General features: G+C 37.3%; 1 protein-coding gene across 1 annotated transcript; it reads right to left on the reverse strand.

The window, feature by feature from the left end:
• Positions 1 to 50,009: 50,009 nt before the first annotated feature.
• LOC135071125 (uncharacterized) lies at positions 50,010 to 58,600 on the reverse strand. Its single transcript, XM_063964895.1, has 4 exons — positions 58,353 to 58,600; positions 57,054 to 57,229; positions 50,497 to 50,663; positions 50,010 to 50,212 (listed from the first exon to the last, which is right to left on the reverse strand). Exons 1-4 carry the CDS (start codon positions 58,519 to 58,521, stop codon positions 50,017 to 50,019), a joined length of 708 nt encoding a protein of 235 aa, XP_063820965.1. The 5' UTR covers positions 58,522 to 58,600; the 3' UTR covers positions 50,010 to 50,016.
• Between the last annotated feature and the right edge of the window lie 2,348 nt (positions 58,601 to 60,948).

Here is a 60,948-nt window from a genome sequence, read left to right on the forward strand (position 1 = left end):
ATTTTAATTATGCATCTACAAATTGTATTATGATAAAACTGAATATTAAGACATAAATAAATAACATTAGGCAGTGAATTTAAATACTTTAAAGTTTAATCCTTTGCCATTTCCATTTACATTTCAGACTCAATCTTTATCATATAAATTTTTAAAAGCCAGTGGGAAATCCGTCTCAGATTTTATTGCTTCAGAAAGGTTCGTTCTGTGCCAAAAGCAGGATTAAACTAACTAAGCCAAACCTCATGAAAATCTATGCAGGAAACTTCGCATCATAACTATAGAGTTACTGATAGAGACTGATAGCAGTCTGATCCTAATTATATTGCTATACAGCTAGCTCATTTCATGGGAAATTCCTAATTAGGTAATTAAATTCGAGTAATTAGAGCTGCATTATTAAGATGGTACTTAACTAATTGGTATTAATATCATAGAAACATGGATAATAAAACTACTTTTGGCTCAAACTAACGAATCAATCAACTTATTGAATTTTTCAATGAATGCTATGAGCAGACACAATTACATTCATTGAAATGTACAAGTAGGTAGGTACGTGACTTACAAAACAAGAATCTCCAAAGAATGTAGTAACATTTAAACTATTTAGTGTAAACTTATTCTCTTCTTAAAGCCAGGGCAATTCAGTTGAAAATTCAGAACCTTAGTTCATCCAGAACCATCTGAGATTTATCCGGAGCGAGTTGTGTCTTGTCTCGTAGGGACAAAGCAATTTTCGTTAAGAGGCTATTTGAGAGCATGCTCTGGAGTCTGCTTAGCCACCATTTTGCTTTCTTTCGTTAGAGCTTCAATATTGGCAAGCGTACAATTTTACTAGAGAATAAGATACAGCCAAATATTTGGGATAATTCAGTGTAAGTTGTTTACGCATTTACCTTACGGTATTCCACTAAAGATTTTCACCAACGATAGATCATCGTGTTTGTGAATCAGTGCTGTACAAAATTAAATGATGTCTGGCTGATTATGAAAAAACGTTTTCTATAAGAGAAAGAAAAAACATGTTTCTAAAGCATGTTTGATGCTGATGTTAAATCTAAATTACCTACTACTCTACTGTCAGTCTCTACTACTCTACCGCTGGACATAGGCGTCTAACACAGATCACTAACGACTTTGTTCTTAGTAACTAGTTTCCCTCTACGTTAACAGGGTCACAGGTCTACTGTGTGGAATTCACTCCATCTGCATCCAAAAATTTATCGAAAATTAAGGCTTAGTTAAGACAAAATAAAGTAGAAAGTACTAGTTAAGTAAGTCGACTGCAGGTAAATTCTGAAGGTCCATGAAAAATTTTCGCCTTTATTTCATCTTATGCCGGAAAGGTCAAAATGTTGGCACCGCGCTCTCTCTGGGCTGCCAAGCTGGGCGTTAGCGGTGTAGTGCCAGCTCTTGAATCCCTGAAGTATGCACTGAACTCAAATTTCTACGTGATGACGTTTGGAACAGAACTTAACTGGAAAGCAAATAAGTTTGGAAGGTTATTAGAACGAGCTGAGCTTAATTGAATTCGACGGCGACAGTGGTGGATGCTACGAGATTTAGAGCAAAAGGACGCAGAATAAAATGCGACGAGCAGTAAACTTTTGTGTGATTACAAGAGGAATTTGAATAAATTGTGATATCTAGTTCGAGCTTATGGATTGAGTTATAAATTATTAGAAAGTTTATTTGGTTCTTAAGTTTGCCTGGTTGTAGCTGTACAGTTTTTTTAGTATGAGATGCCAGAATACTCAGTAAGATAAACTATGCTAAAAATGGCAAGTAATTATAATATACCTCCTTTGGAATTAGGTACTTGTACTTCTGTAATTCTTAAGGATGTAGTTTTGTTGCTCTCAAATTTTTCTCTTACATTGATTTGATAAAATCACATGAAGATGTATGATGAGCGTTAATGTTACTTTCACAAATGTAAAGCTCAGACCAGACCAGACGGTAGTAAATTAAGAAGTAGGTACGTCATTATCACGTCATCTACATAAAATACAGACTACAGACTAAAATGTTGCTTACAATCTAATTCTATTTTACAGCTGGTCATAGCCTCGCCATATTATAAGGCTGAGTTGCACCACCTAACTTTAACGGTAACTATAACGATAACCGGTGCTTTTTGTATGGAGTTTGACAGATTTTTGACGTTTGTTAAAAGTTAAAGTAAGATGGTGCAACCCAGTCTATGAGACGACCATTTGACTTTTGCATCGAGAGTGCTAGCTTTTGTGGCATAATAAAAGCTTTACCATCTGTCTCGAGCTATGAAAATCATAATAAGTATGATCGTAAAACACTGAACTATACAATATAATGGATACTTATTTTAAATAGTGCGTTTACCTTTATGTTACCACTTAACGAGAATGTAGTAAAATAAGTGCCTCTTTGTTAAGAGTTGTTGTGAATAAGCTTATTAAGACTTGGATAATTAGGTACTTAATTCATCATCATCATCATTTCAGCCAGATCGCACGGTTGGTAGCGGCCTGCATCCGGCGCCTCCTGCTACCTTCATGAGGTCGTCGGTCCACCTTGTGGGTGGACCTAATTGCTTAATTAATATCTTTTTTTGAAAAAATAGTTTTGGTGACATAGACGGCGACAGTAAAGACAGGATATAAACATCATCAAACAATAACACTCATACAATCATTTAAATCGATAATGAAACTTTAATATTTCTTCGTACATTCTAAAATACCTCTGTTTAAACTAGGGAATGTTGTTAGTTGATTCCAATAGGAAAAGCGATAAACAATATTGCTGGGAATAAGAAAATTCAATACTGAACGTATTGTGGCAACAAGATGCTATGGAAAAACTAATAAATAACGCGTGGTTGGAGGTTCCCAGTTTAAGTCGGGGCACGTTTTTCTTTCAATAAAGATTCGGGTACCTACAACGTGTGGCAGAAATGGTGTTTGTGGATAGTCCAAAGATAACTCAGCTATTTTTAGTCATTGTCGGGAATATTTTGAGGTTAGGTGAATATTTGGGAAGCTAATATGATTAGAAGAAGGTATTAAAATAATATTATCTTTGGGTAAAAATACTTCTAAAATTGTTTTATTTATAGTTGAATCGAAGGTTCCCGAATCCAAATTAACATACTTGGTTGTGCAAAGTACCTAACATAATGGTTTATGTGTTAAGCACCACAACTTTGGCAATTATTTAGAACAAGAGTTATTAAGGCTTAATTTGCACAGGGAATAATTATTAACTAAACTAGCACATACCTACATGTTTAGCTTTGTATGAATCTTATAGTTACTACTCTTCTAATCACATCTTTCTCTTTATAATACATGTATTAGGCTTAGTTGCACCACCTAACTTTAACCGTAACTGTAAACACAACCGGTGTTCTTTGTATGGAGTTTGACAGATTTTTGACATTTAATTTTGTTATAGTTAATGTAAGATGGTGCAACCCAGCCTTAATGAAACGAAACAATGTCTCAAGGTACCTATAAAAGAGTCAAATTGCATGGGACTTTATAATGTAATGCCATCCGCCAAGTAATGTGACAGAAAAATGTTTACCCAGTAATTATAATCATCAGTAATCAGTATTCAGCGAACTGAATAATCTTCGGAGATTTCCATAATCAAGGCTGTTCGCCCCACCGCAAACAATCCGTCCCACTTAATTCCTTGCAGGAGTAGTTTGATCTCTTTTGTTTAACGTATTACGTTTTAAATCATCCCCTTTGGTTGAACGTTGCTTTTAAAGTTTGAAAGTTACTTTTGAACACATTTACTTACCTACCTATTGTCTGGAAGAAATAATTATGCCTTGATGTTTTCTGAAAATAATGAAAATTTCAGCAAAATTTCAGTAGGCATAGAAGCGAATATTGGCTCAGGGTAAAGTTACAGATTGATTTAGATATATGTACTTGCCTGCCAGTACCATCTGCACTGTACCTATGTTATTTCATAATGTGAGATTGTGTTAAAATAATAGTTAACTTATTTAGCCACTTTCGTTTATTAAAGACCCAATAAAACATGATTAAAACAAAGTACAACTGACATAAATAGGAATACGTGTTCCTGGCAGGTACTTAAAATGTAAACCCGGTTGGCGGACTCACACACTCAAAGAAAAAAGTAATTTCGAATATGCCAAGCGCTGATTTGTAATATGGGAAGCGACCTTTCTCTCATTCGATGTTCGTCGCTATGTAATCCGAATATTTCGCTGAAAGAGCTCTTTCGATGGGATTGTACTCTACATATTTTTTATCATTTTTATTTAAATTTTTAGAACGGTTAAAGTGGATTAGCTATTGCCGCAGATCTGCAGTTGAACGAAAATTTTATTTTAGAGAACATTAAATAGGTTCTATTGGAAGATTTCATTTGATCTCCAGTACCTACATAGAAATAGTTTTAATAGTACCTACCTGTAGTATTAACTGAAGAAATCTTAAATGATACTTATTTCCTTTGGTTTAAAGCCAAGTATGGAAAAATCCTTTTCTGTAACCCTTTCGCACCTGAGATTTTCGTTCCTTTGTTTTGCAATGAAAACTATATTATTTTGGCAAAGAAGTGGTAATATTAATGTAAAAAATAGTAAAAAAAATCCAGCGTATAACAGGACTTTGGAAAGTCGATATCACGATAGTGAGCTGTGGGGCTGACTTCTACCAACTCACGATCGTGCATTTATAAGTTTTGATGAGATTTTTATGCAATGATAATGTCCGCTTATCAGAAAAATATTTATAATGAAATAAAATGCATCTGGTTATTAGAAAATACTTATTTAATAATTGCTAACATTATAGCTTAGGTACAACATTACAGTATTTTGTTTTCATAGGAATGTAAATGTTCTTTCAACAGACAAATTAGAAACTAAACGAAATTCACATAATTTTATATGAGATCATTTTCATGTTCATTTGCGAGATAAACTCGTGTTTCGTAGGAAACAAAAACGAAGAAATTAACTAAAAGGCCTTTCTGGCTGTACAACTTTACTATGTCGATTGCGGTGCCCCCAGTACTGTCCTTGCGTTACAGGTGCGTTGCCGGCCTTTAAGGTGAAGATACGCTCTCTTCTTGAAATTTTGCAGGTCGTATCCGTCCGGAAACACCGCAGACGACAGTCCATTCCACAGTTTGGTTGTACGGGGCAGGAAGTTTCTAGAGAAACGTACTGTTGTGGACTGCCAACCATCTAAGTGGATGGAAGTGCTGTCGGGTAGATCGGTGGCGAAAAGTGGCGGCAGGAATAAGTCCGGACAATTCTTCGGAGCACTCCCCGTGATACATGCGATAGAAGATGCACAATGAGGATACATCTCTACGCAGCGCCAAGGGGTCAAGCAAATCCGAAATGTCCTGGCAGTCAACGATTCAAGCTGCTCTCCGTTCAATGCGGTCCAGAGGGAAAAGCTGGTACTGGGGCGCACCTGCCTAAAGATGAGAACAGTATTCCATATGAGGCCTAACCTGCGCCTTGTAAAGTTGCAGACGATGGGCAGGAGTGAAATACCGCCAGTACATTGAGATCCTAGGATATGAAAGTTACTATTGAACAAGGTGTCTGCTTTGACTTTTTAGAACAAGATGGGTCTGCTTTTCTACCATCCATACTATCAGACGTAGACTTCCTCTTAGATATTCAATTGCCCAGCTGCCACAGATGGGTGAGGCGGAGAAGATAGCTCAACTTCAGCTTCTTCATCATTTTCCGGCTGCGGAGGGATAAACTCTTGGTCGTTGTCGACAAAGTCCAACTCGGAACAGTCACCCTCGTCGAGGAAGCCCAAAACGAGGTCGTTGTTCAATGGCAAATGTAAAAAAAAACCTTAAAAGTCACGATCATGCGTTGGTACAATTGCAACCCAGATATCACGATAGTGAGCTGGGATTTTTTTCATAAATTTAATGGGTAATTGCTAAGAATATGAAAGAAATTTATAGTTATTCAGATGCAACATACATTTAATGATGTAATACAATCAAAATATCAATGAATTCCTACGAAAATTGCAATAAAATAAATATTACTTACCACGTCTAGTGACGGGGTCAAGAAACGCAGCCATTTTTCCGGTGCGCTCTCGGCTACTGATTCATTTAGCCGCCAAAACTGTTTTTTATTGGTTAGATCAATAAGCGCACGATCAAGTGAGGTCGGTTTGGCGCGGAGAAACGAATTTGGCGCGAACTTATAATTTTTCAAAGAAGAAACTCACGATCGTTTCATTCAGGTGCGAAAGGGGTAAATTGTAACAGAAGACCTGCTCGATATTTACTTGACTCGATTAGGTCTGTAGAAATGTATCAGATTTAGGCTACTAGCCATTTAAATGATGAAGGCTTTCAGAATGTAAATAAGCAAGACAACTAGCTATTCTTGTTAAAGTTAAACACCTTCAAATCTAAAACGAATAGGTATTCCACGTAAAATCAACTTGTGGCCGGCCAAAATCAGAGTCCCAATCCGCTAAACGTATTACCAACGGATTCCAACACTTTCGCCAAAACGAAACAGTACAAAAGCCTTAATCCAACTAACGTGGAGCGGGCGAGCGGCCAATTAATTTGAATTACCGCAAAAAATGCCCGACAACTTATTACGTCATCACGGTGACGGACGAGCGGATAGCCCTTCTGTTGAGTAATGGCCGTGGCTTGACAATGATTAAACACCTTTTTTCTTAAGTAATGAGGTCCTTAAAATATTTTCGCATTGGCGAATTAGATCCGGCGCCGTAACAATTGGAATTTTGGCTATCAAGAACAGTAATTATTATCTTTTAAAGCAGGCAATGATATTTTCTGCTATTGCGAGTGACGATGAGAGGCGATGATCGAGGAACATCAAGAGAGATCCACTTAGACGTTCCCTTCTTGTACATGTATGTATAAGAAATATCCCATCTCAAAGGTGTGAATTATAATAATTAAATCGAACTACTGCAGATACTATTATTTTTTAACTTTCGTAGTAGTCCGTTTTTAGAATAAAGGTTTATTTGCATTATGGCTATGCACACTTAACATGTCAAAATTAATCACACTTAAAAAGTAGATAATAAAATTACATTCTAACCAGTTTCATACGAAACAAACTCACTGAAAATGAATATGAGTTTCGAATTTCAGCTGAAATTTTATCTGCTAAAACACCATCACTCAAAGGTAAACGACGTATCAAAAGTTTCAATCCCACGTCAGTACGTGCGAACTTCCACGCGAACCGCAGCGAGTTAATAAAATGTAATTTGCGTGGTAAATTCGTAAGGCAAATAGGAGAATCCATTTATTCAAAACATTCAATGTAAATTAACGTGTGACGTTGTAATGTGGCTAATCTCCGGGGACGGATAGGTGTAAATATATGTTATATTAAAATATGTGCACGTGTGTATACCTAAGGATTTGTTCCCATTTTTTGTAGGATTCCGTTTTAAGATACGTGTTTCAATATAAGTACATTCAAAAGAACATCCCGTTTGAATTTGTAATTCGAATTTCAATTTAGTTGAAAGCAGTTTGCATCCATCCTTTATCAATACTCGGTTCAGCTTGAAATCATTCAGGGACTGGATAGCAAAAGCGACTGTTTGATAACAATGAGGTTATCAGGGGCTTAAAAAGGGCATTGAGACGCTTAAAAATGGCTTAACGAGACCTCAAAAACATGAACAATCAATAAATACAATGTCTCGTTCGTTTCGTTTCAGCCAAATGACGTCCACTGCTGGACAAAGGCCTCCCCCAAGGTTTTCCACAATGAACGGTCCTGCGCTGCCCGCATCCAGGCTCTTCCCGCGACCTTTACCAGATCGTCGGTCCACCTAGTAGGAGGCCTGCCCACGCTACGTTTTCCAGCCCGTGGTCGCCACTCGAGAACTTTCCTGCCCCAACGGCCATCGTCTCTACGAGCTATGTGCCCCGCCCACTGCCACTTGATTTTAGCAATTCTGCGAGCTATGTCGGTTACTTTGGTTCTCCTACGGATCTCCTCATTTCTGATTCGATCACGCAGGGAAACTCCGAGCATAGCCCGCTCCATCGCCCTTTGGGTGACCTTGAGCCTTCTTATGAGGCCCATAGTAAGCGACCACGTTTCGGATCCATATGTCAACACTGGCAACACACACTGCTCGAAGACTTTCGTCTTGAGACACTGCGGTATTTCGGACATGAGTATATGGCGAAGCTTCCCGAACGCTGCCCATCCGAGTTGGATTCGACGATTGACCTCTTTCTCGAAGTTGGACCTACCTAACTGGACTGTTTGTCCCAGGTATACATAATTGTCGACAACTTCGAGTGTAGAGTCTCCAACCTTCAGAGGAGTGGGTGCAACACGGACATTAGACATGATTTTTGTCTTGTCCATGTTCATTCTGAGGCCCACTTGTTGAGAGGCTCTACTGAAGAGCTTTTGAAGGCAGGCGGAACGCCGGTACTGAGGGCTCTTCAGAAGCTGTTCAATTCCGTCATCCTCGAAGGAAAAACGCCTACGACATGGCACAGAAGTGTGGTGGTACTCTTCTTCAAAAAAGGTGACAAAACCTTATTGAAGAATTATAGACCCATCTCACTTCTGAGCCATGTCTACAAGCTGTTTTCAAGAGTCATTACGAATCGTCTCGCTCGCAGGCTCGACGACTTCCAGCCTCCCGAACAAGCCGGTTTCCGAAAAGGCTTTAGTACCATAGACCACATACATACGCTAAGGCAGATTATACAGAAGACCGAGGAGTATAATCAACCACTTTGCCTGGCGTTTGTGGATTATGAGAAAGCCTTCGATTCGGTCGAGACCTGGGCAGTGCTACAGTCTCTCCAAAGGTGCCAAATTGACTATCGATATATCGAAGTGTTGAGGGGTTTGTACAAAAACGCCACAATGTCGGTCCGCCTCCAGGATCGGGATTCGAAACCTATCCAGTTGCAGCGAGGGGTAAGACAGGGAGACGTCATATCTCCAAAACTATTTACCACCGCCCTGGAAGATGTCTTCAAGCTTCTGGACTGGAACGGATTTGGCATAAATATCAACGGCGAGTACATCACCCACCTTCGATTCGCGGACGATATCGTAGTCATGGCTGAGACCTTGGAGGATCTAGGCACAATGTTCGATGGCCTCAGTAGAGCCTCTCAACAAGTGGGCCTCAGAATGAACTCAGAATTTTATCTCCGGCCCCGACGAAATGGCTCTGCCATCCTCTGTCTTCAGCTTGGTCAGTTGACTTTGGCCAACAGACAGATCTCTTGCGAACACTTTAGAGCCCTTGTTTCGCTCAATCGCCTCTTTAATACGGTCTGTATTAAATTGGCGTAGGTCGCGAGTCAAAGACTTGGAGATCTGTCTGTTAAGGCGCCGATACTGAGCAGCATCTTCAGAGGACTGCAGAACCAAGTTCCGTCTCTCTTCCATGAGTTGATTGGTGAGGTCAGAGATCTTTTTGGTTCCTTTTGAACGACGGGTTTTAAAGAACTTAGACCCAGTCGTTTGGACAATTTCCACGAACCTGTCATTGTATTTGTCCACATTTTCGCAGTCTCCTAGGCATTCGAAACGATTTTGCAACTCGAGCTGAAAGCTTTTGGAGTTGGATGGGCGCTGGGCGGAGCGTAGACTTCATCAGTCGACATCTCTCGAGCTTGGGTCTGATATTCAATGTGCCTCTTACCATTCGGTGATCGCTTCCTGTTTTGACCGAATTGATCACAGAGACATCATTGAATATATGCTTCTTCGTCGACAAGATGAAGTCTATCTCATTTTTTGTAGCGCCATTGGGATGCAGCCATGTCCACTTTCGCTGTTTTGGCTTTCTGAAGAAGGAGTTCATCGTCGGGGCCGGAGATATTGGAAGAGGTCGAGAAGTTCTACGGACAATTATACACGAGTGTACGTGCACCTGTCACAAATCTAGCCGAAGACCCAAGAGCTAGACTGACCCGACACTATACCGAAGATATCCCGGACGTCAGTCTGTACGAGATTAGAATGGCTCTCAAACAGCTGAAGAACAACAAGGCACCGGGTGATGATGGAATCACGGCTGAGCTTTTGAAATACAATGTCTAAATGAGATTAATTACATAATATTAAATGCATTTGGAGTAATATAATCTAATTCTTTGAGCATTGACTAACTTATCCAGAACTACTTTTAGACTGCGTTCTTTATACAGCATAGAAAAAAACGCGCATCGTTGAGGATATTTTCGCCATTTTTTATATTGGATGTAAGAGATAGGTTGGCAACAACATAAATATTAAATGAAGAAGATCTCTGGTATTTCATCCCGGAAAATTCACGGTTTTCCTGCATTGTATTATCTTTCCCATTGTTTTAGCTTAGTTTATTCAAATACATTGACAAAATACGTGAAGAATTGCCAATCACAAGATTAATGCGAATAAGTTTTAATTACACAGCAAAATCACCGCCACTAGGCTCACTTCAGTTAATCAACGTATAAAACTTTTCATTCGAAAATAGGTCTGCGTAAACTCCAATTACGGTTTTGGTTTCGCACAATTTGAGTTCGCACGTTCACACCTCTAGCAAATCGACACCCGCCTAGACACACAACTCGCGCGATTTACCGTAACGGGAACACGAAAAGTTATGTGACACTTTTCAGGCTTACGCTGGGCGGACTGTCCCTCAACTTTGAAATAGTTCGCCATCTCAGTTTTCTATAGAATGGGAACCTACTATTTTACGTAATAATAGGCAGTGGACTGTTTTATGGTGTAATAAAGAATTTACTATGCAGCCATGAATCGTATCGCACATGTATCATCCAGGGGCTCGTGATTTATTTTATCACACAAGCTAGCGACTAACTGTGACTTCACTTGGGTTGAACAATTATTTGCCTTATGTACCTAGACAATGTGACTTAATAAACGAGTATTAAAAAAGTACTTTTAAAACCGTGAAAGATTTTTTTATATGCAGGTAAGTACCGTGTGGTAGCGTGGTTTCAGAATTTACCCCTATACAAAAACTCTTCTCACTTATTAGCTCAAAAAAGATTCTACGTTACTAACGCAATGAACTTTCCGTGAGCTCCATAAACCTCTTGCTTTGATTGAAAATTCAAAACATGATTTGTATGTTTCGCGTTTGCAACCACGCAGAGTTTACAAAAAACTGTCAGTCGCGTTTGCGTTTTCAAAAGGTGTCAACTGCAAACTCGTGTCAGAAGCAACGTACTTGACCGGATTCGCCATTGGTTGCAGTCGTTATGGCGAAGTTGGGATTGCAGTTTGTGTTGTTAGTTATTGAATCTCTCGCGAAGTTTCCAGAGCCTCGCCTCACGAGCACCCTTGGCCGTCTAGTGTCTGTGTACTTACTTGGATCGTTGCGATTCGACATGCATGTTGATACGAAATATATAATTACTATTGAACTTTTTGTTTAATGTAATAGAATAGGTGTACGAGAAATTAAATAGCTATAGGTTAAATATTACCAAAAGTGTTTTTTATTGTTTGTTTACTGCATGTCACCCATCTGTTGAGTTGTAGTAGGTACCTACTTTGTAGAAGATCGGTACCAACTGAGAATCATTGCTGTACGGATCTAGGTGCTATACAGCTTATGTCCTTGTATTCTTACTTTTTGGTGACAATAAACGTTAATAACTTAAAAAAAAAAAGAAAGAAAATTCACAAAGCACCGAGTTGCATTAAAGTTGGAATAGGTTAGTCAATTGTTTTTTTTAGAAAACTGCGAACAAGAAAATGTTGTGCGTAGGTAAAGTTGTCGAGTTACACAAGCCATTAGGGGAGGGTCTTAATGGAACGACATCCGAAACGAGCTAGTCCATAGACGTAAATTGACGTTGTGCCCCCGACTTCCTACGTTTTACTCAATCTCGCTCGTAAAGAAGCGTTTACATGGATGCGATCATCAACTCACTCGACTTGCCATAAGGCCGTATGAGTGCTGTTGGCGAACGCTTCATTTAATGAAGCCACAACAAAATACATTTGCTTGCTTACACTGAGTAACAAAATGAAATCTCCGTATCTTTATGCAGAAGTCATTGTTTGTTTCGAGCCTGAAGCCTTATTTATAAGAAATACAAGTTGTTTTGTGAAAATATTCCCGTACATTGATGGGTTTGGATTACCTACATGAATATTTTTATCACATTTTAAAGTAAAGCATTTAATTTGTTTATTATTATTGCTCTCTACAATGCAAATACCAATTTAAGCCTCATTTACCTGAAATCATCAATCACGTATTTCGTTCGTTCTGTTATATCCGGTATTTGCATCCCTAATTGCTGCCCTGGCCGCCCATCCCGCCATGTCAGCAGTTTGGGATCCAAAGCCATGTCTCTCAGCCTTTCGAGTAGTCAGTCCGTGCTCAGTTCCCATAGTAGGCGGTTGCTCCCGGATAATTAATCCGAATTCAAGTTCTAATTAAAAGAAGTTTTTTTTAAAAAGCTAATTTCAATTCCCCGCGTAACAATTTGGTGGCAGCGGTGGGATCCGGAAATCTCCAGTGCCCAAGCACCGCCCCACGGACTCGCTCCGGATTCCTATCCTGAAATAAATAAAAACGTTATCCTTGAAAACTTACCTTGTGCCAGTGAATGTGACAAGTGTAACAAAAAACTTACCGTGATATCGTCGAAGTGCCGTGCTACAAGTCCTACCTAGAACCTTCAGAAGATCGTTTTGTGCTCAAAGAAGAATCCAACTGCATCGTGACCCGTGAACCGCAATCCTTTACCTGTTCTACGAAGTTCTCCAAGCTCCAAGCTGCAAAAAGAAAATCCTAGTGAAACTTACCTTTTTCCGTCGTGCTCCGCCGTGACTGCTCGCCGTGTCCTTGAACCTGCAAATAAAAATCCAAGCCATCACTCAAGTTATTCGAAGACCCGTGACCTCGAGCCGCAGTGTGCTTATCGCTCAGGAATGTTCCCGGTCGCCGCCGTCGTGTTCTTATCGGTCGCCCACGCAGTCTTCATACTGTAAGTCTTTGGTCATTGTCTAGACTAAGTTTAAATCAGAGTTCAGTTCTTTTAATTGATAAATTTATTTTGTTAGACGTCTTATAAATTGTTTACTGTAAATGTCACCCGATATTTAACAGCTGCATCTGCATTTCTTGAGTTCGTGTTTTAAATTAATTATGCGTAAAGGCTCAAAACCCGAAGACGAAAAACTTACTATCGAGATTCCTGATACGGAACCTACTTTAAGTAGTTCAGACGTGAAATCGCCACTGGTTTCCCCTCGCGTGACAAGAAAAACAGCTGCAGCTCTCGCAATCACAATGTCCGAACTAGAGTTAAACATACTCTTCAAATTCATCAAACCCTATGACGGAAGTAGAGAAACTCTTAATTCATTCCTTGTTAATTGTGACAATGCTTTCGGGCTCGCATCGGACGCACAAAAATCCATTCTGTTTAAATTTATCCTAAGTCAGCTGCATGGTAAAGCAGAGATTGCCTGCTCAATAAAAGAATTCACATCTTGGGACCAACTGAAAGAGTTTTTAAAGACTCAGTTTAGTGAACGAAAACACTATTCCCATCTATTAACGGAATTACAAGAGAACAAACAAGGTCCTCAGGACACTGTTAGCCAGTATGCCCTCCGCACCGAGACCTGCCTCTCACAACTTTTGACCGAAATATCGCTGTCCAACATCAAAGCCAAGGAATTAGCCGGCCGCACCGCGGCTATGGAAGACCTTGCCCTGCACCACTTTGTAATGGGACTTCATCCCCGAATCTCCAATATCATTAGATGCAAATCTCCTAAATCACTAAATGAGGCCATCAATTACGCTATTTCAGAAGAGCGTATCCAACAAACGCTGTACAGGCGTCCACAATCGGATCAAAAGCCAAACAATAATAATACTAATAACAGGTTTAGGGCCGGGCCTTCCAAACCAAATCAAAACTCATCTTTTTCCTCACAAAGACCTTCCAACCCCTCATCACAAGGGGCCTCCAACGTTGTCTGTCGTTATTGCAAAATACCTGGTCACGACATCTCGGTGTGCAGGAAACGCGAATATAATAATAACCGTTTCAAGGTCCATCAGAACCCCACTCATAACACTCATCAATCCCCACGTGTGAATTTTCTCGAACAACCTGAAGAGGAGGATGGCCATGACGAAGCCACCTCCTTGGTTGAGCCTTTAAACGAATAGTGGGCTCGCGGCGGTGTCTCGCGAGACCCAGTCTCACAAATCCAATCCAGCCATATGCATCGAATGACACCGTTTCCAAATCCAGGGACCACACGGGTAACCAGCCCCCAACAAGCGCCCTATCTTCCAAATCCAGGGACCACACGGGTAACCAGCCCCCAACAAGCGCCCTATCTTCCAAATCCAGGGACCACACGGGTAACCAGCCCCCAACAAGCGCCCTATCTTCCAAATCCAGGGACCACTCGGGTAACCAGCCCCCAACAAGCGCCCTATCCTCTAAATCCAGGGACCACTCGGGTAACCAGCCCCCAACAAGCGCCCTATCCTCTAAATCCAGGGACCACTCGGGTAACCAGCCCCCAACAAGCGCCCTATCCTCTAAATCCAGGTACCACTCGGGTAACCAGCCCCAAACTAACGATCAAATCATTTCATCAACAAATCCTGTTAATTCCAAAAATCCTAAAATCCCTATCGTATCCACAGAAATCAGTAAAGTATACGAAGTAAACATAGACACAACTAAAAGATTGTTACCGCATGTGCTACTAGATTCACAAGCCTCAGACATCCCATTATCCTTGTTGGTCGACTCCGGTTCTGCTATATGTTTAGTAAAAGATTCCAGTATACGAAAGAATCTTAAACTCGTCAAAGAATCAATTAAACTCAAGGGTATAGATTCCCACGATGAACCAACCCAGACTGAAGGTCATTTTCAACTCAAACTAAATGTAACAGATAATAAATCCTTGTCATTCAAATTCCATGTTGTTAAAAACATAAATTTGCCCTATGATGGCATCATAGGTTCAGATTTTCTCACCACCTTTGGTTGCAAAATCGATTATACTCATGATATATTAAAAGTAGGCAAATTCGACATAAAATTACACTTTTCAGAGCCCTTTTATGTTATTCCACCTCGCACAGAAGCAGTCATAGAGTGTTCAATCCAGAAAACCAACCTCAAGGAGGGTATTATCATAGACCAACATCTGTCCGATGATATTCTGATATCCAATTGTATTGTTAAAATAAAAGACAATAACCGTGTCAATCTAACTATTGCCAATACTTCAGAGACCTTCGCGAATGTCAAAACTAACCTTAATCTTCATGTGGAACCATTACACACCTCTGCATATCCAGTTAACACAAGCATACAAACCACATCCAAGCGAACAGAACAAGTCCTTAACTCACTCAGAACATCTCATCTGAACCAAGAAGAGAGAGATGCTCTCATAGACATCTGCTCACAATACTCTGATATCTTTCATCTGCCCGATGACCAGCTTACATTTACGTCTGCCCTCAGTCACCAAATCAAAACAAACAGCGACATCCCCATTCATACCAAGTCGTACAGATTCCCAGAATACCACAAAAAGGAAGTGGAGACTCAGATTGGTAAAATGCTTGACCAGGGAATCATTGAACCTTCATCTTCCCCTTGGAGTTCACCGATTTGGGTAGTGCCCAAAAAGATGGACTCCCTAGGGCAACGCAAATGGCGAATCGTTATTGATTACCGGAAGCTTAACGACATAACAGTCGGCGAAACTTACCCAATCCCTCAAATATCCGAAATCCTCGACCAGCTGGGAAACAGTAAATATTTCACCACATTAGATCTCACTTCCGGATTTCATCAAATCCTTATCTCCCCAGAGGACGCCCCTAAAACCGCCTTTTCTGTCCCTCAAGGACATTACCAATTCAACAGAATGCCTTTTGGATTGAAAAACGCACCATCCACCTTCCAGAAATTGATGAATAACTGTCTTTCCGGTCTCCAAGGCACGCGATGCTTTGTTTATTTAGACGATATCGTCGTTTACTCTCCAGATCTACCTACACAAATTAATAACCTCAAAATTGTCTTTGACAGAATCCGCAATTTCAATCTGAAACTTCAACCAGATAAGTGCGAGTTTCTCCGAAAGGAAGTGGCTTATCTTGGCCACATCATTAGCGAAAATGGCGTTAAACCTAATCCCGACAAGACCAAAGCAGTGACAGAATTCCCAACACCCCAATCTCCGAAAGATGTAAAATCTTTCCTTGGTCTTGTCTCGTACTATAGAAGATTCATACCTGACTTTGCAAGACTAGCCAAACCCCTGACTTCTCTCCTAAAAAAGGACACGACATTTAAATGGCAGAATGAACAACAACTAGCTTTTGAGTCCTTGAAGAATAAACTTGTCTCTGCCCCTATTCTAGCCTACCCAGATTTTACACGACCCTTCCTTCTGACGTGTGATGCTTCAAATTACGCAATATCCGCAATACTATCACAAGGTCCTGTAGGACAAGATCGTCCTATTGCTTACGCGTCACGCACCCTCAATAAAGCGGAGTGCAATTATAGTGTAACCGAAAAAGAGTGCCTTGCAGTAATTTTCGGTACCAAGGTCTTTAGACCTTACCTGTACGGTTACCACTTTACCGTTCTCACAGATCACAAACCACTAGAATGGTTATTTAAATGCAAAGATCCAGGATCGCGACTTATCCGTTGGCGTCTAAAATTAGAGGAATTCGAATACGACATTAAATACGAAAAAGGAAAGATTAACACCAATGCAGACGCCCTTTCGCGATTCCCTGTTAACCCAGTCCAACCTGAAAATGCCCCTGCTTCTACTTCCAATGGCGAAGAACCTGCCCAAGAACTGGATCAAGACCTAATGGACTTGTTGGTATCTCCTCCATCATTCGACCCTGATGAAATAGATCTATCAGACCTCCTCGACCTGAATGAAGAGATCCTACCCCTACCTGAAATAGTTCCACCATCTCCAAATACTCGCGATCCAAACGAGGATTCCACACCATTACCCCAACCTGGAATAAGCCCATCTAATAATAACCCCGATGTACCCGAAAACGATACCGAACAACCAGCGACTCCTGACACTCAAACTATCGTTGTACCGACACCACCCACAAACGGTTGCTTAGATTTACCCGACGACGACTATCCTGCCTTCTTAAAGGCTATAGAAAAAAGAGATAAGCATCTCAATACCCTTATCCAAGAACATAACGAGAGCATAACTAAATCTGATTGCAAAATCATTATCCTACCTACCTCTATAGATCTTGATGAATCTAATACCTTTATACAGGATATTCTCGATAGAATACCCAACAGGTCTGAAATTATAGGAAAAGAGAGAACAGTCAACTCTTTTATCACATTCACATTCGAAAACAAATCGTATTACCTGCTCTTTTTCAAAGTTTATCATTTCGATAAATCAACCTACAAAGACTTATACGAGAGTCTCAGATCTCTTAGAAACGAGCTCATCGTTAACCTCGACGCGCAGAACACCCCAGAAATTGCAATAACAGAATTCAAGAATCCATTTGATACTCACCAATTTACCAAAATCTATAACATGCTCCTTTACCTGTTTCATAATACTGGTATTAAAATCCACATATACAAAGACAAAATAGCTTACCCATCACTTTCGGAAATTCCTAAAATCCTCAAAGAAAACCATGATGTTCCAATTGCCGGACATCTTGGCATGAACCGTATGCTTAACCGAATCAAAGAAAACTTTTATTGGAAAAACATGCGTAGCGACATCGAATCATATGTAAAAAAGTGCCCTCTGTGCCAGGCCAATAAGGCTCTCAGACAAACAAACCGTGCCCCAATGCAAATCACTAGCACATCTACCGAACCAGGTCAACGAATATCCCTAGATATTGTTGGGCCGTTACCCGAAGCTGGACCTGCAAAATTAAAATACATTCTGACTATTCAAGACGATCTCACTAAATTCTCCTCCGCATATCCCATTCGCAGCACTACGGCCGAAGAAACGAGCGAGTGCCTTCTTCACTACATATCAATATTCGGAATCCCCAAAACAATTCTAACAGATCAAGGGACCAACTTTACATCGGACCTGTTTAAAAAGACTTGCGAATTTCTCAAAATAAAAAACCTTTGGGCCTCGCCATACCATCCGCAAACCCAGGGTGCCCTGGAACGGAGTCATTCAACCCTCAAAGAATACCTTAGATCGTTTACTAACGAGGAGCAGACAAACTGGCCCCGTTATACCTATACAGCCATGCTTACTTATAATACAACTGTTCATTCAACAACTCACTTCACACCTTACGAACTGATGTTCGGAAAGAAACCAGTAATTCCGAATTCTATCTACGAAGAATCGTCGGGAGCCACATACCCTGAATATGTTCGGATGCTCCAAAATAGACTGAAGTACTCACGAGAGAAAGCTTTAGATTACATAAGGCAATCCAAAGAGTCCTCCAAGTCCCATTATGACACTCGTACTCGTCCAAGGTCATACAAAATTGGCGACTACGTTTATGTTAAAAACCACTTGAGAATGCGTAAAGCTCTTTCGCCCCTCTGGAAGGGACCCTATAAAGTAGTAAAAATAAATGGTAACAACACACTTACCTTACTCATCAACCGACGCCACGTCACTCATCACTTCGATCAGGTGAAGTTGGCCGACGTCGAAGTAAACCTGTAAATAAATATAATATATTATATTATGTCTTAGAATTAACGTAAATACTTACCTCTAATTCACGTCATATTCGTGCGACAATGTATCCATATAACCTGAAAACAAAAAAAAAATTATATACTTAAATAAAAAAAATAAAATAAAAAAAATATTATATACTTAAAAAAAAAAAAAAAAAAAAAAAAATATATTATACACTTAAATAAAAAAAAATATATATATATAATATAGATAAAATAGTTACTTACTCTTAGGTTATTAATAATTGTAAAATTATTATTTGCAGTTCAGCTCAAGGTCAATCTCACCAAGATTTCATCCAGCCGATTACCTCAAGTTCAGGCGTCTACTATGATTACCTAGGCAGACTTAAGATAAATAATGGACAGCTGAAAATTGTAATACCGGTAGATATCGCGCATTTTAGGCCACACATGCAAAATATTGAAACTGTTTTCGAAACAACGAAACGATTATGTAATCAAACCCGAATTATAGAAATTGATGCAGAGTGCCGTAACTCATTGCAACCATTAGCAGCCCAATTGCAAGAAATGAAAAGAGAGTATGCGTCCATCTCTCACCTAGTAGACAATAGAACCAAACGTAGTGCATGGATAGGAGGTATAGGGACACTTTTGAAACAGATCTTCGGCTCCTTAGACGAAGATGATGGTTTGAGGTACGATGAAGCAATAGCATCATTTCAAAACAACGAAAAGAAGTTAGCCTCGCTTATGAAAGAGAATATCCTGATCACCAGTTCTACTTTAAAATATTATAATAACACCCTACATGAGATAAAAAGCAATGAAGCTAGCCTTGCTGAAGCTATCGACAAGCTCTCTACAAATATAAAAAACATAACTGAAATCACTAATGGACTACAAATACGCGCTAGTGTAAATGAAATACTTAGTATCCTAGAAACGTCAATACTTACCTTGTCATTCCAGCTTGAAGACATAACTAATGCCATTCTATTCAGCAGTCAAAACATCCTACACCCCGCGATAATAACACCAAGTCAATTACATCAAGAGCTTGCCGATAACTACAGGCATTTGCCTAGCGACCTTGAACTGCCTGTAACATTAGACATTAATTCTGTATATCTTATTTTTAACATTTCTAAGTTAGTATGTTATTACTTTAAGGATAAGATCATATTTGTGTTGCAAGTACCGTTAGTTAACACTAAAGAATATGTATTATTTCATACTATTGCACTTCCTACACCATATGAACCCAAGGAACCGAACTCTTTTAGCCTGATCATACCTGATCATAAATACATTGCAATGACCAAAGACAAATCTCATTATTGTACTTTTGACAACCTGAAAATCTGCAAATCCGTAGGCTCAGAAGACTTTGTATGTAATATCGAAAACCTGTATTCCACAGAGGCAAGGACGACCTGCCAAAGTGAATTATTAGCGAAAGTAATTAATAAAAAACCAGTACAGTGTGAATCTAAAATTATATTTGGAAAATTGGACATTTGGAAACCATTGTCAAATAACAAGTGGATCTTTATACAATCAGAACCTAACAAGATTTCAATAGACTGTCATAATGCAGAATTATATGAAACAAGTATTATTGGTACAGGCTTAGTCAGTATCCCCAAGGATTGCATTGGCTATTGTAAAAGCACGACGCTAATTCCAAAATACAATGTTTTAAATATCACATCACCAATCAATCACGTGCCAGATTTTAATTTGATCAACGATACTTGTTGTAACATAAATAAATTAAATGATGTAAGGGATAATGTGTCCCCTATCCACCTACATGACATAGATTTAGACGATTTTAATTCCGAAAACAAAAATAAAATAAAATCTCTTCTAGACGACTTAAAAAGCATCGAACACCCGCCAAATCCACATATTGTTAAATATGGGACACACTTTTCCATTATCATAATCCTAATGTTTATTGCTATAATTGCTACATTATGTTATTGTACCGCTAAGCGACTATTTTGTAAATCCGGAAGCAATCGTCCCTTTAAATTTAAAATCAACCTAAATAGACCTTCATCCCAAACACCCCCCGAAACACTAGACAGTACAGACAGACAGGACCCTAACAATTTTGATATAGAAATGACCAGCCCTGTTGCCCCGCTCAGAACCAAAATTTAACAGAGACTTGGAGTCTTCAACCCCAAGTCTCCTCTAGAAGGGGGAGGTGTTATATCCGGTATTTGCATCCCTAATTGCTGCCCTGGCCGCCCATCCCGCCATGTCAGCAGTTTGGGATCCAAAGCCATGTCTCTCAGCCTTTCGAGTAGTCAGTCCGTGCTCAGTTCCCATAGTAGGCGGTTGCTCCCGGATAATTAATCCGAATTCAAGTTCTAATTAAAAGAAGTTTTTTTTAAAAAGCTAATTTCAATTCCCCGCGTAACAGTTCGTTCGTTCGTTTCAGCCAAATGACGTCCACTGCTGGACAAAGGCCTCCCCCAAGGTTTTCCACAATGAACGGTCCTGCGCTGCCCGCATCCAGGCTCTTCCCGCGACCTTTACCAGATCGTCGGTCCATCTAGTAGGAGGCCTGCCCACGCTACGTCTTCCAGCCCGTGGTCGCCACTCGAGAAATTTCCTACCAAAACGGCCATCGTCTCTACGAGCTATGTGCCCCGCCCACTGCCACTTGATTTTAGCAATTCTGCGAGCTACGTCGGTTGCTATAATATAAAGCATGCTGATTTGTATTGTTACAAAAAGTACTAGTCTAAAGTTACTAAGTTCTGTTTCAATTGCATAGGGTAAGCTATACTAAATTTTCAAAACAAAAGGTGAACAAACCTCTTCTCCTCAGTGTATGCTTGGCCAGGCCCGTATCTCCGAAATACTGCTTGTTTGTGAAGTATTAACACACGCTGATACAGAAGACCATAGTTCCATAAGGGCTAGATCCCTCACTCACTAGATTCACTTGATTTTGTAAATTGGCGAACGTTTGTTGTGTAGTTACTTATATATGGTTGCCCGAATTAAAAAATACATCGCTGTTGCGCACGGGCTTTTTTCCAAACTCGAACTAACAGTGTCTAACTTCACACTGTTACGTCATATTTCGCAATGTTGCCAGTTTGTAATAAAACAAAATTGAGAAAAATACAGTTTGTGTTTTTTTTATATTAAATTAAAATTAAGAAACTAATAAATATATTTCAGTATGAAACAGGGGTTAACAGGTTTTGTAATGCTTGCATCCCTAATACTAAATATTAGCCACATGCAGAATTTTGCTTCATAGACAGAATTTCTAACTACGGCGTTTGAATTAATTACCGCCAAATTGATCACAATGTGATATCATGGCCCTCGTGCGCTGAGCTCACCTTCCTTTTTTCTTTCGCCGTGTGAACACATAATTGAATATGCAACGTATGTTGCATCTAAATCCAGGCGTATCGCATTTGTTTTTCATGCGCGATACCTTTAGCTACCTTTGAAATTAAAACTTTTCCCCCCTTATTACAAAAAGTTACATTCTGGTTGAACTCTCGTTTAAATTGACATTTAGTATGGACAATGAACATATCATTTTAAACCAGTGTTCGTCCCGGGTTTAACTTTTTTGTAGTAATGTTCATGTTAAGCGATCAGAAAAACAATTGTCTAGCATATAAACATAAGATTCAATTGACAACATTTTGATTTGTGGTGAGGGCCAATTTCTTAAAAAAGTACTTTCAAGAATATTGGTCGTATTATGCACTTTTTATGTACAAATATTAATTTCAGCGACGTTATTACTATGTCAGCGCGCAACTTCGCCTTGCGGTTCAAATTCAGCGAGCGAAGGTTGGAAGAATTTAAAATTCAAATGGGATCATGTGGATATTATAAGGAGGCGAACCAAGTTTAGTTTGTATTGAAAATGTTCGGGACAGAACGCTTCCGTAGGCGGCGCCAAGTTGGCGCTAAGGGACTCGCTACTTTTGTCCGGAATGAAAAAACAGCTCCGCTTTATTCGTATAGTCATCCGAATAAATTGTGTCAGTGATGTAGAACATCAGTACATTGACGTCAATTGGTTTACAGAATTTGTGTAGCAATTTTTACAATATTACGAATACATTCAAAACTTGACAGAAATGTAAAAAAAATACGTAATACGTAAAACGTAATACTGGTCTACTGAAAATATTCAACTGAAAAATGTTACACAGACATTTCAAGTACCTACTGGAATTCTGATCTGATAGATCTGACCGAAAAAATTCCGCGAGCAACTATTTTTTAATAAATCCCTCCGGTTTTACAAAACCGGTTTTCCCATGCGAACGCGAACCTCACCAATATGATTTGCAGTTTTAGATCCCCTAAATCATATTAGCTACCATCCCGTGAACTATTTTGTACTTACCTATGTTATTTTTATCATAGAACTTTTTTATTCAAGCTTGTAGGCAAATTAAAATTACCAAGGTATGGTACCCGAAGCGTATCTTTAGGCAAATCACCGTTATTTATTTAACGTTAATCGGTTCCACCAAGCCGTCACCATGACTCGTAACCACGGTAAGCCACGCTCATCTCGGTCGGTCTCGGTCCATTTCCGCCATACTTGAGGTTGCGACTTACGGACTTGGAAGATCACAGTCATTCTCAAGTGAGGTGAGGCTTCCAGCAATCTGGGTTAACGTTAACGCTTTCAAATTAATATAAATGAAGAAATCCTTTGGAATACTTGCAATTCAATGCTGCATTTCTAAAGAATGGTAAGGTATCTTGAAGACAGTGGATTCTTTAAATGTTCGTCCTGTTTAATTTTAAGTGATTTAATTGAAATAGAGAATCACGAGTCTCAATACGATATCTTAGTCGGCTTGTGACGCAACACAGCTGAAATGTAGGCTCTAAGTATTCATAAGTACCTACCTACTTCATACAAAAATGACATGCTGAGAAGGCACAGGCACGAACACTATCGAACACTATGTTACAAAAGTTCACAAAAAAACTATTTAAAGAATCATTCCTCATATCATCCACAAGAGCTTTCGAAATCTGAATCCAGTGAAATCTGCATACTCGGACCGAAATCTTTTATTCCGGAGACTGCAAGCTCGAACATTTTCAATCAATTGCGGATCATCCGCCCACAACCGCGCGAAAGCGGTATTTGGGACTACATTTTGTACTTCGTTTTGAGAAAAATACAAACAACTTTTTTACTTACTGGTTAAGGGATTGTTAGGTACGTTTACGATAACAAAAATCACTCTGTTCTGTTCATGAAAAATTGAGTAGTGATGGAAAATTCATTATTAATTTTTTGATTTCTGAATGGTTCAGGCTTACTAGTCAATGTGAAATGTGTAACTTTCACGTATATTTTTGTATCACGTGACGGCAACCATGTTTGTTTCAGCGCTGCCGAATATTTTACTCGTAGCGCTGGTAAATAAAAAAGAAGACAACATACAGGCGTCCTATTTTTATCAGTAGTTTTTCATTGAATTTTGTGTTGAGAATTCATCTATACTATCTACATACATCTATAACTACGAGTAGGCATAAAGAGGAAATAATATTTTATTGTTTGTTTGTTTATATCGAATATGCTGCGAAACTAATTAATTGAATCCTACATTATAAAAAACCATAAATTTAACAACTTTTTACTTGGCGCTATGAAGTTCGCTGGGTCAGCTAGTAAAAATATTAGTGTAAATTATTGTTAGCAATTACTAACAGTTAATTATGGCTTTGTTAGCTTTTACGAGTAGTAAAATGACTCTAATAACTAGATGCAGAAAGTCCAATCTAGCTTCTGATTATTGCAGGCAATCCTTCACTGAAACCATAACCCTCGTAATTAAATCCTCAACATCCTACAACTCTTAAATTTGAGCGGCAGACGTTCCACTCAACATTCCACGATATTTTAATATGCTAATGAAATATAAGCACTGTCATTTGTGACAAAATGCGCCGGCAAAATTACGTGACTACTCAAATATTTGAACAAGACCGGTTACATTTTACATGCAATATTTACAAGACTGTCTATTTCACTGTGATATATTGTGGAACAACCTGGTAACATTGCTTATAGATAAATAATGTAGTATTTTAGATTATTTTTATCTAATTGCATTGATCAATTGTCTTGGTACCTACAAAATTACTGTGTGTAACCTATAAATAGTTGTGTTCGAGCTTTACTCATATATTTAGGTAAATACATAGATTCCACAATATTTTGTCAATTTATTCTAAAAAATTAGACACGTAACGTACCTTAGCTAATAAATTGCATTATTTTCGGGCGTCGTGTGACTGTTAAGTAAGCATAAAGCAGTCCTCAAAACAAACAATTACTCAAATAAAAATGTCTTAGTAATACAGAAATTGAATTTTTCAACCCTCGTTAGTTCCTTAATTCGTTAAATCTGTTACAATTTGACTGAATACACAAGAGCTCCTCGGCGTTAAGCCATTTCGGCAGTTTTGCATTTTTCATTCGGTTAGCTCCCATTTTATATACAGAGGGCATTTTTCGCGGGGCTGTTTTCTTTCAATTAATTTGAAGACTGAAAGCAGGCAAAGCACGAGGATGGCATTGAATGTATTATTTCAAACTTTATACGCCTCTTAGAATTCCTTCTGAACATTTTTTCTTGTACAAGCTAATACATTATTTTGTTAATAAACTTGTTACAGTTTCATAAAAGAAACGAGAAATTCTGTGTAATGAAATGCTGCTGAAAAAATATTAAAGAATTGCCTGGTTTATTTGATAGAACTTCGAGTTGGTTTCCTCAGGCGGTAAAAGATTGTAAAAACTAGTTAATTATTCGATAGGAAAGATGATCTCTCATGCTAAGGAGATGTATAGTCTCCCATAGATCTAGCACAAAATAGCAGATTTATTCAACAGATTGTGAACGTAAAAGTTTTTTAAATGGTATTTTAATAAACTATAGATATGCTATAGCATCTATCATCGACGTAGCCTTGTTGAAGGCTCCTCCATATCATTGCAAAATTCTCAGAGGAATAAAATTGAATACGATGTTTTTACAAAAATATAATTGATTTAACAAAAAATACACAGTTAAACCGTCTCTTTCTATCTCAAAGGCAACAGTTTGTTTAGTGTAGGCGTAAAGTGCCGCTTCAGGATATAATTAGATGTTTTAATTGGATGATGTTAAAGTGCGCTACCCACGCAGTGAGAGTAATGTTTTAATCCCATTAGGGAAATGTTTGTACTATTTTATACTTATAATAATTAGAAGTTGTTTCATTTATTGTTAAAAATATACTAGATACCTATTATTAATAAGAGTATTAGAAATTATCTTTTGCCCGCGCCTTTACCCGCATGAATTTCGGCATGTACAAGAAGTCTTTACTATTAGCGCTACAATACCTACTACCCGCGCGCCCTTTAAAATCAGGCTAAAACTTATTTTCTTCCCTGGGTCTTAAACAACATATTTTCAAAATCCGTTCTTAGTTCTTGTGTGAAAGAGTTATAATTATCCATCCATCCTCACAAATATATTGTTTTAAATGGTAGCAATCCCGTCAACAATAATAATTATCATCCTCACAAACTTGGGAGGACAGTAACCATACGAGCTATAATATGGTTCCTCTAAGGCTTGAATAATATTGGACTACACTGTACATATCTGTGTAAACTGTACTTATGTAGGCGCTAACTGACCGCTTCACAATCGGCGCCCGAACACAAACAGTCTGATTGCACACAAATGAAATTATGAAAGCACTATACGGCTTCAAGTGTAATCATTCAGGACCGCATCGATTGGACTCGCATCCATCATCATTAGAGTAGGCATGACCACGAGCACTCTAATTTGTAATCTAATATTTAGTACGTTGCTGTGCTAGTTCAATTGTTTGATTTGCAGAATTTTGTATAGCCTAGCACCCTACAGTTGGGATGAGAGGTTCGTTATAGGCTTACTTTTGAAAATTAATTTGTAAAAGCATTTATTTAGGAACTTAATCAGATCAGATCCGTGGCTTCAAGTGCTTGAGTTTCTTTTTCGGAAAATTAAGCTACTTCTTAATACTTTACTTACCACTCAATTTCTGTTACAATAACTTCTTTTTATCCCTCAAACAAAAACGATACCATTTCAGCTTATATCCAACGTATTCTAATTTGAGGTTCCGCGTGAAACTCCGAATTCTTTCAAAATAACCATCGTTCCAACACCCTTTGCCCTGATAAAAAAATATCCTGCCCCATTTAAGCACTTCTTATTTGATTACGAAAACGCCGAGAAAAATAAACGGGAAAATATGCAATGTCATGTAATGTTATAAGCGATAACAGTCAAGTGTTAAAATGTTTCTTAAAAATCGTAGCAGACAACTGCAAACACAATTTTCTAGAGAAACATCGTCTTAAATATTCAGAGTTATAACACGAAGGCTACAGGAAAAAGCACGGCAATAAAACTTTCAGGTAGACAATAATGTATTGTGCGCTGACTTTTATTAGATGGAGGTGATGTATCGCCATACTTGTAGAGAAAGATAGTAAGCATTACTATTGTTGAGTCCATTAAGTGGAAGTGTTTATGTGCAAAGTTAGGCTTATAAAGCGCTTTTTAGAAGCAAGATAGAAGCAGCAAGAGCTGACCCTAAATAAGCGTTCATTATGCAATCAATTATGAGACATAATAACATTTACAGGTTTCAGGACAATCAGTACTTGTAATGTAATACTAGTTGTACATTTTCCTAATAACATATCTAACATAAAGTTTATTTATATAGCGTCGTAAATGTTACATGAACGTTCACACCGTGTTCACACTGAACGTGATATTGTATCATTGTTAAAGCTGGTATCATCTGGTACTGAACCATTTGTGTTTTTGATGTCATATTTGACAGGCATTCAAGATAAGAGGAAGAAGTCAACGTTTCTAAAATTAAACTGTCTTCAGTCCCGCAACGAATAATAAATTGGTGAAGTTCGATTCCACGCTTGACGTGAGTTGCGCGCGTGATTCGTAAATCGAGTTGGCTACGGCCACGTGCATTGTGGTGTGGAGTGATAGCGCTTTACTGGCTTTAGCTGGGTTGCACCATCTTACTTTAACTTAACAAACGTCAAAAATCTGTCAAACTCCATACAAAAAGCACCGGTACTTATTGTTATTGTTACGGTTTAAATAAGAGATGGTGGAACTCAGCCGTACTTTTCTACTTCACCTTTCATTGTGTAGGTAGTGATAACTGAGTTCGTAATCCAGAGTGCCTAGAGAACGTAACAAAGTTAGTTTTGTTGTTAGTAGTTACTTCGCTACATTAGTTTATTCATCCGGGTTTATTTCGTATTTGTCACGAATGTTACTTTGTGTTAACCCGTTCCCCGCCATACCTTGAAAATAAAGTGTTGTATGCAATAATGATATGGCTCAGTCAGAGGTTTGGCAAGCCAATCATACCTATTTATATGTATGTAGATTCAAACATGCAATAGTAGGAGTTACATCTTATGGTGCCCCGCGTTTCGAAATCACATGGCTCCCTAGGGCATCGTCAGGATTTTGAATAGGTAAAAGTCCCCTTCTTCCCTCCTGACAGTAAGGAGCCCCATATAGCCCATACTACTCCAGAGCTGGGTGGATTTGCAATTTGACACATTTTCCTGTTGAAAAAAAGACCCTGCATTTTCATAATAGTGTGGAAAAAACTGATATTTCTTTTTGCAATGAAAACAGCAGCATTGTTTATACATAATACGCACGCATCGTCGTATCGCATTATGCTTTTAAACTTTTCAAAAAAGGAAAATTATTCCAAGTTTTTTTTTTATTTAATTTTATAACAGCGTGCTTCATTCTAGTTGAATCTTAGTTACGTTGCCAAATGCCAAGTTGTGTGAGTTATGTAATCCCATCCTCTCAAGATGCATATGAATGCCTAAAATACGACTGCAAAATAAGTTAAGAGAAAAAGCATCCTTCTTTTAGTATAAGGTTAAGAGCATCTGCAGATAAACAAGATGCTATTTGGTACATGATCTTATACGAGTACTATACAAGTAACAAGACTGATTAAACCTAGTGTTGTTCTATATCACCGGAGATACGAAGGTAAACTGGGGTAGTTACATTGATAAGATTGGATGTCCTACTTGGCTGCTAATTGCATTCGTTGATTAATTGCATAGGTGCTTCGTTACATAGAAACTAGCAGTTTGAATATACCTATGATTTAAGATGTTAGATTTTTATTTGAGTTTAACATTTTCGCTGTGTGGGTATTTGTGACCGTCAAACAATACCTACATTTTAGGCTGCGCCTAGTTTTTGTCAGTCATAGTAATTTATTCCATAAATCAAAACATGTCGTATTGGACATTAGAAATTAAAACACATTGATATAAAATCACAAATTACATAACACAGCATACAACTTGAAAAGCATTTAAAAAAATTAAATATTACTTTTTATCATTTCGAAAACTTCAGTTCTATTCATGTCTTTAAAAATAATGTAGCTACTTAATTTTACTGATTTATACGCTAATAATTCTATTACTGTCAGATTGTTTCCCTTGATGTATCTATCGACATCTTCTCTACCTATCTAGTGGCAACACTAATTTGGTTCCCAGCTCTTGCGGTCTAATATGGAGCTTGTAATTTAGCCATCGCTTTCATCGGGCAACCGCTCGAAGCTAAAAGTGGATAAATAAGGAAGAACTATTTCAAATGTATTAATCTTATTTCATATGATCTTTAGAACGATGGTAAGAAGATTTTCACACCAAATTTAGAAAAAAATAAACGAAACGAGGAAATGCGGCCAGCATTCTAGCCACATATACACGTGTTTATTTTGTAGTGTGATTAGGTTTTATTCAAATAAAACTTTCAGTTGCTCTAGCTGAATATTTTTTTCTTCTGTTCAATCATTAAATCTTTGAATGACAACTTCCAGTTGTTAAGCTTCACGATAAACATGACTGGTTAATGTCATTTTTTTTTTTTTTTTTAATAATAATAAATATTTATTTCATTACCAGCGGAATTGCTTATAATTAATAATGATCGATGCCTCCTTTTAAGCTTAAAGAAGCCTGTGCCAGGAGACATCGCTCTTCCTTGGAATATAATGTGTGCGTAAATACAATTCAATAGGTACTTATACAAAAATAAAAGTAAGCACTAATACTACATAATATCAACTAGGTATACTAAGTAACATATCTGTAGTAACAAAGTAAGGGGGATGGCGCGCGCGGAGTGAGTGAGTGTATGTGTGAGTGAGTGTGTGTGTGTGTGTGTGTGTGTGTGTGTGTGTGTGTGTGTGTGTGTGTGTGTGTGTGTGTGTGTGTGTGTGTGTGTGTGTGTGTGTGTGTGTGTGAGTGTGTATGTGAGTGAGTGAGTGTATGTGTGAATGTGTACATGTGTGTTTTATTTTTATTTATATTTTATTAGTTTAGTTTAAGATTGTCTCAATGTCGTCATAAGATTTTGGCTTCAGCCATTTCATTAAAAGTTTCTTGCACTCGAAGTAATTTTTGTCATAAATATTAATCTCCTTATTAAGTAAGTTATAGAGATACACAGAACGCCTATCATATTGCTTTTTTGCAAAGAAGGTTTTAAATCTAGGAGCATGTGCAACAATATCTTTCCTCCTCCTATTGGTGAAGTCAGGGTTATAAGGCATGGATTTGTGCTTTCTCAAACTGTATGAAGCACATACAACTTCCTAACTGAAAGAAGGCCACTAATTTGATAAAGAATTTGTGTTGGAAATCTAATCTTTTTAAAATACATAACCTTAATTAGGCTACGTTGGGCCCGTTCTACATCAATGAAGCGGGTTTTAGCTGCACCACCCCATATTGGTACACAATATGTTAAGACAGACTGAACCAACGAAATATAGATCTCTGTGAAAAGATCTCTGTTTGAGCTCAGTAGATCAACATCCGTTCCAGGCACCACATATCTCAAGGTCTTAAATATCCATGTCAGCTTCCTGACTCTTGAGATGACATGTTCTAGATGCGGATACCAAGACAGTCGCTGATCATGTCATGCAATGTAGGTACGATTCCCATTGATTTATTAATATGTCGAGTCTTTGGACAGTCAACGTGTTAAGGTAATTTAAGTGTAGGTATCAAATAAATAATTTCAAATGTAATGCCTGACTGTATTTAGCTAGTATTTACGATGTAAAATATTATTTGTACACAATTAAAATTCCATTTTAAATGCTGGGCTAATTATGTTGACAGCTGGAAAATTCTCATTTGAAAATGTTCTGTGTCGGATGAATTTACATGAAATTAAAACGGTTGAAATACCTACTCGTATAATACAAAGCGGATCTGAGAGTAAATTCTAGGAATCTGAAACGAGTTTAACTGAACTACAAGTTTATAGAGAGTTTTATATGAACAAATTGTTGATTCCACGCTTTGTGTACTTGATAAGTATAATAAATAGCTCTTTTGTATGATCTTTATCCCTAGATTGGTCCTTCATGGTGTGTTCTTGGTTTTTGTCTTTGAAGCATTTATTTAAAATGGCCTTACGCAAAATATGTCATACTAATGGCTGCATGGTTCTCGACCTTGATTGAGGATATTATTAATGAAATCTGTGATTTTAGTCTTCAGCTTAGAAAAAAAGGTTACCGCGTGACCCTGGCCACTAAGAAAACTAAATTCTTTTTTAGTCCACGAATATCGATCTTCTTTTTTTTCTCGCTTGGCGCTCGATTTACCACGTAACATTTTATCACGTCACGAATTTGTGAATATTGTAAATACAATACTAACGTTTTTCCTCGTATTGAAGTATTATAATATAAAATATATGTTATAAATAAAACACACTCAAGATTTAGGCCCACCGAGCATCTACACAGTTTAATCCAAGAAATTGGCACCGCGAGCCGTAGATGTGGTAAGATTGGTCCTTTGACAATAAACGTTTATCTTATTTGCCGGAGTTGAAGTCCAGTTACGGCTGCGATTCATTTGATGCGTGCCCGCGGGGCTATTACGAATCTTAGCAACCAGTCGCTAACTTTATAAGACTGCAAAAAATGTATGAAAACTAGCGCCACCTGCATTTGCGTGGCGATGTCATTGGTTGGCTTAGCAGACGAGTTGCCTTTCAATTACCCTCTTATTAATAAAAGTGACACCCTAGTTGAGCTCTGTTTTGAATTGTCATTTAGTATGGATATGTCGTTTTTATCCAGTGTTTGTCCCGGGTGTAAATTTTTATTAATAAGCGCACTGAGCGACAGCTCGGCGACTAGACGCCTATTCTTGTCAATTTCATATAAGCCTGTCGTCACGTCAAGTCACCGCGCTATCGCTGCATGTGTCGCCTACACTTAGCAACCGGTTGCTAAGATTCGTAATAACCCCGCCGGCGTCTCTAGGGAACACAAGGAATCCGCACAACTACATTCACTTCATTATGTTGGCTCCATTGATTGTGTACAGTTTCTTTTGTTTCACAGTGTTGTTGAGCTATTTGTTGTTAGTTACGAGTAGTTAGAACTTTGGAGCTAAATGTTTCTTCTCAGTTTATTTTAGTGGGTTTTTATTCATTGTTAAAACCCTTAAGACGTCAATAATCATTGTTACCTACATTTAAAATTAATTACTAACGAAATTAGTATCTCCAAAAAGTGTTTTGAATTATATCTATGAACCAGAAATACTCAGGTTTAATAGTAAGTGAACTTTCCATGAAATGGAAATACTCTGGATTTATAGAAAGTCCATTTAAGTTTCCGAGAATTTCAGCTCACATTGGAAATGATATGTACCACATTTGACTGGTAGCCAATTGAAATTCATGCAAAACATTCCTACATTTAGTACTTATACAATAAACATTTTACAAGAGGTCTACCTACTAACTAATACATTTTGAAGAGACAAACCACAACTAATGTTTACGATCAAAATTATACAGAATCAAAAGCCGTTAATTTCCTTTTGATCATAACTTAACAAAGCAACATTGCCGTTAACGTTTATTCTGCTTTTTCAAAGGCAACAATGGTCGGAGCATAAAAGTGGGTACTCTTGAATCTGGTACAATTACCGAGACGTCGGGAACACCACATAAACCCCCGGGCGCCAACTATATTGACCGTTTGCTCCATTTATATTATTTATTATACTCCTACAAACAATGTAACAGTAGCCGCGATGTCAATTCTCACAGAACTTACTAATAAAGATATTTTCTGAAATAATCATGCTATAAATTATACATAACAATCGACATCGCTCTTCCGGCTATGATTTTTTGTTGCAATATTGCATCTTTTAAAACATATTGCTGTGAGGTGCTTTAAAGATATCTACTTGAAAATTTGGTACCAGACTAGGTTATTCAATTAAAGAATACTCGTAAAATATGCATAAGCAATGTGTTAACTTTAACCTCAAATTAATTATGGCTATAAATGAAATGGCAAGCCACAAAAATAAATATTATTATGGAGCATTACACGTCATTTTATGATGCCGTTGTGTTCAAATTCCACCCCTCAGTCTATAGTAATCACTGTTACTACATTACGAATTTCAATGGTACACCACGTTTGTTCTGAGAACTAAGCTTAACTTTGAAAGCTGCTTTAATCAGTCTGTTCTAATCGAATCTAGTGAAAGTGATTCATTGCTGTTACGATTTTGCTAGACTAGAATTCAACCTGCTCGATATTTGTACAGACGGTCCTATGTCAAGTTAAACTACGATATTTAGATGGAATAGAGGCATTTTTGTGACAAAACTGTTTAATCTGATGTGCTTTAAAAACTCATTTTTGACTCAGCTCAAACTCAGCTTTTAAAAAGCACATTTACACGTCCCGGTACTAACCCTACCACTGCTTCGGAACAATAAATGGTCCAATGCTAAGAAGAAGCAGCGCAAGAAACTCAATCACTATTATCAGCCTCCTTTTCAAGGGTTTACAGTTTTTAAAATATACCTATATAGTCATAAGTGTTGAAGCAAGCTTGGCAGTTAAGCATTTCAAATATTTTGTCTGTCTTCTGTAATATGGCTGACTTGACAAGGATTTTGACTGTCTCTAAAAAAGCTTGGTAATGTACTTGTATTTAATTTCTAGTCGTTTTATTCACATCATCTTCCACTAAGAGTTGATAAATACGTAACTATGTCTTTGTTTAGCTTAGATCTCTTTAGTTCTACTCAAGCTGACGACGAAAACAACTAAAACAAAACGGAGTAAGTCCCGCTTTGTGCCCGCATTTTACGTCCAAGCTCCTTGTTGGATGTCAAGGAGTTTGCAACTAGTATTATCATCACGTTCCACCCAAGTTTGCGTCACTAATTTTACCAGGGAATTCCACGCAACGTTCAACAAACTGACTTTAAAGCTAGATTTATACTTGAACAAATCATAGCGATAGCTTGGCTGAAAGTTTGGAGGTCCTTGTTGCGATACCAAGTGTTAACGTCTTTCAAATTTATGAGAAAATCTCATAAATTTGTAATGGCTGCTTAGACAATAAGACAATAAACACTGTCTTGTTCGTGTGTGCTACAAAATACACTGTACTTCTGTCAACTATCTGTTTAAAACGGCTCATTGATTTCCAGAACTCATTTCTCTGATTGCGATCGAGAAAAATAGATGTAGCACGAGTCGTACAACGGTTGTAGTCGACAAACTAACACCAATAATGGTTTATTGTTTCCGACAAAAGGTTTTAAATCTTTTATGTGCGCATTTTGTTGTGATTTAAAGTTATTATTGTTAAACCGCGCACGCCCGCGCGGTGACGCAATTTTACTCTAGACAGTCTAATGGATTACACAGAAGAAGAAGTATTTTCTGACAATGGCTATTATTTATAAATATAAAATACACGATCATTAATTACAGAATACGTTCGCGTCGCAGAATGATTTTCTTAACGTCACCTAAAATTTTCTAGTCATAATTATTATTTTTCTCGCGGTTTGACAGCAACATCATATTGATGGAGTATACGCGTCTCAATTTTCGATTTTTTATTTAAAAAAGTGTAAGTACTTTGTAGTGCACAAATGATTTTACGTAGACATTCAAGAGTAATATAAAACGTGGATAAGCCGAGAGTTTTTGCTTGTGTTTTGCCAAACTGCCCTTTACACCCTGTATGCTACAGTCCATGTATATTTTCGTAGCACGTAGCACTACAAACTACGCACTTACCGCGACCGTAGCAAATATCTACACAAGTAGCTACAATTTCTGAGCAGGTAAAATCCTATGTGAAGTTATAAATTCAGGGGTTCGCCGATAAATAAAACGATATGCGAGTGGAGCAAATCGACCGTGAAAGCGCGTTTCACACCGAACCGATAAATCGAAAGTTGAAGGAATTTGATGTTTGACGTTAAAAGCATACCAATGACACGGTTTACTTTATCTGAAGCAGTAAATAAGTTCAAGTTTATTCGTATGGATACTGAATAAACGAGTGTGTACGTTTATTTTTTAGGTTTTCTTGGCCAAATGAATGCTTAGGCTCAAAAACTTTAACGTCTAAATAACGTTTAGTGCTTACCTTTTTCTTTTATTAGTCTTTCCGCGTTCTGCTTCCAATTAAAAATACCTATATAATTTAGTTATATGTTATAAGTTATTCTAATACCTGTCTAAATAAAATAAAGCACGTTCTAAATGGTCGGAGAATGTTTTCAAAACGACGTGTGCTATCACGGACAGGCATAATAATTCTTGTAAAAAGATACAAACGTCACAACGTATCGTATGATGTTATTGTACTTAAAATGAACGTTTTTAAAATTAACACTGTCTGCTGTTAACGGCTAACTTCGTATCCGGGCTGCCAACGGTTGTCAGTGCTTAATTCCATTTGAAGCAAACGGTTTGCGAGTACGCACGTCTAATTACCACGTTTCGCTCGCAGCCGCCCCTCGGAGCTTATTTTAATATGTATTCCCACATTTCGAAGTAAAAAATAAATCACTGGTACATTTTCAAGTTTTCACAGCTGGGATATTTTAAGTTTTATGTGAAATACGTCGACTAATCTAGTTTTCTAGTGTAGGTACTGAATACAAATTTCCGGCATTACATGTTTCTTATCCTAAATATTAATTACTTACTCAGAATTTTCATTAAATTATAAGATTATTATTTGCTTCTGTGTTTCACGGTACTTTATCATTTCCTCACCCACATAAATTACTAATCACTTTCTATTTAATTATGGCATTAACTAGCTATAAAAAATGTAAGTAAGAGCTTTTAAAAAGTAGCTTTTGAGGTAACTTACAAATATAAGCCGTCATTAAGGTATTTTCTACATTTCTGAGCGTTAGTTGTCAGTGTTTAATTTCATTTAAAGCAAACAGTTTGCGAATACGTCTTCTCGTAGTTACCGCGAATGGGCGAGACGCGTCTCCCGCAGCCGCCCGCCCTAGGGACGTATTTCAACATTTAATTCCCATTTTGAAAGTACAGTCTAGCATAAGACTGAAAATTGTTGTTGCAATATCACCCGTATCACTACTATGTAAGATGCCAGTGATTAGCTTGACGTGCCGTCGTCTGAACAAAGGAGATAATGAGTTAGCTGGCATTCATTCAAATCTATCTTTAATGCCCTTGATTGATTACCTAATTAGTAGGCTTAAAGTTTAGTAACAGGTGGTTGTTTTCCATCAATTATTATCTCTGATTTTTTAGTCGTTTGAGCGTCCATACGAGATACTTATTTTTGCCTTGTAATGAGACACAGTCTTACAAACTTTATAGCAAATACAATACAGTAAAAGATTCCGTGTAAAATGAAATTAATGCTGGAGTTGATATTCCAACAACATCAGTTGGAGTTGTGGAAACTGTACTGCATGTGCTTAATTTCTTGTGAAGTAAGTTCCAGCAAACTGAAAGCTCTGTTTTGTAATTGCTTATCCCAACTAATATTATAAATGCGAAAGTAACTCTGTCTGTCTGTCTGTCTGTTACGCTTTCCCGCTTAAACCTCGCAACCGATTTTGATGAAATTTGGCATAGAGATAGTTTGAGTCCCGGGAAAGAACATAGGATAGTTTTTATCCCGGTTTTTGAAACAGGGACGCGCGCGATAAAGTTTTTCTGTGACAGACAAAATTCCACGCGGGCGAAGCCGCGGGCGGAAAGCTAGTTCTTTCATATAATTCTCGTACTTGGAATCAACAAAATGCACGTGTTTTCTTTTAAATTGATATTAAGTATTTGACGTCAATATATGTAGTAAAGAAAACGGTGAATGAAAACATGCAATTACTTACTTCTCTGTTGAACTAGATCCTTATCACGAAATAAAAGCTTCTTTATTCAGATTCTCGAAAGTAAATTACACCGTAACTTTACCTCTGCCAACTTAAATGTCTTAAAACAATTCCCTCCATTAAAAGGTTAGAAAAAATAGCCCCAGGCACAATATAACCATCCCAATTTATTCCAACTGGAGTAGAAACTCAAGTCAATTTGGCTGCCATAAAAACATTCTTGCGAGAGCATTAAGAGTGGGTTCGGGTGAGACCGTTTCAAATCTCAAGATAACACTGTTTTCGGTGTTAGGAGAGTTGCGAGTCATCGGTTTTTGAAATAACACCAAAAGCTGTAAAATTGTTATCGAGAAGAGAAGTTCGCCGGGTGAAGCTCGCTTCCACCTTCGGCCTGATCGTCACTTACCATCAGGTGAGATACAGACCAAGAGCTTCCTCGTTGTGGATAAAAAAAAAAAAAAAAAAAAAAAAAAAAAGAAGAATTTTCAATCGATGTAGACAATCAGCAGACGTTTAGTAATAGTTTTCATCCACCTATTGGAATAAATTAGTGAACAATCCTTATTTTAATCTAGATAAAGCTTTTATGAAACGGTCTCTGCTTGGTAATTGGTTATGTGGTTTTTGTACACGCACTTTATCTTGGTTTTCTGCTGGTACTCTCGGCGTGTAGATTCGAAAAACCTCAATGCCTAATCGAGTCATTGTTTTTTTCTACTTAATTATTGGCTGTCGTACGTAGGTCATACAATATACATAGTAGTTAGTAAAGTTATATCAGACTCTTGGCTTCGACCCTAATTTGATTGATTTGATTTGTTACTAGCGTCTTTCGGGTAGATGAGAATAATGAGAACGGCCGAAACAGAATCCAATTGTGATTTACTTACTGTTCGGAAAGTTCAGTGTAACTTTATTCGTTTGACAAAAGATAAAGCTAAACAACGGTCACGCGTCAAAATGAGATAATTATTTGAGATAGGTACCTATTTACGTAGTTGGCTATCAGTTATTGTAAAAATACTTGTTCATTACTATTTATGGTAATGTAAGTACATTTGTAAATTTTTACAGTAATTTGCAAACTTTTCTTAAGATTGTACTTACAATTTGGTTACGGTCATGAAAAATATCGACTATTTTTTGTACCTACTGACAAAGGCATGTCAAATTAAGCCCTGTGGCATTTTTATAGTTGCAATAAAAGCGATATCACAATACAATGTTTAGACTGATGTAGGTACTGTCGACTACACTTTAAATTACGAGTTTAAATTAAGATCTACATCTAATTGCCTGTGGCTATTTTAACTATATTGAGAAATTCAACTTAAAATTTTACTGGAGTTTTGAAAGCCGATGAATCTCTAAGTTTTAACAGGACCGTAATAAAGTCCGACCATTGTCGTCCTGAAGCACAAAAGTTTCTTATAAATGACAAAAAACCATTAACCCCGAAACGGCATTTTAATTAATAGGAAAGCCGATTTAAGTGACACTTTCTCCGTAATTGGAAAAAAAGATTGGCTCAGGATTAATTGCAGGCTCAAATTGCATAACCTATCTTAAGGAGAGAGAGAATTAATGGGAAAAGACAGCTGTAACCTTAAAGAAGGAAGATAAATTAACAAATAAGAGGACACAACGAGGTTAATAAAGGCTGTTATGTCTTATGAAATCGTAATTGGTGATACTTTTGAATTATTAATTAATCACTGTGCTTTTGACTATTCATAAATTGTGATATAAAATGAATACTTATGTATTAAAATTATGCAAGCGGAAGGTCGTGGGTTCAATTCCCGCCTTAGGCAGTTCGATTTTTTCAAGTTATTTATAATTTTCAAATTATTTTCTTTTCAATAAATAGGTTTCTTGCGATTTCTTTTCAAATCGTATATTTGATTGAATATCCATACCTGAAAAATATAATAAACAGTCCTAACAGGAACAAAAGCATTTTCCAGTAATATTGTAGTTATATTTTATCAACGTATAAATCCATCGTCTCTAAAACGTTCATGCGTGTTACCTCGTATAAACAAGGACGCAGGACTAACGTTCTTCCCCCCGAGCAAGTTTCCAGACAATTTGTTGCGAGCTTCAGTGCAGGCTGCTTTGCGTCTTCATAATCTTGTTTTAACTAGTTGCTGAAGATTTTATGCTGAAGTAAGTTATTCGGAAATAACTGCAGGTGGTTATAAATCTTATAATATAATCCCATCAAAAACAATACTTGTCAAAAAAACCAAGTCTCACAACTCAGTTGTTCTACGGTAAAAAGTTGTGAGATCCATGTAATACCAAGTCCAGGCCAGGAAATCTTTAACGTTTTACATAAATATATTGACTTGGCCATCGCACTAAATAATTTAATTTACACGTGTTTTCATGCGATGGCCAAGTCAATATATTTATGTAAAACGTTAAAGATTTCCTGGCCTGGACTTGGTATTACATGGATCTCACAACTTTTTACCGTAGAACAACTGAGTTGTGAGACTTGGTTTTTTTGACAAGTATTGTTTTTGATGGGATCTCATTTCTTTTTGTATTTTGTAGACAGCAGTTATGTATCTAGAAAACTGGACCGAAATTGAAAAATTTTACTCGACTTGGCGGTTGCACTACCGTGCCCCCAAATCTCATTTCTTTTTGTATTTTGTAGACAGCAGTTATGTATCTAGAAAACTGGACCGAAATTGAAAAAAATTACTCGACTTGGCGGTTGCACTACCGTGCCCCCAAATATTTTAGTTTTTCCTTGATTCATACACCAAACACTACTTATATTCCAAATTTGAAGCTTCTAGGTCTGCTAGAAGTGCCTTAGAATTTTGATGATCGGTGAGTCAGTCAGTGAGTCAGTGAGTCAGTGAGTCAGTGAGTCAGTGAGTGACAAAATTAAGTAACTTTGACCCATTATAATTCTTAAACTACTGGTTCAAATTGAATGAAATTTTAAATATACCGTGTCTTTACAATGCCTGCATAGCTAATGAAAATTCAGCCTTCTAGTTTTATCCACAACGAAGTTACAGGCAGTCGAAAATGGCCTGAATTGCTTCGAGAAAAGGATGGTACGGCCGTGCCGTTTTTTGCTCGACTTGGTGGGGGCACTGCCGTGCCCCCAGATTTAAACTTTATCCAAATATTTATTGATGAATTCACTTTCGTGTGCCTAAATAAAGGATAAAAAAACCTCTACCAAGTATGTATTCTGTGCCTCTACGAAGTGAGAAAAGATTTAAATAATATTTCACAGCAACTCGATTTTACAAAAATCACTCCTAATTTTTTTTTAAAGTTATAAAATTAAAGATAACTTCTAAACTACGAAAAATGGTAGAGGTGAGAATCATAGGGATGAAATCGATAGGTATGGTCTGTGCATACCATGAGTTTACGATAGGTGTGCTCGCTAGCGACTGCGTAAAAAAATGACATTAATTGTATGACATATTGTGCAGCGCCCCTAGCGGCTAATTTCAAGAAACAAAATCTTCATAGAGATTTTTGACGTACTCGCTAGCGAGCACACCTAACGTAAACTCATTGTAGGTACACTGCCTTCGGCTTGACACCTTACAGGAAACACCATGTATAAAGGAAGCAATTGTCCAGCAGTGGACGTCATTTTACCGAAAGCAACGAACGAATATTTATGCTAATTATAGTAAGAGTATTGTTAAAAACTTTACCGTAATAGGTTTTGTTTTATAAAGTACGCCACTTTTCCCAACTGCCTGGAATTTGGGTCCATCGTTAGTCCACTTCTAACATAAACCTAAACCACATAACGCCTCGTTGTTCCACAACACAGAATTACGATTCCCAAATAAGGACATGATGAACCGTAATTACGGTTCAACGATGGTCGTCTTCAATCACTTTGTTGGTATACAGGGTGACTTTGCAATCAGTATCCAAATTTTAAGAAGCGTAAGACTCAGTAACTTAAACGATTTACGTAAAGAAAAATTTGCTTCTTTCATAGAAAAATCCTTTTAAAAATTAAGATAAAGATCTTCAATTTTTTCTTCGCGAAAAATTCTACGATTAAAAATAAGTAAGATAAAGTTGTATTGTTAAATTGTTCTTTAGAGTGTATAAAAAAAATTCAGCTCAATGGAAAACCGGGAAGTTGGTCAATTTTAAGTTGCAAGATTTGCCTACACCAGACATGTGAAAGTAAATAAAAGCTTGTAAAAATGGATACTGATTACAAAATCAGCCTGTATAAACTAATGTTGTAAATAGGTACATAACTAGAATTCGCAACGTGTTTGATGCGATCCGCGTGTCGTTTTCAATTAGTAATTTTGAGTTTTGTGACGAGGGTCTGACTGAACTACGTGTAGATTAAAACTTTGGTAGTAATGCGGGAAATAGCAAGCATTTTGATGGAAGACTTGTTACTATGTAATAATGAGTTATAATTTAAAGAACTTCGGACAAAATGGATAATATGAAGCATATCCGGTCTCCTTGAGTAAAAAAAATATATACCTTTAATAAAAACATTACAGTGGCATTACCAATACAATGGTATTATAATCGATTAAAACAAAACACTTTATGAAAGCCGAATTCTTCGTCTAATTAGCCCTGAGGTAAAGCATCAAAGTATAGCGTGTAACTAAGTACGCTATCAAATTGCGAACTCGAACATTGCGGGGTTTTCCTTGGCTCAGTGAGTACAAGTACACCCTAAATAATTAATGAGGTACGTTAACTAAACACGCTTTTTCGTGAGAATAAATAGGTTATGTAGAGACAAGTACGGCTCCCAGGCTAAATTGATCCCGACATAAAAATGGGACTTACACGAAAAACTGCGAAAATAATGAGGATACACTTGAGGAGATTTTTTAGAACACCGCGAGAGATGTTGGAAAATACGTTTGTGTTTGTTTTATGAAACGTCCACAACTCAAGACAATACGCACAAAATAACGAATAGGGACTGACAAGTAACTCTACACAATAGATTCATGTTGAATGGATATTTGAATTGTTTGGATGTTGAGAAAAAATGAAAGAAGAAGCTACCGATTTATTGACGTTGATACGTTTGATCGAAATGATTTATTTGTTGAAATATTTTCTTTTAGAGGAATATTATAATTTTACAGTGATTTTATGAAAGATATTTGGTTGTATGCTAGTATTGTTTTCATTCCATAAACATTTCTTTTAAAACCATATACAGGGTGACTTTGTGAACAGTGTCTATTTTTTTAAATAAGCTCTATTGAACAATTTTAATAATACAACTTTGGTGGTAGATTTCGCAAAAAAAATCCAAAATCTGATTCGCGGGTGCCCATAATTATTTTAAGTTTTTAAGGATAAGGCTATTTTCGCGCACCATTATGTGTATTATGCTTTGCAGTTACTTTTAAGGCGTATTTTTCTGTGAACGAAGTAAATAAACCAGGTGTGCCAATTTTGAGTGCCAACTGTGCAGTTAAAAGTAGTTTTGACTGATTACTGATTATGTTTTGACTGTAACATATACCTAGACCCTATGTGAAATTAAGATTAATATCTCTTGTTACAGATACGCGTGTAGTGGCAACATCACAACTGTCCATCGTTCGTTAAGCGAATAGTTCCGAACCAGTGCAAAGTGGAGACGTGGCTAAATGTGCGCGCGAGTAACTCAGGAGCGGGTGGGTAGGCGTTGAGCGTGGATGGTGTTCGGGGTGCGATGGCGGCGTGCGGGGGGCGGGCGGGGCGCGGGCGGCGGTGAGGCCGGCGCGGGGGGGCGTGATGCGCGCGCGCGCCGCGCTGGCGACGGTGTGCGCGTGCGTCGTGCTCGCGGTAAGGATAATGATAGCACCAGAGTAAATACAAATGAGTAGTTTATCTTCATAGAAACGCACCGAGCGCGGTTTGTATGTGAGCGCGCCAATATACGTATGCGGCGCGCACGCACACACTGACAAATTTCGGGGCAACCACGACTAAGCTCCCCGCTAATCCACGCTAAATTTTGTCAGTGTGTGCGTGCGCGCCGCATACGTATTGGTGCGCTCACATACAAACCGCGCTCGGTGCGTTTCTATGAAGATAATCTACTCATTTGTATTTACTCTGATAGCACTGAGGTATCGATACTTTTACTCGATACAATCTGTCGTTCATCGATTCTTACTCGGTATCATTGAAAAGTATCGATACTTACTCATATCAAATCGTTTTTGGATTTAAGGTTAGTGCTTACCAAAAATATTATATTTTCTAAATGTTTGCCAATTTGATGACAGCTTTTCGCAGGCAATTTTCAATCACTAAAAAATGCTTAAATTAAATTAAAACACAATACAAACACAGATGAACATGGGCGGTTCGTAGAAACTGACGGAGGAGACTGAATTTCTTCTGCCACTTCCTCTCCAAACCAGCCCATATAACATTGTCCCCAAGTGGTGGTAGAGCATAAGCACGTCTCGTAAATGCCCTGTAGACCTAAGATGCTCGCTGTGATAAGCTTTTATCGAGCCATTCGCTTTTACGCGATAAAACCGTACGTTTATCGTCTAAAATCATCGATAAGATTTTATCACGGCGCGCATCCTAGCCCGGCTAAAGGCATACATAGTGACAAACATTTTGATTTTTATCGTTTCATCCCTAGCTCGGGACCGTTGCGGGGCGCGAGCTGCGTGTCCTCCAGGCGGACGCTCGCGCCGCGTTCTACGTCGGCATCGCGGCGCCGCGCTCGGCCGCCGCCGCCGTGGCCGCGTTCAACCGCTCGCTGGCAGAGATCTCGCACACCTACCTCGCTGGCGACTACCCGCTGTATCTGCGCAACATCACGCTTCAGCCGCTGTACATCGAGCTGCCAGAAGATGAAAAGTAAGTAGTAGATTTATAATGAGCTTACATAAAACGCAGTGAGTGCGTAAAAAATCTAATCACTCAAGAGCAGGTTGAGTAGGATGACTAGCGTGCCACACGAGCCCGTGTGCCCGATTTGAAAGTACCTTATAACGATTTTAGTTCTTGAAAGTAACCGCTAGGGGCGCTGTACAATCTGTCACACATTTTATTACTTTTTTTACGCAGTCTCTAGCCAGCACGCTTAATAATAATTCACGGTTAGCACACTAATTGGAGTGTAATTTGTAACTTTCCATCACCGTCACCGGGTGTGTTCAGACCAGGACAACTCCGTCATCCCCTGGAAATTATGCCTCTGCGTTTCGTCTTTAAGTGTATAAGAACTAGGGATATAAAAAAAAACAGATTTGGGCCAAAATGCCATTCCGTTGTGCCAGAAATCGAATACGCTCATGAGATATAAACTAGACGATAAAATGATAGTTACTGTAACCCTGAGATACACAATAAGGAATTAGATTTTTACGATACAATTTGAACTATTTTCTTCAGTCGTGTAAACTCTGCAGCTAGAGTAGGCTCAAACGAAAAATATGCTTTGCGAAATACATCTCCATATTTTTAAATTCTCACAAAGTAGTACGTTATACTAATAGTACAAAGATTGATATTATTTCTGAGAACTCTTATTCCTGAAACCTTCATAATGCGAAGTTCAATACCGACTTCCTGGTAGTTTTCTGGAATTCCACACACTTTGTTGTAGTTGGTTACATTAAGAGGGAGCCATGTCATATAATATTAAAACCGTTTTCGACGAAGCGACGTTAATAACTTAGTTGTATCCCACAACTTTTCTACAAACAAAGCACTCAAATAGGAAGAAAGGAAAATGCATGTTCAAATATCAAATCTTTAATCCATGTTCGGGCAAATAAAACTCGAGTAAAACAATGAGCTTGCTAGAGGCAGGTTTTCAGCGGCTGCAGAATTTAGCTCAAAATAACGGTAGACAATGTGGTTTAAAATTTATTGCACTATTTGCATGTTTCTGCTGTTGTCGTATTTCACGTTATAAATTAATGATATTTTTAAACAACTAACCGTAATATAAGTTTACTTATGAACTAGTTCATTGAGCAATAAAGCATTAATATTATAACAAAAATTGCAGCAATCCTAACAAAACAGTACATAGGTATTATCTGCGAGTAGCTACGATCGACCGGACCCGCTTCGCGGATGACTGCCTAAAGTTAGTGGAACAAAACTTGGGACGGAAAACCTGCATTGGATCGCTTCTAAGAAGTTTGTAAAACTACCGTCAATCGATAAGACCATGACGCAGACTGCGGGATAGTGAACCCGTTCACAACAATATAATTCCATGTCAAATAGATCCGATCGCAAGTTTCGATCTCTAACAAGACCAATTCACGTCTTGTCGGAGTGAAACGGTTTATGGATATTGTTCTAGTTGTTTCCATTCGGGACCCGAGGCTTCGGACCGCAATAGTTTTGTACTTCGATTTCCGAATTGGCGGGTTATTTTTCAACCCGATGAATGAAGTTAATTCTCTGAATTCAGGAGTTTAATGAAATTTTTATTTACCAATAGAAGCAATAAAGTTTCGTTTACTAGTAGAGGTAGAGTTTTAAGATTGAATATCTAAATTGGTGTATTCATACATTATTAATTTATCGTCCACAAGAAAACCGCTAGTACTAATGGCTCAGTGTGACTCTACGTCTTTACTAGAATATTGTAGCTTTGCCTAATTTTGTTATTGTGCCAAATCTATTTTGATGTTAGACTTCGTTTAATCCTGAAACAATAATAATTAACATCTCAATTATTACGAATTGAATACGCCATTTAATTTTATCCCCCAAACTCCGTTTAATTGATCTAATTGTTTTCCTTAATTCCTCGAAAACACGCAATGGGGGCGTTTGTTCCAATTTCCTTAAAGTTACGGATCCAACTAGACACAATCGCCTTTCACCAGATCATTACATTGTTACGAGTAAGTATTGTGAAATCACACCTTTGTAACCACATTTTATAACTTGTTAAAATAATGTGCAATCGAATAGTCACCACATACCGAATACCTACCAGAAAATGACTTGTAACCCTATTCTTACCTAGGTAATGGCAGTAAGTTTAAAATACGACGAGGCAATTTTATTGGTCTACTAGGATGATAAAAAAGCATTTAAATTATGCAAGTTAAACGTGGCATTTAAGAATAAATAAGCAATTACAGCACCGTCTCAGACAGGAAGAAATTTAGAAATTTAAAATTATTTTTTTTACCATCTGACGGAGTAGATGGATTTAATTTAATCGTGTTTCTCTCGCTGGATGTCTCTTAGTTTTATTTACTAGCTTTTGATATGAAGTGCAGTGACCTAACAAAATTAAACGGTTAATAACATTTGTCCATATACAAGGCAAGGGAAACGTTGAGGGATCGTTGAACTACTTATAAAATACGAGTAATTACTTAAGATATTTTACTGGTAAAAGTTTACGGAGTGTGGCCAATTGATCCTACCCTAGCAGCCTGTCTATTAAGTACAAAGACGTGATTTAATTAAATACCTATTTTTATTTGAATTACTATAAATACAACGAAAATTTCCACCAAGAGTTAAATATCTAGCCAATCTGAAGTGCCTATACAAAAATACGAATATGTACCAATTTCCTTCACATCTCTTTTTCATTTATGGTCAGTATTGTGCTCCGTACAATAATTCCGTCAGTCCAACGAGGAGGTGGGAACTGAAAGGATAGTTGAAATGTTTTCCGTGAGAAAACTATTGTATGCCCCATCCCCTTAATGTATTGCTGAAAATGCGCTTTTGTTGAGCGAACTCTATCACTTGTAGGGCAACTGACGAATTGCCTATTCAATAATAATAAAACTCTTTACTTGGTCTTCAAAATTAAACGAGTGAATAACAAAGTAAAACTTTCCAATTAAATGGCAAAACAAATGTTTTTAATACATCCTACCATTCCCAAAACCACTTTGATCCTATAGATAGATAATACCAAAGAAATTTCCTAGTAGATAAAATTCTCGAATTCAGTTTTTTAAATTTATTTTTATTTTATTTATATGGCATACCAACAACATATATATTATACTCTTATGATTAACATTTATGAACATAACATTTCTGATATATATGTCACTTAAGGGTAAGTTTTAAATCAAAATATCATCAAATCGCAGATAAAAGATTCTAAGAAACAAATTGTTCGATCAAATGAAAAGAAAATCCAATTTCATTGCGCCTCTATGAATTTATACTTGACATCAGAGTTGAAAATACTTTATTGTAGGTACCTACTTATGGCCGATACGTTCGTAGCGTTTCAAAAGGAATTGAACTATATCTGCTGAAGACAGTATCACGAGGCGGGTATTCCGGGTATATTCATTTTTCTGATAGATACAGATAGTAAGAAGTCTTTTGTGATCATTCAACTGTGAACTGATCCTAATACAGACTTGAAATTTTGATGCCATTCTCTTTGATTCTTACGTACGTACCTAAATGTTACATTATTTGCGTCATTGTCCACGTGAGTTCCAGTATATCGAATAATGTTAATACCCATTCAAAAGGTATGGAAACTCCTCCATATAAACTTCAAGTATGTTTTTTATAAAAAAAAAATTCCTTAAAATTAAAAAAAATTTTAGACGTGAAAACATAATAATGCAAACAGATGAGTTGCTTGGGCATTTATAATATTAATATAGATTTTAAATGCATAAAACCATAAACATAAACAATATGGTCATAATGACTAAAGTTTGAATTGAACCAAGATAATGAAACAATCGTAATAACTAGCTTTAACGTTACGACGTAATAATAACCACTGAAACATCAAGTTTAATTGCAGACTGCATTTTGATATCTCAAACTTGCTGCCAACGTAATAATATACGGTAGCCCGGTTTAACTACGTACACAGACTGTAGCCATGGACTTGCTAGCCGCAATGTAAGCCTCAGGTTGCTTGGTGTTTAGCTTACATTTGTGTCCAATTGGTGGCAAAATTTACTTACCTCCAAATAGAGATGTTAACTGTTGCCTAGATTTTAGGAATAGTGTCTTTGTAGGATTAACTAGAGTCACTAAATGACGGAAAAATGCTAATTGGACTTGTAAATCTAGGAAATAAGAAGCCTATCTTTAAAAACTAGACATAATAAAGCCCAGTGTTTATGTTGATATTTTTATTGATACAATTTTAGTTCTGTTCCTACATACGATTAGGTATTTTGACCGATAATCGAGTCTGTTTAACGTAAATTCAACCAGGTGCACATTCTAGAATAAGCATAATCTATTGTTTTTAAACTGTCATTGGACCCGCAACGAAATTAATCAGAAGAACATAGGAGGAGTTCGAAATTAAGGTTCGACTTCCCTCCATTGCAAAGCGGATGACAGGTGACAAACAAAGGTTTAAAACCTTTAAGAAAAAGATTATGCACCACGGACAATAAATTAAATTAAGGGGGCCTATCTTATGAGCAATTAGCAACTACCTGCCAATAATATTTTTCACAAAATCGCTTAAAAGCACGGAAATTTTTCCTTGTCGCGACAAGATCGGTGTAATAAATTGCGGAAACAGATGTATGTTGTATTGAATTAAGCATTATAATATCACGTTCATGTTTCCAAAGATCACACTCCCACAAGATATGATGGGCAGACTGCTCATGACTGACATCATCAGTGGAACACTCGCAAAAAGGAGACGGAACTAGTTTGAATTCGTGAAGTTTATGTTTAAAGTTGCCATGTCCCGTGAGGAACTGCGACGAGCAATGGTCGATTTCTAACCATCGCCTAGTTAGACGTTCGCGTACATTCGGGAAGAATTTATGACTTAGGTTGAAAATTTTTTCTTTTTGTAACTGTATCTGGCCGTTTAAATGTTTATTACATTGAAAACACTCCCAAAAGCGAGTTAATACTCTGGCAACTCTCTAAGGAAATTCACACACATGGCTGCCGACTACCGTGTTGTATCTCAAAGCGGAGATAATTTATCTTCCTTTGCCCGACTCCAGTCATAAAGCCAACATTCACTTAGACAATTAACTACAGACGTCTCAAACCTTCGCCCTTACCTATTACAAGATGCCCAAAGGGTGAATAAATTATATGTATATCTCAAACAACTCTAAGCCACGGCAAAAAATCTGCTCGGTCACCGTTCAACGTTTGTTTTCCGGAAAATTTAAACACTCCGGGTATGTCATTACAAAAGACAATGCCGGAAATTGGCGTCTTTTTTATTTCGCGCGGCCATCGACCAATCTTTGTTTTTTGATTACAAAATAGTGTAATAAACCAAACTTACTATGACATGTATACCTCTAAACTCAGTCTGAACTGAGTTACGAGCATTAGAAGTTTGATGATTTTCATACTAGACTTGCTTTTTGCGCGCAAAGTTTTGTAAGAAATTGCAACAAACTAGTGAGATTGTATGTGTAAACAAACAATACCATCCATTAAAGGCTCCAGACATCAGTATGGAGCAGAATCAGCGCAATAAAAAAATAGCGCAATATTTTGTTGCAATTTCTTACAAAACTTGCGCACAAAAAGCAAATCTAGTATGAAAATCATCAAACTTCTAATGCTCGTAACTCAGTTCAGACTGAGTTTAGAGGTATACATGCCATAGTAAGTTTGGTTTATTACACTATTTTGTAATAAAAAAACAAAGTTTGGTCGATGGCCGCGTGAAAAAAAAAAGACGCCACCTTCCATACAAAATCTGGCATTGCCATTTATTATCACTTTTTGGAAGTTGCTCCCGTGAAATTGAAATAAATTTCATTGATGTAACGGAATTCAGGGTATTTGGATTATGAAGTTAGATTTGCAATATATTTTTTTGCGATTGATTTTATTTAATAAAATTACGAAAACGTATTATTAAATAAGTAAATGTTCAATAAATAATACTTTAATTAGTAAATACTGCTTGGTTTAAAAAAAATGATAAATAATGTAACACAGTATCTTGCTACATAGTGCCTGCAGCGAATATTTTCAAACTTTCCGTTTCAGTGTTGAATGAGATATTGCACTGTTTCCCAAACTTTTTGTATGAAATCTCGTGCAAGCACTCAAAGCCTGCTTTTTCAGCCGCACGCTGCGCGGGCGCACTGGTGAAAATTCCACCCGTTGCTTTGTAGCCCAATGACTTAGATAGATCCAACCTGGAAGAACACGGTTACTTGGTTAGAAAAAAAATCACATTTTCAGTAAAATATCCGAAAATACACATAGGATTTTTAAAATGGTTCTATGAAGTCTTATCCTTCTAAATTCGCATATTGAAACGTTTTTGGCCAGGGCCTTGTTAACATTATTTTTATGTTGCTGGTAGAAAATTACGAGAAACTATACGACTCTCTCATTGGAAATGAATGTGACTTTTGTTACAAACACAAAAGTGTCAATGACCTTTATAATTATAATTAACATGATTAGTAGATCATACCTTGTTTTCAGCAGTTCAACGGCTACCCCCAGCCCTCTGTACTCCGGGGTGACGGACAGGCCAGCGCCCATCAGATATTCATTCGCTTCGTATTTGTCATAAATCGCTGTCAGCTTCATGGCTTCCGCGAACATTCGCAGTGACAGCAGACCGGCTTTTGTTTTTGGCTGGAAAAAGAAGGATAGGTTTATTAATTGCGAAATGTTATGAAGTTAGACTGTGCACAATTCGCGAAATAATATGAGTGGACCGTGCACAATTCGGGTTAGTGGTAGTTTCGCACGATTTTCTTTCGCACGAATGTGCGAAACTTCCCCTTTCAATAATATTTTTTTTAGTAGGCGTTTCGCCCGGATTTATCAAAAGTATTAAAAACGGGTGCGAATCGACCCCTTTGAGAACTAGTAATCGCATACTACTAGTTCAAAAAAGAGTCGATTCGCACGCGATTTTAATACTTTTAATACATCCGGGCGAAACGCCTACTAAAAAAAATATTATTGAAAGGGGAAGTTTCGCACATTCGTGCGAAGGAAAATCGTGCGAAACTACTACTAACCCCACAATTCTAGTACCTACCCCAGGGTATCATAATTTGTCTTAATTCTAACTACTGTTTAAATATTTAATTCAACGTCAACATACAATACATTTTACCACGAAGGCTAGGGTGTCCCTTATATGGCCGAAAAAAAATTTTTTTTAGATATTGAAATGCATACCCTCTATTTCTTTTCGTACTACTCAGACATACTTAAATACAAAATTTCATCATCCTACGTCCACATTAACCCGTGCCGACTTAGCTCTGAAGATTTTGCAAAATGCTGATTTTACCCCTTTCGTTATGTAGCTAAATCAATTAAAATATTTATTTTTTATAAAATATTTATAAAAAGAAGATAACATTACAGATCAGACAATATATTTTACTTTTGAGGGACCCTTTTTTACATTCTGGATACAGATTTCCATGCTCCTGAATATTGGCCTGATTTTTGCTACACTGTGCGTAGCAAAAAAAGCTTTTGCTCTTCCTTTGCAGTGATCAAACCATGAAAATCTTGCATAAGCTTTATAGCTCTTTCAGCTGTATCATTAACTACCCTTAAAGAAGCACTTTTTTGCCTTTAAATAGGCAACATCTTTATCTCATATAGAAATGTGTCTCAGGGGGAAATTATTATCAATTTTCAATCGAGAAAATAAATTTATACTCTGGACAGACACAAAACCACTCAATGGTTTTCCAGCAACAATAAATAAGGCAGTATTATTATCAATTCATTAAAAACAGGATAAAAAATTAGTACAAAGTCCTATTTACCATAGAAATAATCATACCTTCTTCAGATGGAATGTATCTCTTCCCAGAATCATACATACTCTCTCTTTGTACTTTTACTACAATATTGACGGTGTTTGTTCATGACCTTCATCATCAAAGAGTGATAAAACGGCAATTTCTTCTGATATGAAGTACCAAAGATGTTGACTAAACTTGCTCAGGGCTGCTTTGGAAATCAATTTGTCAACACTCTCATATACCTTTTGGAAAGTGGATGTCAAGAGTTCCTTAAGGCTTTCCTCAGAGCTGGTAAGCTGGTCGTGATGTCCTTGCGTTTGTATAGAATCTTGCGTAGTAAGAGATGACGATAAACCTCCGAAACATATTTGCTCTATTTTTTATTTATTTATTTATTTAATTTTCTTTGTCTTGCACTTTCTACTTTCTTAACTAACTTTTTGTCTACACCTTAACACTCTGGATGCCTTGGTTTTATTTGTTTTTGTTAAAATATTTTATTTGTTTTTAAATCCTCCTCACCGCGGCGCTTATAAATCTTGATTTTTTTAAATAATTTTTCTTGCAACTCCCTCCAAGCATGGTGAAGATACACAAGTTTTTTTTACACAGTTAGGCTCTGGTAGGATTTATAGCTTTTCCCAAAATATAATACACTCCCGAATGATAAGATTAGAGGTTTCAATAACATTTAATTAACTTCGCAAAATATGTTAAAAACTACTGCAAAAACTTGACGATTAACGGTAAATTTGTGCCTATTATTTGATAAATTTACGTCCCCGACTAAGAAAATACTTTTTTTATTGCTTCTTAATTACACAGCCATCTTCTAAATGTCAAACAATAGGTGTTTATCACGAGATTAATTGAGAACAAATGACAAATACCGCGAATACGCACCGCTACTGCCGCGCAACATGTTTCGATGCAAGTCGGCACGGGTTATCGTACTCCAAATAAGGTAAAAATTTATTTCCGAGTGTTTTAGAGGCAAACAAACAAAACTAAGACCTATGCGTTACAAATTTAAAACTTTGAAAAATAAGGGACACCCTAACGAAGGCATTAGATTATTAACTAGGTACCTACTAAGTTCATAGGTAGACTCATTCCTTAGCTGTATGTGCTAAACAGTGAACTTAATTAAGCTCGAAGAAACCATTATATCCCAAATATTGTACCTATCCGTGCATAGTCTACTAATTAGTTAATACTGTAATTGTTGTAGGTACTATGTTAATCCATATAATGAATGTTGTTGGATTAGAACCCTGAGTTTGTAATGGAAATATTTACACAATATTCCTCAAGGCTCAAATTCCAATATTCTTTCAACTCTTTCCTTTTTATTTTATCGCCTTCACATTAATTAAAATGGTGATAATGATAATAACCATTAGCCAGAAGATATGGTTCCAAATAATATGAAGGGTGAAAACTAGGTCGACCTCGAATGGGTAAAACCGAGAGAAATAAATGGAATGGACCCAGGGATAGGGAATTATAGCAGCGCTCCGAAATGGAACCTAAAAAGGTTCTAGTCGTAATAACAACTGAAAATAAATTATCTAGATCTGCCGCGATAATGCTTTCTTAAAACTAGTGCTTGTAGCTTTAGACTTAAGTACTGGGTGTAACTAATGAAATCTTTACTTTTTTACTCTACTTTTTTACTCAATAATTATAAAAGAGTAGGTAATAAAAACAAAAATCATCTGCAAGGTTTGTCATAAAGGACATTGTCAGAAACCGCCTAAAAACCGCCCAAAAACATTAACCCATCATAATTATTTTCTATTTTTTTTAATACATTAAGCACCCTTTCATTCTAATGGACACTTAAGCATTGAAAAATTAAATAAATAAGTCTTTTAACGTTTATTCTATAATACTATTACAACTTCCGGACGTTTTGGTGCGTGGCATGGTCTAAAACCTATCAAGTTCCATAATTTTTGCCGATAAAATCTGTACGAGGCATTACCGTACTTTATTGCTGGGAGTCCATGTATAGTGATGTTCCTGCGGCCATCATAGACAATAAAATATCGATTTTGAAAATAAAATAAATCGATTAAACTGACTTGAAGACTAGATTTGCGTTAAAAGCTAAAAAGATATTGACACTATTACAAGAAGCTATCTCTAGCCTCGCGTCTACGTATTGCCATCTCGCGGTTTTTTCAATCGCGAAAACCCTCATTCATAGCACGTATAATATAGACCAAATGAACTTTTATAGATTGTGAAAGAGAAGATAAAGATTTTATTATTTTATTAAAATCTTGCCACGACGTAGTTTTTCAGCAGAAACCAAGATTGGATAATCGCTACAGGCAAGTATCAGAACATTTTATAAATATTTTTAATCGATTATATCCTTGTGAATCGTTTTAATAAATTGTCATTTTACTTTTTCAATTAAAACTTTTTCAATCCCTAGTCTTGTCAAACTGTCATAATGTCAACAAATTATAAATGTCACGTCAGTTGACTCAATTTCAGTCTTCTGTGCGTTTATTGTATTTTTATTTCAATGAAATAGTGCTAAAGGGTTAGTACTAAAAGTGAAAGCCTTTTTTCAGAAAGAAAACCAATGTGGTGCCCTTATTATTCATACTGTTTGAAAGTTACAAGTCAGTGATACAGAGTTGCCGCCATTATAACTCCGTAGTGATACCATACCAAAGAAGAAGTTTTCCTAAACACTTGTGTTATTTTTATATGTGATCAAATAAAAAGGATTAATTCTACTGCTCAAATGGAATAACTTATCCCAAGAGACCGAATATAAAAAAAAAAACCTCTCCATAGAAATTATCACCATCACGAGGATGTGAATTTTTTTGAGAATTTGATATTGGTCCTGTAAGAAAAGTAGTTGTATTTCAGTAGTAGAATCAACCCTTCTTGTTTCATCAGCAAGAGTAACTATAAAAACGCCCTGTAGGTAGGTATTATTAAGCTGAAGAGTTTGTTTAGTGTCAAAGACTGTCACACAGTGTAACTTAAATTGGCATATTATGATAATGAACATAAAAACTTAAATAAATATTTATGTTAATATTTTTTCTATTTATTTATTTTCCCAAAGCTTCACAGTGACAGCTGAAACAGCAATACTGTTGTAAAACTAAACTTAGAACAAACTGTTACAAATATTTTACAAATTAAAATAAAACCGCATGTTGCTTTACTGTCTCGTATAGGTAATAAATGTAATTAATGGCTAGATTATTAATGTTACTTTGTTATCCTCAATAGTGAGGAGATCTTATAAAATGGTAACCCTGATTTTCATTGTCATTCAAGTGCTCTTTCTTCGCATAGGCTTCTGTGATTTGGCCAAGGGCCACACACATTGCGATAACATTATGCGACATTGATTTGACAGCAGCGGAGTGAAGTCTTGCGACTATGCAAAATGATACCCTGTAATCGTAGCGCATATAGACATAGACGGGGCGGGGCACATAGCTCGTAGAGCTGATGGCCGCTGGGGCAGGAAAGTTCTTGAGTGGCGACCACGAGCCGAAAGACGTAGCGTGGGCAGGCCTCCCACTAGGTGGACCGACGATCTGGTGAAGGTCGCGGGAGGTGCCTGTATGCGAGCGGTGAAGGATCGGTCTTCGTGGAAATCCTTGGGGGAGGCCTTTGTCCAGCAGTGGACGTCTTTTCGGCTGAAACGAACGAACGAACGATACGTATTACCACTATTTACCAGACATTACTATTTATTGCATACTCGCCGGATTACACGTAGGAGCACGCCCGTTACAGCTTCGGCCTTGCATTATTATAAGATCTTGTTCCGCCCTTTTTCGAACTTCCTCCGTGAGGATATCCCCGCCGAATTCTATGATGAACCTATCAAAAGTCATATTCTGCAATGTCAACCCACCACAAGGTGGACCGACGACCTGATAAAGGTAGCGGGAAGGCGCTGGATGCAGGCCGCTACCAACCGTGCGATGTGGAAGTCATTGGGGGAGGCCTATGTTCAGTAGTGGACGTCCTGTGGCTGAAATGATGATGATGATGATGATGAAATGAATGAAAATGACAAATCTTCAAACGTGTATAATACCGTGCCAAAGTAATCATATAATTTTGGCACCTTAATAACTATTGCCGTTTTTGTTGTAAAGATCATGCAGCGCTACTTGCGGATATTATTGGAAAGAAAACTATGTAGGCTCTAGATCTGAAGCCGCTTTAACGAACACGAAGTGCTCATACAATGCGGCGTATTTTCTTCCAGTCTTTAGTCAGGACTTTAGTCGAATTAAAACCCCGGTTGAACGTGATATAGCCGCACTAGAATACGGTGCTTTTTTGCATAATCGCAAGACTTCGTTCCGGTGTCGACCGAATGTTATCACGATGTATGTGGCCCAGGGGTTACTGTAGCCGCTAAGGTTTGAAACTTCTTGCTTAAAATATTGTAGTCTTTGGCATAGACTACGACGGTAGTCATGGAGATAGGAGTTTGTTATCTCGTGTCAGATGTAAATGGTGAAAAGAAAACTCATGATTCGTGTTATTTTTATGCATTATGTAGGTATTTTATAAAAGTGGAACCCCGAGTGATCTCCAAAACCCATTCTATTATTATATACGATTCGGCTTCGATATCTATAATACAATAGGAGTTTATTTCATGTGTCAGATGACAAGGGTGGAAACAACCTACGATTCATGTTGTTTATTTACGTGCAATATGTGGGCATATTATAAAAGTGGAATGCCGAGTTGTATTTCTAAAACTTGTTCTATTATTTTATACTATTTGGCTGCGACTCGGCGTGACGACAATACAAAACATTTTTCGCGAATCGGTGTTCATACATTTACACAATACATTAGACGCCATGTTGTCATAAACGGCATATTATAAAATCGCTGTGATTTAATATTCTTAATCATTAATTTTATGGCAAGTGTCCATCAGGAATCATTGTTTTTACACACAGAATCGTATTATTTCGCTTTCGGGTAGTAATATGTCAAAATTGTTGGTTCTTAGGCGAACAATGTATGGAGAACGAACATTGTCCTTTTAGATGCTATTATGATGTCCTACTACCACAATATCATCATCATTATTTCAGCCATTCGATATTTATATTTCTTTGTAGATAGCAGAATAGTACTCGTACCTACACATGAATGAATGTATTTTTGTCATTCTTAGAACCAGCACAAAAGTCAAGACATTTTAAGGGGAGAATCGAAAAATCGTTTATACCGGTGTGTGATCGACGAAGCGCCCCTTTTCTTGTGGCAAGCACATATTCACCCCGACGAGAGTCTGCCCCGAGCCGTCTTCTTCAGTCAGAAAACACGCCAAACTCATTTTCTGCTTCACAATCGATGTCAACAACACTCTGTACTCCTGCACAGCCTCCAAATCCTTCGCTGTACCTGTCAGCACAAAGAATAATTAATCACCGTCTCCATTAACTGAATAGAACCCGCCTCATGAATCAATTTATACGAGCACAAAATGAATCCAATTATTCACTCAAAAATTTTCCACTGTTCCCAAGCGCTCACGGGCATTAATTTTTTGTAGATATGTTAATTTGGCTTAAGTGATAATTTTTGAGCGGGTATAAACGCAATTTATAGCTTGAAAATAACATTAAGCACTCGTAATAATTAAATGATCCATTTGGAGACCACATATTTTTTACATTTTGTAATTAGCCTTTTCATTGCCTTTAAGACAAAGGATTTCGCTTGTTATTGCCCTGTTAACGTAAATGAGCTTACCTAATATCCCATTGGCGAAAAAATAAGCTTTTACTGCTCAAGTAATTCCGGACAACTTAAAAAGTCGTCGGCACACCAGGCAATTGGTACATAACATTGTGTTCGCAGTAAGCGTTTAACATTTATGTGCCTGTTTGCATTTCTCCTTGCGTAAATGAAGTTATAATTTCGAAGGCGGTGGAGGAAAGGCCGTGAGAAAAGGGTATCATCTAATGATACCACATTTGGGGTAGATACGCTGTCCCCAAGATAATTGGGCGGTGGGACGGTCGTCGGTCGGCTAATGACTTAGGTATTTTCTTGCGTAAGAAAGCGTTTGCCGACATAAGACGGGATTTAGCTAATTGCAAAAAATACCCACGCACAGATTAGCTGGCCGTTGATTAATGTTTGTTAAGTACTTATCGCTTCGTTTCGTGGATTGTAATTACATGTGTGGGGATGTTTTCGGGTAACATCATTAAGCTTTGTGTGGGGTTAGCGTAATGCGTAATGCCGTCTGCAAGCATTCCTAATCTTTCCAGCTACGCTACACGTAGATTTGTTTCTTATAATCATTCAATTACGTAAACAACCGATTAAGAGTTAAATGAATGAAATAATTTATTTCGGAATAAGTACAATTCCATATCTTCATAACCTAAAAATACCAGACTGAGAACAACATAAAAAATGTTTAATCTAAAAGTATAATAGGTTTTTTTCCATAAAGAAAAGTTTAAGGTAGATTTACGATTCTTACAACAGATTTATTATGCGATTAAAAACTTACCAGCCGCCACCCACCACACGTCTTCCCTAATATAATTTCCCAGCATAAACTCCACTGCAGTACTCCATAATGCTTCAGGTATATCCTCGATTTCGAATCTCAGCATCCTCCCGTCTTCGCCAGTCCTTTCGAACCGCTTCCATACTTTGGGGTACTCTCGGGCAGACATGACTTTTCCAAAGGCTTTTAACGGCTTAAAATTCAAATTACTTCTGAGGTAGCGAGTCTTTCAATTGATCTAGAAAATATTCTTGTGGTCTCTCAGTAACTTTATCTTGTTGGTGCGTCAAGTGCGTGTTAGTGATATACAGGGCGTTTTTAAAACGAACCTTTTAGATAAAAAGTTCGTTGCGTAGCTCGATTGCTCTGAAATAGAATGGGAGTTTTAACATTTTTATTGGCTTTGTTGCACAAAAATACAGCGTTTGAAATGGGCAAGAATTGTTAGGTACGTCATGTTTGCGTACAATAGTAATTTGTGGATTGTGTGATGTTGGATTTCTGACATGACTCAATCAGACCGCCTTCGACGGACGGGCTCACGTGCACCGAAGCACTGCGAATTGGATAACGTTGGATTCGAGAGTATCTAGCCATAGTAATACTGTTAAAATACCTGCCTGAAAATGTCTTAGGCGTCTATTATAATCCAATACTCGATTGAAACTCAAGCTTAGCTTCAAATGCCTGTGATGCGTCTAAATATTGAAACTCAAGTCTCAACCAATTTAAAATGTATTGTTGAACACTCAATTAAAAAACATAACCGTCCTTCTGGCGCAGTCGGGTAAAAACAACTGTTATTGTCAGGACTTGTGAGTCTTTTCATGTCTTATTATTTTTTATTATTATTTTGTGCTTCAGTTTTTTCGAAGCTGAAAGTAACTTTTAAGGTCCATAAACATCAACTACCTTGAAGGTAAGAAGTTAATTGATTTAAGCAGGCTGTGTCACTTTACAACCGAGTCCCTAATAAGCGTGCAACTAACTTTGCTAGACATTGCATTAATTTGTTTTAATAGACTGTTCGAGACTTCGAGAGGCAGATCGAGACTTCGAGATGTCCTTCGCGATCATTTTCAATTTTTGTTTCGTCTACGCGATCATTTTCAGTTTTTATTACTAAAAAATTGAAAATGATCGCATGACACTTATTTCTACCCGACTGCGCCAGAAGAAGGGTTATGTTTTTCGAAGATCTGTACGTATAATATATCTTTGAAAATTCATCATTTTTTCGATACTGAAGGAAGCTTGCAAGTTTCTCTTCTCATCTCATTTCCCATGCACAGTTAAGTTAGTACAAGGTGGAAACATCAATTACCTAGCTGGTAAGGAATTAATTGATTCAAGCAGGATGTATGTTGTCGCTCTCGCAAATAGGTCAGTGCGGTGTTCGTGTAAATGATCCGTTGCATGTGAATGCGGTTGTAATTGACTCATTCATGCAGATTAGCTGCTAATAATAGGACGAATTCATCATTCGATTGAATCGAAACTTAGTTTTAGGAGAAAAAGCTGTATCGAGAGCCGCTTCATTTAACGCAGCTTAGTAAAGTATGGGACTAATTCTCTCGTTCTCTAACTGCGATTTCTGTATAGTTAGGTTCTACGGATTGGCCGTCAGTGAAACCACATAAGGTAGGTTTTGTAGTGAGGATAGATTTTTAGAACCAGCAACGACTTTATTTAAACTTCCACCCACAAGGCGGACCGACGACCTCATAAAGGTTGGCGCTAGATGCAGGCCGCCATCAACTGGCCATTGTGGAAATCATTAGGGGAGGCCTATGTTCAGCAGTGAACGTTCTATGGCTGAAATGATGATGATGATGAACGGCTTTAATTAGAAGACTCTTCTTAAATGAGTTCGAAGTAAACGTTAAAATATTTATTAGTACTTCTTTTTACTCACGACGTGTGTGTTTATGATGAAAGATTGCTTATTTATGTGACCCATTTATCTCCATAATTACTTGACGGGTTCACAGTTTTCTGTAAAGGGTCATGTAATTAATCACCTATAGTAGTTGGAAAGTGTCATGATGTGAATTCACCATGAACAATAAAGTTTTTGAACCGCGAACAAACAAGTAATTACCCTCAACTACCTACTTACTGATTAATGTATGGTAAAGTGTATTCCAAATTAGTTAAATCATGACAAGTAAGCTTGAAACTTAGGGAAAATCTTTTGAAACAATTTATACATGTGGCTTGTTATAATAATATAAGTCATCATCAAACTTTAGTAAGATGAAACTCTTTGTATTTTAGAGAAATGCCTTAAAATCCTTATGAAAACTAAACATAACCATAAAGACCATAAACATGACCATAAAGTTTTCACTACAGCATAATAAAAAGCAGAATAACTTTGTGTGAAATAAAAAGTTAGTAGATTATGACGTCATTATTTCTACCGTTTTGTTCATATAAATAAACTCAAGATCATCCTAAACACACAACAAGTATTTCTTAGTAACCTGTTTTACATACTAAACACCGCCCTAATGAAATAACGGCGGTAGTACACACACTCAATTATTATGAAGTCGTTACGGATCACTATTGTTTGTGAGCCTGTGAATGTTAG

The sequence above is a fragment of the Ostrinia nubilalis genome, chromosome 4 (genome assembly GCF_963855985.1).
Source record: "Ostrinia nubilalis chromosome 4, ilOstNubi1.1, whole genome shotgun sequence".
NCBI classification, from domain to species: Eukaryota; Metazoa; Arthropoda; class Insecta; order Lepidoptera; family Crambidae; genus Ostrinia; species Ostrinia nubilalis.

Bases quoted from the DNA above. Each gene is read 5' to 3' on its own strand.
- LOC135071125 (XM_063964895.1), bottom strand. From the start codon at position 58,521: ATGTCTGCCCGAGAGTACCCCAAAGTATGGAAGCGGTTCGAAAGGACT. The intron at 50,664-57,053 runs GTATAAACGATT...TTCTTTTTCCAG, and splicing joins GCTTCGTCGATCACACACCG to CCAAAAACAAAAGCCGGTCT. The intron at 50,213-50,496 runs GTATGATCTACT...GTGTTCTTCCAG, and splicing joins GTTGAACTGCTGAAAACAAG to GTTGGATCTATCTAAGTCAT.